We start from the raw sequence: 72,089 nt of genomic DNA, 5'->3' as shown, positions 1-72,089 counted from the left end.
GGGCAAGACACTTCACCCGTTGCCTACTGGTGGTGGTCAGAGGGCCCAATGTAGCTTGCTATCCCCAGTGTGTGAATGGGTGAATGACTGAATGTAGTGTAAAGCGCTTTGGGGTCCTTAGGGACTAATTAAAGCGCTATACAAATACAGGCCATTTACCATTGGCTAATTGGCGCTAAGACTAATGAAACCCCAGAATTTCACCTATCCAGCTTTGGCAAATATATGGGATGGTCTGCAAGCCGTGCTCTTGATCAAATAATAATAATAATGTATTATACGAAGCATTTTAGCTTCAGTGTTGAAGCCAAAATGCTTCAAATGGCTTTAACAAACATACACAGAGTAGTGGACGAGGCTGAGCTGAGGAAACTACAGGGCTACAGCTGCTTTTTTATGTATATAAAAAAAAGAAACATTATTTTAAGGAGTAGTAGTAGGAAAAGCACAATAGATGTTGGCTATACAAGTGTTATAAAGGCACAGTGCTACATACTAAGTTTATTCTTAAAACTTCCTAAATACAAAAGGATTTATACAAGAGGTTGTTTTGGGACTGTGACTGATGGTGGGTGTCGCTTTCTCTTTCAATTAGGTAGTTTGGACTAACAGAAGCTATTTTAAAACTCATTTGGCCAGAAATTAATTTGCTGTGCCTTTGTAGAGTTCGGTGTTTGTACTTCCCTTTTACCTTCATCTTTCATGTAATCAAACGTTATGCTTATGCTCCCTTTTTTGGACAGTTTATCAGTTTTACTCAATTTACAGTACTGTGCAGAATTTTTGAGTCATCCCGCATTCCTTTATATTTTGCTTCAGAAAAGTCAGACATCCTTGTAATTTGTTTAAAGTGGTCCTGAGCAGTTCTCCAGTCTTTCTGAAAGTTTTTTAAAGTTTTAAAGTTAACATCGACTGAGTAACATGCATAAAAAGGCACCAATGAACCAGTGTTGTGTCTACACATAATGGACAACATAGCAGAGAACCAATTAAATTATATTTTGTCTTTAGGCACTTTATTACCAACAGCCTGTTGTAAAAGCACATTGTTTGCACCCATTTGTTTAGTTGACTCTGTGACAAATGTCCAAAGATAAAAAAGTTTGACAGATAATAAAATAGTATTTAATTGTCTGGTCGTTAAGAAAGAGGGGGAAATGATCAGTTAATTCATCTAATGTTCACTGAAGCCTCAGCAGAAATGGTTTCAGTAGAAGGGTAGCTGTCACAAACCTATTGTTAAGGAAGGCAAACAGAAAGCAAAGGCTCAGGTATACCAAATTACAGAAGAACTGGACTGAAAATCAGTGGAAAATCCCAATTTGAAATTTTTGGTTTAAATCATCCTCAGTAATGTGCAGAGAAGGTCAGGAGAGAGGTACAATAGTGTCTGCAGTCTGTAAAACACAGTAGGGGCCCTTTCATGGTTTGGTGGCTACATTTCAGCCAGTGGTGTTGGAGATCTGGTCAAAACTGGTGGAATTATGAATGCATAAAAGTACTGTCATGTTTTGATCTGCAATGCAATATAATCTGGAAAGCATCTGACAACTTAATTTTACAGCAATGACAATGATTCCAAGCACAGTGCCAATACAGTAAAAGCATAAATGGATTAAAAACAACAACAACACACAATTATTTTCTCTATTCCCCTGTTTGCATGTTTAAGTACATTACTGCGCCTATTTCCAATTTTCCTAGTGTAAGTGACTCAAGACTTTTGCACAGCACCGTATATCAACTTGTGTATGTCTATTGTTGGGTTAAGTTTCTGTACACATGTGAATCATGTTGGTCCCAACTGAGTTATACAGATACCCCAATACCTCAACATGACCCCATTACATTTCTTGAGAGAATGTATTTTTCTTCTTCTGCAACTTGTTTCCAGTTGGAACAAGTTTCAAAATGTCCAAGGTTTGTGAACTGTCAAAAGACTGTAAAAATATCTCACTGCATTTGAAGTAAATATAGAATAAGAAGCAAGAAGACAGAGTTGCAGTGTTTTATTTGCCATTCCCTGTGGAAAGGATTAGTGAAATAACACAGACTACAAATAATAACCTGTGGAAACTCTCATGCATTCGCAATGTGAAATATTTACAAAATGTGATTTTTATATGGATATACAGTGCTGAGAGTGAGAACCAAGAGTTACTCACGTCAAACATATTATAGGCTGTGTGAATACATTGGCCTTTAGTTGTTGGCAGGGTAAACTTACCCCACACATAAACACTGTCATGGAGCAGATATGATTTGCAGTGGCAGAGCTTACAGAGCTTTGTACAGCTGCTCTGGAAAAAAAGCTTATAGCAGCTTTCAGTGGCAGCCCCATTAGTATCATAGCCCTGTTCAATAGATGTGATGGAGGAATTTTCATCTGGATGCAAGCTGATCTTCTAGGCAGAGTGCCCGACAGACACGTCAACATGACATCGCCAACAAAACCTGGGCAAAGTCTTTTTTTTTATCAAAGCTGCTACATTTCAGACACATTCAGCAAAATGGATCCATTTGTCAAAGTTTGTTTCATTTAAAAGAGACCTTACTGAAAATATCTGATCTCTTTATTCAGAATCACAAAACACTACTTAATTTTTTTTTTCCTCGCTCAATTCCAAGAAGAGAAATACTGTTCCCTCTGCGGAGGGTCATAAGTTCCAGTCATAAAGTCTTATTAGGCAGAAACCACTTATTTATCCAAGTCAATGTTGCAAAGTAGTTTTTATAGTAAGCGATCTTACTTGCATTTCAAATGATTTGTGAGGAGGCCTGAGAGGAAATGTGAGATCCACTACTTCCTGCAAAACAGTTTAGACAGGAGAATGTTTCACTCCTCCCAAATTGTCGATCAATTTCATTACATTATCAATTTCAATTGCCTTTATCCTCTCTCCATGTGAGGAGGGTTTGCTTCTTCTAATGTAGCTAGAGCACTTGTCATTGTCTCTTTGCTTGCCCCATACTGTCTCTGTGGGCTGTCTTAGTTCTGGACTTATATATATAAGCATATAATTTATAAAAACACATCATGTACAAGTGCAATATGTGATTAAAATTAAGACATTACATGTAAGTGGTAAATTTGATGTTCAACAAGCAGCCCTTGTCCTCTCATTCTTCTCTTTCTCCATGTCTGAGTGAAGTTATCTCTCTTTCTTTATTCTCCTACTGAAGTACAGCAGCTGGACCTTCTGTTTGTTGAGCTGATAGAAACGTTGAATTTGACATGCACCTGCCACTTAAAACAGCATCACTCCCTTCATGCTTCCTCCTCTTCTGTAGAGCTAGCTAGATTCGGAATTACCACAATCACAGATTAATGCTATAAATTATACCTTTTAACCAAAAGTAACGAGTCAGTTCATTAACCTTAAATATTTGTAGCAGCAATATTCATCCAAATAAAATGTTTTCTACAGAATGAGTACATTAACATTTGGTATTTTAAATACAGTTTTCTGGTAAGAATTGTATAGGTTTCCATAATTTTTGATTGCATTGTTTCACATCTTCTGTGGCAGACGTGGAATGGAGAGAGTGTGGACCCAAATGCTGACAATGTAGTTGGAGTGAGGAAATTTACAAAAAGCGAGCCTTTATTTGGGGCTGCACAAAACTACAAACAAAAGCAGAAAACGACAAAGACTAAACTAACAAAACTTAATCTGGGAAGCAAATAAAAAACAAGCACATAGAAACTAAAGACCAGAAAACCTGAGACATGGACCATAAGAAACACAAGTGCACATATGCAGACGATCCAACAACAGGCAAAGAAAGACAGGGGACTAAATACACAAAGTATAATGAGGGGATGGGAAACAGGAGGGAAACACAGCTTGAGACAATCAGACAAACAAGACGGGGAAGAACCAAAACTGAACACACTGACATGGGACGTGAGATTGTCAAAGTAAAACAGGAAAAGTGAGACACGCACACACTAAGACACGGACTTGACACTGAGACTGGAAAAAAAAGCAGACATGAGAACGCAGGCAACTGGGGAAGACAGAAAGGTAACACAGAAGGCATACACAGAGACGATACACAGGCTAAGATGAACGCTGAGGGGGGGAGAGCTAAGATCACTAAGAACCTAAGACATAAAGATAAATAAAACCATGAATAACAGTAACCAAAGAATATTTAATCACAAACACAAGCTCTGGGTCTCCGGACCCAAGACTATGACATATTGTTTGCTGAAGGAATGAGCTTCTAAAACATTCTTCCACAACTCATCATCATTGCCTAATAGTAAATATGCAGTAATAGCAAATATTTATTTAGCTATAGACGTGATGACATTTTAGAATTTTTCAGTCAAGAAGGAGTGCAGAGGGGTGAAGCTGTCCTGGAAGAGTACAGCAGGCTGCAGGAGGTTGTCGACATTTCTGAAAGAATAAAAGCAGGCAGCACAAAACAGCATGTTTTAAACTTAGACCCCCGGAGAGCAGTCATTTTGGTTTTCTACCTTAGACCCCCGCGGAGTCATCATTTTGCGTTTCTACCTTTAAAAGCCGGAGAGCAGTCAGTCAAATGCTGGAGTTCTTCATATGTATATTAGGTCGTTACCTAGGAATTCTGGAGGGAGGGGAGTGGGGGTGAGTGATTGAGGGGGTTGGGGAGTGGAGTGTTTCAGTTTGCCATCTTAGGGAGAAATCAACACATGTCCTTTGTATGTCCTTTGTTGCTGACATTTATTGATGAAAACAGTACAAAAAACCAACCATTTGTACACATATTTACAAATAATGATAAAAAGTGAGTGAGTACATTTCAACATTTTCAGCAATCACTCACAATCCTGGCACTGCCACGGTATCTGTCGTCTGCATTTACCACATGTGTACCTGTAGCAGTGAACACATCGCACAGTGGCCTGATTTTTTTTGCATCTGTGTTTGACCTGACACGTGGCCCTTTTTCCAGGGCTCGGTGTGGAGGGTTGTGTCCGAAGCAACTGCTCTATGATTGTGCACCAATCATAGAGCACTGTGACGGGGCACTCCCCGCTTAGCGGGGCACACCCAGTGCTCTAAGCGGGGAGTGCCCCGTCACAGTACCCCGCTTAGCGGGGCACACCCAGTGCTCTATGATTGGTGCACAATCATCTCTATGATTGTGCACCAATCAGAGCACTGGGTGTTTTTTGTACTGGGTATATATATGACACAATCTCACTGCACTTAGCCTAACCCTTCATTGCCCTGAAGAATTCTGTGGTGTACGGACCTCCTCTCCAAGGAAAGAAAATGCAGAGAAGACTCACTACTCAGCAGGCGTTGGAAATGATCCTGACGGAAGTCGACCCTTGTGACTCGGATGGAGAAGACCTAGAAGTAACAAGTAAGTGGATGTAGTTAGTAAGTTTGTTTGACCTTCCCATTGCTCACAATTTGAATTTGTTCACACTGCAGATGAGGAGACTGCTTCTCCACCGAAAAAGAGAGCTTGTTTGGGGACTGAGACAGCGAAAGATGGCACAGTGTGGCGTGAAGAACATGTGGGGACCCGTCTCCCTTTCACCCCAATAGAACCGTACGCTGCAGATGGAGAGCCAACGGCTAAGGCCAGGAGAAGTATCTCGAGTCGCCTTCAGAGCTTCCTGTGTTTCATCACTCTTGACATGCTTCATAGCATTCAAGAATGGACTATTCAACATGCACAGCAAACGGAGCATGTTCATTGGTTCATGGACCTCCCTGAACTAATGGCATTTATTGCAATTGTCATCTTGCGGGGGGTTACCAGGGTTCCATCTCTAAATGACTGCTGGTCAGCAAACCTGGGAAACCCACAGATAATTGGAACTATGGCACGAAACCGCTTCCAAGAAATCATGCAACACCTACGCTTTGATGACAAGTCCACCCGCAGTGATCGAGCAAAGACTGATAAGTTCGCTGCAATTTCCAGTGTGTGGGGATCATTTGTCACCAACTGCATCACGTGCTACAACCCTGGTCTACATATCACCGTTGATGAACAGCTTTTCCCATCAAAGACTCGGTGCTGTTTCCTGCAGTATATTGCAAGTAAACCGGACAAGTTTGGGATCAAGTTTTGGGTGGCCTGCGACCTAAAATCCAAGTACATTTGCAATGTCTTCCCATATCTTGGCAAGGACCCCAATCGTCCCACTGGGGAGAGACTTTCTGAAAATGTAGTAATGAGGCTGATGGAACCATTCCTAGACAAGGGCAGAAATGTTACCACGGACAATTTCTTCACATCGCTTTCACTTGCGCAAAAACTTCTTGGACGGAAAACCACCATCCTCGGCACAGTCAACAAGATTCGCAGGGAAATTCCTCAATCCACTAGACAGACAGATCGCAATGAATTCACCACTCAGGTATGTTGCAGGTCTTTTGTGGTTCTATGTTTATGTGTTTCATTGTGTGTAAAAGGGCTATGGAAATAACAATTTATCTTATTTCTTAGGTGTTTTCAACCTCTGCTGCCACGCTGACGGCGTATGCGGCCAAACGGAAGAAGACAGTCTATATTCTTAGCAGCATGCACAGCGTGGTTCAGACTGATAACACTACCAAAAGGAAGCCAAACACTGTCACCCTTTACAACAAAACAAAGTGTGGCATGGATGTGATGGACCAGATGGTTCGGGAGTACACTGTCCGCAAAGGAACACGGCGCTGGCCAGTTGCCGTGTTTTATAACATGATTGACATGGCAGCACTGAATGCACATGTGCTGTATCAAGCATGCACCGGGACGAAGGAAAGACGGGTGGACTTCCTGGTGGAGCTTGCAAGGGAGTTGGCTCGCTCTCATGTAGCTGCGAAGAAGGCAAGAAAAGAACAGTTGCTTCGGACACAACCCTCCACACCGAGCCCTGGAAAAAGGGCCACGTGTCAGGTCAAACACAGATGCAAAAAAAATCAGGCCACTGTGCGATGTGTTCACTGCTACAGGTACACATGTGGTAAATGCAGACGACAGATACCGTGGCAGTGCCAGGATTGTGAGTGATTGCTGAAAATGTTGAAATGTACTCACTCACTTTTTATCATTATTTGTAAATATGTGTACAAATGGTTGGTTTTTTGTACTGTTTTCATCAATAAATGTCAGCAACAAAGGACATACAAAGGACATGTGTTGATTTCTCCCTAAGATGGCAAACTGAAACACTCCACTCCCCCACCCCCTCAATCACTCACCCCCACTCCCCTCCCTCCAGAATTCCTAGGTAACGACCTAATATACATATGAATGACTAGCCAATTTAGCTTCCACTTCCAGCATTTGACTGCTCTCCGGCTTTTAAAGGTAGAACGGTAGAAGCCTGGCAATCCCGGTTCAATTGTCTGATCAAACAGTGGAGGAAGTCCGGGGTAGGGGCTTCAGGGTCTCTGCTTGCCTTGCTGTAAAAGTCACTACACACCACTGCCATTCACTATAGGAATGCCTTAATTTCATGTAAACAGGCAACTGTGAACCTAATACTCAGGCCACTAAATGAATGTGACCCGGTGGATATTAAGAGGTTAAACCATCAGATGCGAGGATTTGCTTATTATCTCTGTTCAGTGTTGCTGTGAAGTCACTATCACAGGGATATGGACTAGAAGCCTTACAAGAGATATGGTACTTAAAGAACGGAAATTTATGGGAGAATTCAGCAACAGGAAAAAATGGTAACCTTTAGGGAGAAAAAACCTTTTTAACAGGATTTTTGAAATTGCACTTTATTTACATAATGTTTGAAAATAACTGCCCAGAGGTGTTAGGACAGCATGCATCTGCACAGCTTGCGTCTATTAGATCTTGATTTTGGACATAATCAGACATAATCTTATTTCTTTTAATGGCTAAAAAGTACAAAAAACTACTCTGGCTTAGACACTCCACTTGAGTGCATGTTTTCCAGGAGTGTATAAAAGACGTATAGTTAGTTAGTTGTAGATGTATGTATAGTTTATAAATCTGTAAAATTAAGCCAACACAGAGTAACCTAAATCTGCATTCTTTTTAATAGTCATCAGGTGGTAATATATGTGATTGCTAAAACACTTCTGGTTCCATAAAGCTTTATTGGAAAGCAGCCCTCTGCCCTGACCTCTTTAAACACGTTTCTGATGAGTTTATTGGCTCAGAAAGGAGGATTAAGTATGGTAGAGGTGTGGCTAATATGAGTCATGTATGGGTAATAGTTTTTGGAAACATGGCTAGCATTAGCAACTAAACGACCTTTACTGATTTATCATCGTAATGGATAGATATTATACAGGCATACCATTTAATACATGCTAATATCACAAGTAGTGATTACATCCTGTGATCCAGTACAAATACAACTGACACCAACTGCACATTTTTTCACTTTTGTTTTTGTTATGACTTTCTTTGTAAGGCAAAAGTATAATAATGCATGAAATAACAATTGTACAACAGCAAAACAACAGCAAAACAAATCCCATCCTCCTAAATGTACCTTGATATAAGCTACACTTATTCTCCTGCAGTTTATCATTTCACACTTCTTCAAATGACCAATTCATGGGCCATGCTACCAACCATCTGCACTCTGCAAGAAAATTGCTTATAGCAGGACTAATGTACGGAGCATCGTGTTCAAATCTAGAAACACATGAAGTTGCTCTAAAACGTTTACAAACCATGTCTATTGTCTTCTATTGGATTTGACACGTGACAAAAAAAATTAAACACGTGGTCCATCTACCTTTGCTTTTCACCCACGGAGAGAATTAAAACAGAGTTGTGCATTTGCTGAGATGACAGCCAGACAAGCAAGGCTACTGCTACAAAGACAGCGTTTTTAATGACAATGACAAAAATAGACATGAAATATTTCTCCTTGCTCAGATAATGAAGTGTCTGCATTTTGTGGTAAACAGAAAAAGAAGCCGCTTATTACATACCATATAATTCTTAAACACCTTCAAAGCGATGTGAAGGCTGTGATGGAAAAATGCCTGCCTTTTACCTGATGTTTACCTCTAGGGTCTTTACAGGTCAGTGTAAAGTCAAATGTTGATCCTTTATAAGCTCAAGAAACACAAACATGAAACACATTCATTACTCGAGTTTCCTGGTCACTAACCAGGTGCTCTTTTAACTTATGAATCCTCTGTTTTTGTTTGTTTTTATGCAATATTTCCACCATCTAAGTTTGGAAAGCAAAACTTTACAGTATGGTTAAGGTCTGGGCCTGTATGTTTTATTCAACATTAAATGATTAAATGTTATTTATTGGGGTGAAGTTTGTACTTTGCTAGATCTATGAAAGATTAAGTACTGCTATTACACTGATAGATATAGATATGTATTCAAATTTTTGCGTCATAACTTTTGCACTGTCCACTTCCTGCTGTGACAAAACAAATTTCCCACGTGTGGGACTAATAAAGGTTATCTTATCTTATATAATCACTGTGGGCAGCACAGAGGTTAGCACTGTTGCCTCACAGGAAGAAGGTCCTGAGTTTGTGTGGCCTTTTTGTTCTCCCTGTGTTTGCATGTGCTCTCTCTGGGTACTACGACTTCCAAAGTCCAAAGACGTGCAGTTAGTCAGGTTAGGTTAACTGGTGATTCTAAATCATCATAGTTGGTGCCCACCCAAACACTAATCACAATCCTAACTCTAATCCTTTGCAGTGTGAGTAAGTAATTTTGCTTTTGTTATGTCATTCTCCAAAGTGTTGCTGGGGAACATAAAAGCTATTCTTTGTGACACACATTAAAATGTATTTTTGTTTTTTTAAAATTAAAATAAAACAAGAGAGGTGAGGAAGAGAACAGAGTGGGTAAAGACGACTGTTAGGGGTGATTTGTGACCTGCTATTATCAATGCCTTAAAGACAGTGGCACCGACGAAAAAACAGGACTAAGAGCTGGAGGTGGCAGAGTTGAAGATGTTAAGACTTCCGCTGGGAGTCATCAGAAGGGACAAGACATCAGAGGGACAGTTCAGGTTGAGCACGTTGGAGACAAAGTTGGGCTGAGACGTTTGGATATGTCCAGAGGTGGGATAGTGGATATATTGGGCAATAGGATGTTGAATATGGATGTGGATAGGGTTAGATGGACGCAGATTATCAGCTGTAGCTACAGCCAAAAGAAGAAGCCCTTCTCCAAAACATAGGGTCTGAGAAAGGAAAACATAGCTTATGTCCAGGTGTGACAAGTTAATGCCAGCCTTTCAGCTATATCCAAACTTTTCTCAAGTTAATGCTTCACTCCTGTGTAGAGCCTGGGTGTATCTGTGTGCCTGTGAAACCAACATTGCAACAGTGTCACGTACATTTTGTGTGTCTTGAGCACGTAAGAAAAGCTGCTGTTTCCACAGTGTTGTAGTGCAGCAGTCCCCAACCTTTTTTGCGCCACAGACCGGTTTATGTCCGACAGTATTTTAACGGACCGGCCTTTAAGGTGTCGCAGATAAATACAAAATAAAACCAGTACCAAAAAAAAGAAGATTTATTCGTGAAAACATTAGAGCACTTTTGCAAATGTGTGATGTCTTGATAAATCGAGCAGATATTTGAAGTTTACACAGCAAGCGCAAATACAAAAACTGAGCGAGAGGGGCTGCTGTTGTGTATGTGTGTATGGATAATAGCAAACACTGAAATACAGTTTTTGCACACAGCAATGAATTTTGTTCAATCAAATTTAGCTTTTCTTTGCTCAAAATAAATGTCTCCTGAAAATGCAACACTTGCACCTGCAAAAAATTTTTACGTGCAGTCAAAAAAATGTTTACGTGCGCTCAGAATTGTGGCACAAAAGAGGTTTGCAGTTACATCATAAGTTAGGACAGAGATTTCCCAGAGAAGTGTTTCCTGTGTATGCCAGCTTCGTCATCATAGGCTAACATCATCTCAAGATGGTGACCTGACAGATAAGAATATTATTACCAGAGTCTTTTACTTTTATACAACACTCCTTGCAAATCCCACGTGTCATACCCATCTCTGTCATTCTATCCTTGTTTTTAAAACATCCCAAATAAGTCCATACTTTTAGTTTAAATTTTTTAAATTTTATTTAAAAAAAAAAAACCCTCAACAACACATAACATCTACTGGACTGACAAAGCCATTAATTGCATTATTATGCAGTGACAGTCAAGAATTTTGCTGAGCCTACTGCATCGTTACTTCAAAAACTGTAGCTAAGCGAGGTCAACTCAAAGCTGTTCTCAGTTTTAGCTCTATAACTGTGGCATGAACTCCCCACTGAAAACATTGTTGGTGCATTACCACCTTTCATACTAAAACCCAGACACCCCAGGCAAGCACCAAGCTCCATTTTACTTCCTAACCTCTTCAACATACATGAAGTCACTGGCGATGTATCTAGTATAACTTCAAATCAATTTATTTCAGTTCAATTCACATTTATTTGTATAGCGGTAATTCACCACAACTGTCACTTTAAGGGTAGGGTTTAGGATATGCTAACGTCAAGTAGAATGTTTACCTGTTTAAAACATCCCAATGCAAAAGGTTCTAACAGAAAAACTCTAATGTATGAATAATCATATATTTAATATTTCAAGCAAATTGACAGGCCTCTCAGGCCTATTTAGCTATCCAATTCCAGTAACGAAACCTATACCACCATCAAAAGATCTATAGATAGATAGATTGATTGATTTACTTCTATTTTCTCCTGTTTCAAGAAGCAAGAAAGTTGAACAAGTTTGTTGATAGCCCACAAGGACTTGTTGTTTGCTGGTATCAGGTGTGTGTTCAAGGCCACAGGCGGTAGTCCCAAACAGAATGGTTCTGGGAAGATGAAAATATTCTGCTATTCTCTTGCCTCTGTGTGGTGCTCCTGGTTTGTTTCAGCCCTATGTACGTAACTGCATTTGCTCTGTAAGTGTGATATAACTGCACATGTGTTGAGCCATGTTCAATGTTTTTATTATGGGGATCTTTAGATGGTATAGGTTTCTAAATTGCCAATCTATGAGGTGCAAATGGAGTTCATAAATTCATAAATGAGCAGAATGTAATGGTTAATATAGGTACAGGAACACATTATGTGTTTCATGGCATTATGGAAGCCAAGCTGCTTTCTTCATTGGTTGCAGTCATAATATCCTGCAGTGCAGCGCTATTACATATACTGTTACATAAACATGTATGTGTTTCACACGTATTCTGGTATTTATAGGCTTATTATCAGAGGCAGTGCTGATTACACGTTGGCATGTCACTCCTCCCCCGATATGTACTCACACATCAGCTCTCCTCATTTCTCACGTTATTCTCTGACAGAAGAGTGGGAGGACTATTCATCTACAAAGAAATGCATGCAGCCTGTTTTTAAACTAGCAGTGTATGGACCACAGCTTGGCCAAAAATATTGATGTACCAAAAAAACCCAAATGTAAATGTTCAATCAGAACAAGTCACTTATTCCAATTTTATTTGATTATCCTTTAAATTGCACGTCTGAATCATGTAGACTGAATGTGCTTAACAGCAACAACAGCATAAATGTTCAGTTTGCATTGAACAAGTCATGTCTATTGGCCTGCATCCATGTCATGTGACTGTCACACAGTTGTTTCTTTTTACAACTTCTTTGTAGTTTCAGAGAGTTGAAGAGCCACAAAGACCACATTTGGAGTTAAATACTGTAATTACATGATTTATCCTGTCTGCTTTTATTATTATTGTTGTTGTTGTTTATTGGGGGGGGGGGGGGGGGTTGTCTATTGTTTGTTTTCAGTTTATTTAAGTTGCTGTGAATTAGCATGATTCTTCTTTTTAAACACGCTTTTGATGTTTTCAGTTGATATTTTGTTTAGATTCAAGCAATAAAATACTTGATTATGTCTAGGAGAAGATCATGGCTCGAATAGATCCTTTTACGATGTTCGTGTGGCTCCTCTAAGCAGTAAGTGGTTGTTGTGAAAAGCTCTGCTTCCTGTAAGCAGCACTTTGAGGTGAGGGTGTGTCTCAAACAACCTTTTCATGATAAAATGTTTTTCACTAAGTGTAATTTCAAACATTAGCATCCACCACTTTAATACAGTCCTCTACTTTTCTTTTTCATCCAAAAGGATTTCATGCACCATAATTGGTCCACGATTTCCGTCTCAAATACATCATAAGACTACATCCAGCGTATCTGAATCCATCTTTCTTAAACAGATGGGCTTAGCAGATATTTTCATGTTTAGCAGGAGAGCACTTGATATTTTCGATCTTCAAGTTTGAGTTTCATTTTCTCTTGGAGAAAGTTGTTGTCCGGTTTTAGTTGTGGATTGTAACCAGCAGCTTTTAGGGGGACATTGAGTCAGTTCTTTCTATTCAATGATCTCAAAAAGAGCTGCTTTTGGAAGTTTTCATTGTTCACAAGAATTTTCCTGCTCCTTCTTCATGTCTTTACAGAAAGGAAACTTTTAAAGACTATTTTTCAATATAATTCATTTTAACTGTATAATGCAATATCACAACAACATTCACTTCAAGGCACTTTATACCGTAACCCTAGAAAAATACAGACACAAACCTGTCTGTGCAAGCACTCAGCCAGGTTCAGGGAGGGTCAGCCATCTGCTGTGACTGTTTGGAGGTGGGGGTAGGGAGACAGGACAACAGACACACTGTGGAAATGCAGAATGAAAAAAGGGGTAAGTATATTGTGGGAAGCACCCACCAGCTTGCAGTGTAACCAAGGATTCAGGGTCATCTCATCCAGCCCTAACTATAAAATGGAACCAAAAGGAAAGTTTAAGCCTAATCTTAAAGTAGAGAGGGTATCTGTCACCTGAATCAAAGCTGGGAGCTGTTTCCACAGAAGAGGGACCTGAAATTAAGCCTGCAGTGCGAGAGCAAAGTGCTTTTTGGGGGTGATATGGTAATACGAGGTCTTTAAGAAAGAGATGAAAAGCCACGGAGCGCTACTGATCTGTGAGTCGTTTGGTACCGGGTCGTGAGGCTCAGGTGTGAAATTGATGGTTTTCAGGGTATTTTATCAGTTTTTATCTTTATTTTTTATTGTTTTTATCGTTAACTCGGTTTCCCTGGGTCTTTTCCCGTGTGTTATGAATAAATCTTCTTCAACGATTGCACAGCATGTGCTTTTAGGCTGCAACACAGGAGGATTTAAGTGAAAAGGCCTAAAATGTACTGTAGTTGAGTTTCTGACTGCTGACATAAAGCGGGATGAAGTGAACAGCGGGCAGAGTGAATAAATGACAGCTTATTTTGAGAGACATCTGATTAAAGAGCTCACATTTGGTGTGTGTGTGTGTGTGTGTGTGTGTGTGTGTGTGTGTGTGTGTGTGTGTGTGTGTGTGTGTGTGTGTGTGTGTGTGTGGACAGTGGGCTGATTGAGGATCCTTATCATCTGTTTACCAGGACAGAATCTCTGATTGCAGTACTAATAGTAAATGTGCTCCCACATCCTCAGCCATAATGGAAAATAAGTAATGGGGAATGCAGAGTCAATTCTGTTGAGAAGGAAGTGATTAAACTTTGTGCGAGTATTGAGATGCCTGTGTGTGCACAGCACAGGCAAAGCATTTCTCTGTAAGCTCAGAATCAAAGTGGACACAGAACTGAGGTATGTTCTGTTTACTCTCCTCTGGTTTTTGACTAGAACATCTCCAAAGGGAGTTGTCTCAGAACTGAGCAGTCGCCCTCTATTACAGAGGTTAATCTTGATTCACATGCAGCCATATCAGACATTTTCATCTGCTCTCTTTTCTCATTTGGGAGTTTGTGGTGTGAAGTGGAGGAAAAAAAATGCTGGGTAAATAATATTAAGTGAAAACAAACAAGTACCCATCCTGACCACCATCATCAATCGTCATCATCATCAATAAATCCAAGCAAGAAGGGCCAAGTTCTTGTTTTTTGGAACAGTGACCACCCGTAACCCCCAACCATTTGTTTTGGTGAAAAGTTTAAACCAAAACTATGAGCTAAAAGAGACCAAATGATCTGTGTAGAAACGTGTAGAAAAAGCTGGAGCTGATATTCTGCTGTTGTTACAGACATGTAGAGTTATGCTTTATTCTGGGGAAACACAGATTATGTCATATACTCAGAGTGCTTAAAACACAGTTTATAAATCACAGCTGCTCTCCTGTGTATTTTGCTTTGTCTCCATTTTTTGTTTTTTTAGAAATGTATTTTAAAAACTACAGAATGAGTTGAGTGGAACTCGGGAAGATCAACACGGCAACAGATTGTCTGCATTTGCTGTTTGTTCCTTCCACATCTGTGCTTCCTTGATTTCTGGGAGTTACCTCACTCTGGATAGCACTTCAAGGTAGACAGCTTATCAAGATGACAGAGTGTTGGCAGAAAGCCTCAAGGTGAAGTGTTGCATATTGTTCCTTTCACTCGTTTAATAATAAACCTTTGAGTGAACATCTGAAGGGCTGACTCACTTTGCATTAGTCAGTGCGTTCCTTGTCTAGAGGATGTTAGTGCATATGGTTGTAATCCAAAAAAGCATCATATGAAAAGTCAGTAAAAAAAACAAATGTAATCATCTGTGTGAGACAGAATTTTATTATAGCAGTTTGAACTATTATTTTAATGCTTACAGAGAGCCTTATTAACCACTGTTTTTTAGACTTAGCAGCTCCAGGTCATGCTTTTTTTTTTTCTTTTTTTTTTTACAATGGGACCCTTCAGAGGGCGTTCCTTTCTTCTTATCATCAACGCTGACCCAGACCAATTTGCAGCAGACTCTCTCTAAACCCTGAGGAGAGCCCACTCCATAATCAGCATGTCAGTATAATCAGCACTCATCACTCAGTGACCTTCATGATGTTTTTGAGAAGGAGAAGCCAAGACCAAATCCCAGGAGCTTGTCTGCAGCTAACTTTTGCATTGGATAAAAAAATTAATATTTTCATATTTGGTAATGAAAGAAGATAAAACCGTATCAAGGAAAAAGTTTGTCAAATTGAATATATACAATGTGTTCTCAAAAGAATTTGCTCATCCACCCTCACACACATGAATTTGAGTGTTATACCATTCATAATCCATAATGTAATATGATGTCGGCCCACCTTCTGCATCTGTAACAGTTTCAGTTCTTTTGGAAGATTTTCCACAAGGTTTAGGAGTGTGTTTATGAGAATGTTTCACCATTGCAGCATGTTAGACAAGAAGGCCTGGCTCACAGTCTCTGCTCTAATTCATCCCGAAGGAGTTGTTTTGGGTTAAGGTCAGGACTCTGTGCAGGCCAGTCAAGTTCTCCCACACCAAACTCACTCGTCCATGTCTCTGTGGATCTTGCTTGTGCACTGGTTCACAGCCACGTTAGAACAGGAAGGGACCATTCCCTAACTGTTGGGAGCATGAAATTACCCAAATGGCGGCATGCTTTATATAGCTGCCTCCAAGCTTTACATTGTGCTTGTTGATGTAAAGCTTGGAGGCAGCTGCTGGGCCATGGAAACCCATTCCATGAGGCTCACTACGCACTGTTCTTGACCTAACCTGTAGACCACAGGAAATTTGGAGGTCTGTAGCGATTGATTCTGCAGAAAGTTGGCAACCTCTGCACACTATGTGCCTCAGTAGCCGCTGATCCCTGTTTTTTTTTTTTTGGATAACCTCAGAATCAGTCAGCTAATTATAAGTTTAATCTATTTTTTTCTGAGGTCCTTTAAATAGCCAATATTATATAGTGCTAACCTGCCTGGCTTCTCTAATTTTTCTTAAATAACAGCCATTTCAAAAGCTTGAATAATTTTACTGTGGACTGAATGACTACCAAGGCCAGGTAGAATAAAAAGCTGATTATTTAAAAACTTTTAAAAAAAATTAAGTAATCAAAGTGTTGTAACTAAGCTAATGCTTCAGTCTTTCTCATGACACTGTTGGGTAGTGATGTCTCATTTGTTTTCACCACTGATCTGCCACTTAGTGTGTAATGTATTTTAGCAGATCTAGTGTGGTAGGTTATAGAACAGAGGTTTCCTATATCCATGATGTTTTTCATATATTGTTTGTTTGGCCTGGTGGCCTTGTTTGACTCCACCATCTGCCTGGGGATACACAGAAACTCCTTTCTGTGTGGAGTTTGCACGGTCTCTCTATGTTTGTGTGGGTTCTCTGTCTTCTTTCCTCCCTCTGCGTGTTGTAAATCTCAGTGCTTCACCTTGGTCATGTTAGACCAGTGTCTAGACTTCAGGAGGCCATGCTCTGCTACAGTACGTACATTTATCTAATTGCCAAATATCTTATTAATCAAATTCTGTATCTCAATGAATCATGTTCAGTCTCCGGATGCCTTTTTGCCAACTGCACTGTTGCCAAAAACCCAGTGTCAGATGGTCAATGTTCCTTCCTGCTGTATAGTGTCTTGGTGCAGTTGAGAGAGAACACTGGGTACTAAACCCTAAAATGTGATGCCTCCTGTTGTGCACCTGCTTACCTGCTTAGAATTTTTTGGAAGTGGCCCAGAGGGGCACAAGGAGAGAACTTTGAAGGGGAATCAGCCAGATTTAAATGAAGTATGATTTGTGCTTTTTAATGGGAGCTTTTTGTTGCTTTCTGATCACACCCTCCAAATATGTGGAAATCCTCTTCATTTTAAATGTCGCAGCAAGACAGTAGCACAGACTAATGCTACAGTCATGATGAAGACTTTTGATAATTTTTTTAATTCACATTATTCCAAAACCCAAGTTGTTCTTTGCATTGCAAAGCTTTAGTAAACTGGATTTTCTTCTTTCTTTTTTTAAGTCTCTCATAGCTTAAATTATGAAGAATGGCACATAGCAAACAAAGCAAGAAGAGACTTATGTAATGCCTAATTTATGATATGGGAATATACTGTTTACCCAGCCAGAAAAATAAACTTAATTTTTACACCCTCAAGAGTTCATCTTCTATTCAGATATTCTCTATGGCAGAGGTGGTCAGAAACACGAAAAACTAGGCAGTGGATTGTAATTCTGGCTCAATGTTTAGGTTATATCTGCCAACACAATGCTGTAAAACCCCTGTGACACAAACATATACAGTATATACACTGGAGCAGAAACCAGATCCAAGTGAACCACAAAACAACATAAGTGCAATTGAGATTGTTTGGCATTGTGCCCAGAGCAAAGGTTTCATGGTAAGTGTATATTTTAGAGTTTGGGTGTGTCTCTGAGGTGTCAGAAGCAGTGAACCAACGATGATTCAGTAAAGAATAGCCTGCAGCCACTGGCCCCGTATATATTTATGAGACAGTAAAAGGAGAAAGAGAAAGAAAAAAAAGCAATACTGTAACAAAAGGAGAAGCGAGGAGCAGTGATGTGTGTACAGTAAGTTCTGTCTTGTCTGACTCTGTGCTTGTAGGGGTGTCAGCTATCTGTCCATCTTTAGCTCTCCATGGCATGGTGTTGCTTCTGTGTTGCATGCTTTTCCTTTTCACTCACATACCTACCTACAATATTTGGACTGCAATATGGTTGCACATATGAAACCGATGCACAACAAAAGAGGAACCTTTATATTCAAATAACTCAGTAACCTTTGGCACACACTAATAGGAAGTCTCATTACATGAACTTTAAAGTGTATTTCTGTAGAAGAGAAAAGCACTCTGGAATTTATTACTTCAACTCAAAATAGGGGAAGGATGAACAGTACTTTGTGTTGGACCAGAGAAACAACACTGAACATAAAACATGTTCTTCTCATTTGCAGGTGTGTAGGCTTCACTAGTATCACATCATCCCCACCATCCTATCAGCTGATTTTAGGTTCAATGCAACAGTGTTTGAGTTAAAGCATATGTTCAGTTTCACTGCAGTGAATATGTATTTTCATGCTTGACAGGAGAGAAGTTAATCTGGCAGCCTGCTGGGAAACTTTCCTGTGGTTTGTCCAAATGCCTTCAGTAATGAATCTGTACTCGAAGCTGCCAAAATGAGTTTTAATGTCAGAAATATTATTATAAATGTATTGAGTTCTTTAGAGGGCATCTCAATGGATTTCCTCTCCAAGATATTTTTCACATATTGCAATTTTAGGCTTAAAAAACAAATCAATACTCTTTGAAGGCCAGACAGTAAGAACACAGTCTGCAAGCCTTGAGAATATTTTGTTACCTGCTGTGAAGTTAAATTGGAATCTCGCTGAGGAGCAAATTTTTGTTGTTGTTGTTCTCCCAGTCTGCTTCCCCACAAAGAAGAGCTACCCACCAGCTGATAAATATTTTATTTCTTGAATATTAATTTTCCTTAATGGGGCTCAAATGAGACAGGTGTGCTGACACAGACAGCAGCCGTCTGCTACACTTCAGCTCCTCTAACTCAAGTCAGCCTGACCTCATGAGCATGTTTGTGCCTTTAACTCACAAGTAATGCGGCCTGCTATGCAGCTGTATGACACTCTAACAAGCCTTTGCTTAAGCAATTCATTTGTTGTATTTTATATTTGATTTTTATAGATAAGCAGTAGACATGTGTCTGGGCACTGTACCCATACATTTCCATGGATGCTGCTTTACAAACCAAGGTTTCTAGCAGTAGTGTTGTGGAAATGCTTGCAAAACTTTAGGATAGTTTTAGAACAAAGCACAGCAAAGTTATCTGATGTTGTAACATTCACTAAGGTCTCTGTTATATAAACTGGATTCTTGCATAAAGATATTTTCCTGCAAAACCTCCATGAAAAGTGTCCAATGAAAAAATTGTCATGGTTCAATAAAGTTAGTTGAGTTTAATATATTTTATTCACCTGATTGATAAATTACATATCAATATGTTATATTTTTATAATTTAATACATAATTATCATCAATGGAGCTCCAGTGGAGAGGGTGCAGTCCTTCAAGTCTCTTGGTGTCCACATCTCCTCAGACCTGACATGGGCTGCCCACATTCAGGTCCAGACCAAAAAGGCTAGGCAGCGCCTATATCACCTACGACAACTGAGGAAGTTCAGGGTCTCTCCAAAGATCCTCAGGATTTTCTATACAGGCGCTGTGGAGAGCATCCTCACACAGAACATGACATCGTGGTTCGGGAACAGCTGTGTGAAGGACCAAAAAGCTCTCCAGAGAGTGATCCGTACAGCAGAACGCTGCTGCAGGATTGCTCTCCCCCCGCTTCAGGACACCTACACCAGGAGATGCCGGACTAGAGCAGATACTGAAGGACCCGTCCCATCCTGGCAACAAACTGTTCCAACTTCTGCAATCTGGTAGAAGGTTCCGCATCTTCCGGGCAAGGACAGAGAGACTCAAGAGGAGCTTCTATCCCCAAGCCACCCGTGCCCTAAACACACACACCCGCCCTCTCACATCATCTATAATTGACTGAGACAGGACTCTTCCAGACACTAAACCAAGGCACAATGTACATTTCAATTCCTTTAATTTTAAATATGTTGATATTGTCTATCATGTAAAATAGTCAGATATCTATTCATATTAATGTACAGAATTCACCTGCTTGCTGCTACTACTGCACATTCACCCAGTGTATATACTATATGTGTGTGTATATATATATATATATATTTATATATAATGTTCTTCCTCTACACCCCCCCCAATTTTTGCACATGTCGAGGAGCGTGTCAGGCTACATTTCACTGTGTGTTATACTTGTATAACTATGCATGTGACAAATAATAAAGAACCTTGAACCTTGAACCTTAATTTTAATAAATTCGATGCCACTTTCATACCTGTGTATTTTCCTTTAACCATATCAGACTTTAAAGCCGAACACTGAATGGGGGGGGGGGGGAATTCAACAGACTGCTGCTGGCTATTATTTTTTTTTGATCTCTCCATCAATAAAATAATCATTCTTACGGGCATCAAAAACTATTTCCATTTTTTCCAAAACCTTATTTTTTGCTTATCTCCAAATTCCTTGGTTTATGATTAGACGGGGTCGTCATCAATCCTGACTAATAAAAATAGGCCAGAAAGTCAAGCTTCCTATCATTTTTATCTCATTGGATTCAATGCATGACAACCCATATGGAAAAGATATATATATATATATATATATATATATATATATATATATATATATATGTGAACAGAAGTGAGTGGTAAGTGACGGAAGTGACGGACAAGGTAAGCGACCCATGTTGTAGGTGACGTCAGACGCCGGAGATTTTGGCGGAGAAAAAGCAAATGGTAGCATAGAGTTTAACAAAGGTTTTTCAAGCTTCAGTATTACCAAATATACTAATCAATTGTCATATAACTAACAACATCTGTTTTATCATCTCTAACACCCTGGAGGACAACGGGGAGAGTTTAGACGCTCTCCAAGATTACATCGACCGCTGTTTTCAAGATTTAGTAATGAAGAAGGCCCAGAGTGCATCTTCCCCGAAGAGATGTCGCCCGGCAGACTCCCCCGGTACAACATCGCCTGCCGGCAAAGACATCGCAGACATCCTGGAGTCAATCGACAAGCGATTGTCCAGTTTCGATGCGAGGCTGTCCCTGGTGGAGATTTTACACTGGGAATTTAAATCTCTGAGAGAATCCCTGGAATTCAGCCAGCAGCAGGTGGAAACGCTTGCCGCTGAAAATGCCACGCTACGGGAGTCGGTCAAATCTCTCACCGACAACGTGACCCAGCTAAACATTGAAAATAAAAAAATAAAAGAGTCCGTTATCGATCTACAAGCCCGTAGCATGAGCATCTTGTGTTTTCTGGTATTCCAGAAACTGCCGGAGAGGACGCAGAGGCAACGGTGAAAAGCTTCATTAAAATCCACCTGAAGCTGCCGGAGGACACCGTAAAGAACATCAACTTCGATAGAGTACATCGCTTGGGGGGCGTGCGGTCGCGGACCGGGAGACCACGGCCTATTGTGGCCAAATTCGGTCAATTCAAACAGAAGGAACAGGTGAAGAGTCGCGGCAGAGAGCTGAAAGGAACGGACTTCAGCGTGAACGACCAGTTCCCCAAAGAGATCCTGGAACGACACAAGGTCCTGTTCCCAGTTCGACGTAGCTTCATCCAGAAAGGCTCCCGTGCTGTCATCGCCGTGGACCGGCTCTACGTGGACGGACAGCTCTACCGCGACCCCGGCACCACACCGTGGTTATATTGACTGCACTCCAGATAAGAACCCGCTACACTTTTTTCTTATTCATTCACACTTTCTCTTTTAACATGGGTTTAACCTAGTAATATCAATATGATGTCATAGCAGATATAACACCGTCACCCTCCATCATTGCTTTAATTGGAATGTTTCCGTTTCGTTTCTTTTTTGTTGTTGTTGCTCACAGTTCATGTGGTTTCTTTCTTTCTCTTGTCTTTCACTGCTGTGGCCACCTACTTCCCCACTCACCTACAAACAACACCCTCTATTTCTCCATATTTTCACACCACGATCACGCAAACACATCAGCTCAACGGCAGCACATTCACAACAGCCTCACAGCACGCACAGACTTGCAGGACACATAACACAAGCCACGCTTGTTCATATTAGTGAATATTCACACACATAGTCAGACTTATGGAGCCTCTCACCACACTTCTTTTTCTCTTTCTATTTACAAACAAGGGATGTTTCCATATTCTCTCCACCTGTCTAAACGAAACACCCAGCATACATCATTAGACATACACGCACAATTAAGGGCATGCTGAGGTTTGTCACATGGAATGTAAATGGAGCTGGCACCAGAGGAAAGAGGTTAAAAATATTTAACCAGCTTAAAAAACTACAGGCAGATGTTGTTTTATTACAAGAAACTCACAAACCTGTCACAGGTTTAAACGAACTTAAAACACCTGAGTTTCCTAACGTGTTTGCAGCCTGTTATAATTCTAGACAAAGGGGAGTAGCAATTTTAATACATAAAAATGTTAATTTTACAGTACTCGATACAGTTATAGATCCAGAGGGTAGATTCCTTATTATTAAATTATCAATATTGAACAAAAAACTATGTATTGTAAGTATATACGGTCCAAATGTTGATGAACCCTCATTCTTCCACGGATTTTTTAGTGCACTCTCTGAACACCTTGATTGCACACTCATTCTTGGCGGTGACCTCAACCTTGGACTAAATCAAGAAATGGATAGGCTCAACACAACAGGAACTCAGCGTAATTGGCAGTCCACAAATATAATCAAACAGTATATGAGCGACTTTGGTCTTTGCGATGCATGGCGCTCTCTTCACCCCACCAGTAAGGAATATACTTTTTTCTCGCATGTTCATCACTCTTACTCTCGTCTGGATTATTTTTTGGTCAGCAGCTCACTGCTGTGTGACATTTCAGACACTGAGATTCATCCTATAGCTGTCAGCGATCATGCTCCTGTATCTTTAACACTAATGCACAAGAATAACACTACGCCAAGAAAAAACTGGAGATTTAATATATCACTACTTAAAGATGAAGACTTTATTAAATATTTTAAAAAGGAATGGACTTCATATTTAGACTTTAATGACACTCCCGGAATATCTGCTTCTGTTCTATGGGAAGCAGGGAAAGCTGTGATGAGAGGTAAAATAATTTCTTTCTCATCACACAAAAAGAAAGAAGAAAACAAAAATATTCAGGAATTAGAAAAAAACATCAAATCACTAGAAGAAGCCTACGCGTGCGACCAAGATCAGGAAACATTGAACAAAATATGCAAAACAAAACTAGAATTAAATGAAATTAATAATAAAAAAACACAATTCCTTATACAAAGACTTCGCTTGCAGAATTTTGAACACAGTAACAAATCAGGTCGATTTCTAGCAAACCAGCTAAAAATAAATAAAGAAAAAACAACTATATGTGCTGCTAAAGATTTATCGGGGAACACAATATATGATCCTGGAAGAATAAACAACATTTTTAGGGATTTCTATGAAACTTTATACTCACCACAAATAAACCCATCTAAAAATGAAATTGATCTGTTTCTTGACAACGTAACTCTTCCAAAATTACTAGACAGTCAAGCAATGGAACTGGATTCGCCACTGACGCCAAGTGAACTCCAGGAAGCCCTGATAAGTATGCCCAATAATAAGGCTCCTGTCACGGTCTGCGGAGGCAGACCGTGCGGAAATGTGTGTGGTGGACCCAGGTGCGAACACAGGCGAGGATGCAGGAGTGGATTTAAACAAAAGCGAGCCGTTTATTATGGCTGATGAAAAGGAACAAAACAGAGTGAAGGCAGCATAAGAGTAACAGTTAAAACAAAACCCTAAACTGGAAATAAACTAAGGAAAAGCTATGGCTTGAAATACGGAACACAGAGGTGGTAACACAGACGACGCGACACAGACTGTAAGAAACACAGAGACTAAATACACATGAGGGATGATCAGGGGAAGTGGCCACACATGAACTTAACGACAGGACAGGAGGAGTGAAACTGAATACACTGACAGTGAATGCAGGCCTTCAAAGTAAAACAGGAAACATGAGACATGAACCAGGGAGAAGTAGTACGGGGGGAGGTGACATAACTGACAGCATGAACTTGACAGTACAAGACACACAGACATAAACACACGAAGGGCAAGGGAGACGTGACGCAAGGGTGATATATACAAATGGCTGGACTAACTCAATGAACCTAAATAATCAATAAACATCAACATAGACTAAACACAAAACACTGGGTCGCACGACCCAGGACCATGACAGCTCCAGGTCCAGATGGCTTCCCTGCAGAATTCTACAAAGAATTCTGGACAATTTTGGCACCAGTATTCCACGGCATGTTGCAGGAAATCGAGGAAAATGGCAGACTACCACCAAATATGAATTCTGCCAACATTAGTCTCCTGCTAAAACCAGGCAAAGACCCTTTATTTCCCTCAAGCTATCGTCCAATTTCTCTTTTAAATGTAGACCTTAAAATAATCTGCAAAGCTCTCTCAAAGAGATTAGAGAAAATGACCCCCCTCTTAATTCATCCTGACCAAACTGGTTTCATAAAAGGTCGGCACTCCTCAACAAACACTCGTAGATTACTTAATTTAATAGACTACTCATACGATAAAAACATCGAAACCATAATATTATCTCTAGATGCAGAAAAAGCATTTGACAGAGTTAACTGGAAATTTTTATTCGCAACTTTACACAAATTTGGTTTTGGAAACTCTTTCATAAACTGGATAAGAATATTATACAATTCCCCAACAGCTCGTATCAGAACAAATGACCAGACATCCTCCAGCTTCTGTCTCCTGAGGGGCACCAGACAGGGATGCCCACTCTCCCCTTCACTTTTTGCAATTTTTATCGAACCTCTAGCAGCAGCATTTAGACAGGCTACAACAATTAAGGGCATAAAATGTAAGAACATAGAACATAAAATCAGTCTCTATGCGGATGATGTGTTGCTTTTTCTGCAAAACACACAAACCAACCTGTCTGAGGTAATTAGTCTAATAAACTGGTTTTCAAGAGTTTCAGATTATTCAATTAACTGGCCAAAATCTACAGTTCTCCCCATTAACTGCTCCTTCCATAATTCTTCCTCTGCCCCACTGCAATCCGGAAATATTAAATATTTAGTTATTAATGTCTCTCCTAAGCTTTCAGACTTAACTAAATTAAACCACATCCCACTTCTAAAGAAAGTAGAAGGCGATCTGACTAGATGGAAATCTTTACCCATATCACTCATGGGAAGGGTCGCCACTATAAAAATGATGATCTTGCCAAAAATAAATTACTTATTTTTGATGATCCCTAACAAACCATCACAAGATTGGTTCAGATCTCTGGATTCATATATTTCCAAATTCCTTTGGAAAGATAAACCCCCGCGTATTAGCTTAAAAACGCTACAAAGAACCAAGGATAGAGGAGGATTAGATCTGCCTAATTTTCACCAATACTTCTTAGCCAACAGGCTTCAGTTCATCTCAGAATGGTTAAAACATACCTTCTTAGTTGAGCCCTGGCTAGATGTTGAACAGGCACTATGCAAGGATCTAGAGATTTCAGACCTACCATTTATCAGCTCAAACATCAAAAGACATGAATGCTTTAAAAGTATCAACATCAGCTTTTCTCTGACAGCATGGTGGGAGTTTCTAAAAATAACGGAGTCTTCATTAATCCCATGCAAACGTACACCTATCTGGAATAACCCTGACATATTACAAAACAATAATATGATTAATTTTCCAGAATGGAGTTGTAAAGGAATTAAATACTTAGAACATATATTAGAGGGAACAGAATTTATTCCATTTGACAGACTAGTTGCACAATATGGGATCAACAAGACAAGATTTTTAGAATATCAACAAATTAAATCCATAGTAAAAAAGAAATTTAACCTCAGTCAAGTTGAATTACAAACACCACTAAGTGCGGCACATTTTTTTACTCTTAAATCCCCCAAATTATTATCTAAAATATACAGAACACTTTCTAAATTAGATGAATCAATATCCCTTCCTACTGCAAAGTGGGAAGCAGATTTATCAGTCAACCTAGACCAAAACGTCTGGTCTCAGATTTGCTTAAAAACCTTTAAATTAATTAAAAATCCCAGTCTGCAATTAATACAATACAAAATACTACATAGAGTGCACTATTCAGGTCATCGGATGTTCAAGATGGGCTTTACATCTTCCAACAACTGCTCACACTGTCAAGGCAATACACCAGACAATTACATCCACGCTCTTTGGTTCTGTCCACCAGTGCAAAAGTTTTGGCACGAGATATGTGAAGACTTATCAAAATGTCTGAAATGTAACATTCCAACCTCCCCCTTAGTGTGTTTACTGGGCAGCTTAGATAATGTCACTTCAGTAAAGAATATAGCCCATATGATTTTCACTGCCCTATGCATAGCCAAGAAAACAGTCCTCATGAACTGGAAAAATAAAAATAATCTTAATTCTAACCAATATAGAAATTATCTATTAGATTACATTAGTCTTGATACAGCCTCTGCCACCACATCAGATCAATTGCTCTGGACTCCTTTTATCAGCTCCATCACCTAGTGGGGGTGGGGGGTCATAGTTTGGTCCCGCCTTCACTGTTGTGATTGGTGTGGGGGTAGGGACAGGCTTAGGGCGTCGGGGGGTTCCCCGGAGGCATCTTCCTTGGGGGGCTCAACCCGGGGTAGCGGTCATGTCCGGTTAGGGGCTCTGTTGGCTCTCAGGTGACTGTTTCCTCGCGGCTGCGTGCAGCGGGACTAGGGGAGGGTCTGTGCTGACGGACGTGGGTTACTGACCTGGTAGCCTGGCTGGCCCTGGGTGGGTCCGGGATGGGCGTGAGGTTCTGGGGGCGCTCCGTGTCTGGGCTGGGGCCCGGGCCGGGCCTCGGGGGCTTGGATCCTGGTTGGTGTGTTGCCGGGGTTGTGGGCGGGTGGGTGCATGGGGGCCCGGCCCTGGAGCAGGGTGCCGCCGGTGCGTCGAACCACCTGGGGGGCTCTTCAACTGGTGGGGGAGATTGTCACATCTTGCAGGAGCTTTCCTCTCTTCAGGAACTCTCTGCAGGAGGGGGAGATACAGGAGAGGTGGAGGAAGATCTCAGCCTGGGCGTTTACTGTCTTATGTAGTCTGGAAGATGAGTGGATGGTGGGGTGGGTGCAGTTTTCTCTGTGGTGGGGTTGGGTGGACTGTCCCGGGCTCTGTGGGGCCGGGAGGCGCTGCTGCACTGGGCCCCGGTCTGGATGGGCCTGGGCCCCCTTTCCCTGGCGGGTCGCGGAGTGTGGGAGTGCCTACTGGGGTCAGCGGGGGAGCTGGCCCCAGGGAGGGGTTACCTGCCCCTCCCTTCCTTCCCTCCCCATCTCCAGCTGCCTCTCTCTTCCCGCTCCACCACAACCACCCACACATGCAGGGCCTTGGAGTGGGGGTATGTCACCAGGGTGCAGAGGAGGCTACCCCCCCCCCCCCCCCCCCTCTGTCCCCTTCTGGCTGCCTCTGCCTCAATTTTATCCCACAACTTAGACATTCACATTATTCACACTCTCACTACACATACATATAGGATCTTGGGGGTGGGCACAATCACGGAGTCCAAATTACCATCAGGGTGTACACCCCACCCCTGGCGTCGTTGCCCACCTCTCAATTTTAAATACACTTAGACATTGAGGGCTATCAGGAGGGACTATGCGCTTACCTGCTGCTCCTTGGCAGGTAGCTCCATGCCCTCCTGGGTTTTAATTGCACCTTAGAACACACATGCATCAACACTACAATGAGCGGGTGGAGGGAGGTTTGGAGTCTTCTCCCACCCCCATTCTCTGCGGCCTGCTGGAGCGGGAGGGCTACGTGGAGTTGGCCGTCCGACTGCGGTCTGGAGTGTGGGGCCTCCCTGCTGCTACGGAGTCGGGGTGGTCTGCCTCTCCCCACCGCAGGGAAAAGGGTAACACCACCTGGGTCTGGGTGCAGTTCCCCCCTCCAGGGGCAAGGGTACCTAGACCCGGTTTGTAGAGTACGCTTGGGGAGTGTGATCATGTGTACAACGTCTCTTTATGTCTGTCTCCACGTTGGTTGAGTGTGGAGTGAGTGCATATGAGAGCATGAGGGTGGGAATGGATGTTTGTGTCTGTGTGTGCCTGTATGTCTGTGTCTATATGTCAGGTTGGGTATCAGACGCCACCTCTCTGGGGACACCTCAGGCCCTCCAAGGTTTGGAGGCCTATCTCCACCCACCACCACTTCCCCAGCCGGTGGCGGACTCCCTCAGGTGTCGGTGCGTTGGTGGTTCTTTGTGTCTGGGGGTGGGCGTCCAGGTACACACTGGCTCACTCCTTGGCGGCCGCTTATCGGGGCCTGGAGCCTGGGGCTCGCTCGGGCCCCTTCGGGGGTGGGGTGCCCCCGGCCTCTTGGCCTGGGGCTCGGTCACTCAGGCACAGCTGGCGGCCGGCGGAGCTCACGGGCGCGTCACTGCAACTCCCCCTGGCTTCTGCTCCGCGGCTGCTGAGTGAACCCTCATCTGGGACTCTCCTCAGCTCTTACTGGAACAGTGGCGCGGCTGCCCCTCTGTTGGTCTTCCATGGTCTCTTGTGTTCTGGGGGCCTCTGGATGTCTGGAGTTTTGATCTCCTCCATACCTGCTTCACACCCTGGAGGACGGGGCTGTGGCCCCCCCACACTCCCTAGCAGATCGTTACATGGAGAAACCTTTGGAATACAAGCGCGCTGATCCACACAGGTATGCACACAGGTATGCACACGGGTGTTCACTGCTCGTAGACCCAAATTACACCTTTCTTGGCTGCTACTTCGAAGCACATCTGTCCTGCGTGCTGCACAACAACATTGAATATTTAGTATTTACTGCTGTTTACACTTAGCTAGATTAATGCGATGGTGTTGTGTTTAGTATGTTGCTTTGTTTGTTTTTTTTTGTCTTTTTTTGCTTGTTTTCTATTCTTCTCTCAACAGGTGATCCAGGAGATTTTTTATTTTTTTTCTCCCCCCCTTTCTCACTGTCCCTCTCCCCTTCTGTTTTTCCTTTCCTTCCTCTTTCTTTCTCCCTTTCCTATCCCTCACTCATGTCTGTCCCGTCTGTAACATCTGAAAATAAAATATAATAAATAATAAAAACAAAGATCGACCAAATGGACCAATACGGCAATGCCACGATGATCCATTTGGCAAAGTAAATCCATTGGGTATCCTTGTTGGTCTTCAGACAACAATTCTGATGGCTAAAGAACCAAATGGGACAGGCGAGGAAAAAAAAAAAAAAAAAGGAAAAGGAAAAGATATATATGAATCTTATAAAGTTTGTATCTGTCTTGTGTGAAACTTGTATGAAAAGCATACAAGAGTGAAAACAGATATAAGATCCCTTGAAAAATTATATAATGAAACTTGTATGTTTTGGATACTTACTAAAACAATGTATGAAAGTAATGAGAAAGTGGCCACTTTCATGAGTAATCACATATAAGTTTTTACTATTTCTTTTCCATATGGGAACACTCCACATTTGGGAAATATATCATTTAAAATAAAACCAGTGTTTTTGTTGCATTTTAAAACTCTAAAGAACTAAAGAGTCTGGCACAAGAGGTAATGACCATCCTGAGGCCAGGCCACTGCAAATAAATTAGCAGGTTTCAGCAAAGAGAGGGCTCGAGTCTGGCAGGTGAAAAAGCTGAGCTGTGTCTCCGTGAGTGGTTAGTCCTGGAACAAAAATGATTTTTTGAGTGATTACTGATTTAGCAATAACACAGATGTAGTGTTTTCAGCCAATCACCAAATAAACTTTTAGCAAGTTAATTGTCCTGCGAATGAAAATGTCTAGCAGTACTTCTGCTATAGAATAAAGCTACCTCGCAGTTTCTTTGTGTAGATTGCTTGGAGGGGAAAGCAATTTCCTTTAATCTTCCCTTTCCTGTGAATAATCTGTGAAATTCTTGCAATATTTCCTCTCATATGACCCTTTTCCACAGGGTGTTGGGTGTCTAATCCAGAGGCAGTTTAACACATTTGCTCCCCCCGAACTGGTGCAGGTGTAAAGAATAGAGGCACCAGCATGACACCATATAATTGCTGGGTCCAAAGTTGGAACCACTGAGTTAGTCACTAGCTATTGGAAGGGCTACCACAAGAAATTCACTAATGATTGGCAGATATATGTCACAAATTCTGTCATATGACATTACTAAAATATTACTGCAACCTCTATGAAATGCATTTTCATTTAACCAATAATTTGCCCATAAATGAGGCTTTTTAACAAATCAAACTGCTTGAAAATTGATTAAAAATTCATTTTTTAAAATACAAAATTCAGAAAAATAGCCCTAACAAAACACAGTGTGGGTACCTCAGTAAACATGTTTCATGATTTTTAAGTATAATTTTGCAAATTAATGGGCAAAAGAATGAAAGGGAGTAAACCAACTCACTGTAAGGCACTTGAAGTACAATTTTTCAAATGCATTCAGTGCATATTATATGAAGTTTTATTAAATTTTTATGCAGATGGGCTGATTTCTGGCATATCCCCCTATTAAGACTATCTTCTTGAGCAAGCACTGACAGATTCCATCACAGCTGCTTGTTTTAGATCTCTCAGCAGACGTCTCCTCGTACCTGTGCCTCTGCCGTGGACAGTGTTCTTCAGCGTACTGTAACAGTCGCAATTGAGTGGTGTCTCTTTAAGACAACCTAAGTTAATGTTTAGTGATGTCACAAGCATGCGCCACTGCCCTCTGGTGTGTATGGAAGAAACGTGCCTGCATATGGACACATGGACTGAGATGGTCCTCATATCTTTACTTCCCTAACTCAATGTAGCGTTACATGTTGTATGAACACTGCTCGCCTCGTATGATAAAACGGCAGCCGTTCAATCGGGCCTTGTAAGGTTTGTGCAGAGTGTGTTTATTAAAGAACAATCACTGTGGAATAGCCAGTACCAGTGTGGCCGTGGGTTTTTGACTGCTGCCTCCTCTCAACCACTGAATACAACCCATGCTACAGTACCATACAGTGAATATTCAGCTTTTAGTGAAGTAGATGGAGACGCAGTGAGTTCTGAGTTAGTGTTGGCAAAAAACCTCTGCATTCTGAGTGAATTTTGAGGTGGCACAAGATGTGACATGACAGTTAAGATCACTTGCTATGAAGATTCAGACTCCACTCAGACTCTGTTTGTTTTCCCAAGAAAAACAGGATGTGTAATCCCCCTCTTCCACCCATAATTTACACCGATTGACATGACACCACAGCTTTGATGGGAACTCCAGTGGGGCCAGTGCCACACCAGACTACCTTTAGCCACACCCCTGGATAAAAACAGAGAAATAAAAAAGATCATTATATGAGCAACTTCTGTGACAACAAAAGCAAATTCTTCTCTGATCTTTTCTCTGACAACAACAAGAAAGTTAAAAGAAACACGATCGTCTGTTGTGCTGCTGCGACTAAACATCATTTTACTTCTCTTCTGTCATTAAAAAAAATCCTTTCAGTAGTTGGGAGACAAAGAGCAGGCTGCTGATCCTTAACCAGTTCTTGATCCTCAGTGGTTACCTCTTATCTTCTCAACAATAAAGAGAATCAGAATCACCAAAACTAAACTGCAAGGGATGCGGAGCAGAGACCAGGGTTCAACTGTGAAACCTTGGACATTAGCAACCATATGGAGCTGTAATTTAATGGGAAACCAGTCTTGTTTTTGAAACCACATGGATAGCACCTGACCAATCAGTAATGGCCTGGAGCATGTCAAACTTCTGTGTTCTTCCAAAATTTCTTTATACCTAATCCTAAGCTTCTGGTTATAACTAAAAAAAAAAAAAAACCTAACAGTGGTAAGTTGATTGAAAAAAAAAAAAACTAATGAAAGTGATGGTAAGTCCAATTCTAGACATGCACCAGTTGTCTTGTGTAACCAGTACAATTAGTAATTCAATATCTGTAATGTATTCAATTTTGATTTGAATGAATTAGGTATAAGAAAAAAGGGTATCACCAGTAGTTATGCTATTTTTTTTTACTTCTTCTGTGTTAATATAGCTTGTTTTCAGATCTACATTTCACTCTTAAAGTTTTCCTTCAAATTTTGCCAGATAGTGACTAAAAATGTACTCTTTTTTTGCAGTTGTCTGCTTGGCTCTTTTATGGAAACCAGTCCATTAAGTATCACGCCATAGAAATGCACAACCCTGTATAAGGGTGTATGCTTGTGCTCAGTTCAGTGAATTAACTCAAATCTCTTCATTGACCTCAACTTGCACTATAAATCTGAAAATGTTTTGAAAAATGTGTCACACAAAAGTCCTCTAATATGCTCCAATAACACTAAGATTGAGATTTTGATTTTCCATGTATTTCAATAAGTGCCCTGCAAAAGGCTAAATTATAGATGATATAAAAGATGGACGCAGCTTCTAGGTCTGAAAAGAGAAGTCAATGTGGAAGTCCCTTAAGCCTGAATTGTTTTAAAAAAACCATCTTGTTATTTATAAGTTTGTAGAGTATGACCCTACAATAATGCATTAGAGAAAACCCCAACAATCATATGAACACCAATGAACGCCCTTTTAACAGGAAAAAAAACTCCAACAGAACCAGGCTCAGGGAGGGGCGGGGCCATCTGCTGTGACCAGTTGGGGAGAGAGAAGGAAGACAGGATAAAGACATGCTGTGGAAGAGAGACAGAGGTTAATAACAAGTATGATTCAATGCAGAGACTATTAACACATAGTGAGTGAGAAAGGTGACTGGAAAGGAAAAACTCAATGCATCATGGGAATCTCCGGCAGCTTACACCTATTGCAGCATAACTAAGGGAGGATTCAGGGTCACCTGGTCCAGCCCTAACTATATGCTTTAGCAAAAAGGAAAGTTTTAAGCCTAATCTTAAAAGTAGAGATAGTGTCTGTCTCCTGAATCCAAACTGGAAGCTGGTTCCACAGAAGAGGGGCCTGAAAACTGAAGGCTCTGCCTCCCATTCTACTTTTAAATACTCTAGCAACAAGAAGTAGGCCTGCAGAGCGAGAGCGAAGTGCTCTAATAGGGTGATATGGTACTACAAGGTCATTAAGATAAGATGGGGCCTGATTATTTAAGACCTTGTATGTGAGGAGCAGGATTTTGAATTCTAGATTTAACAGGAAGCCAATGAAGGGAAGCCAAAACAGGAGAAATCTGCTCTCTCTTTCTAGTCCCTGTCAGGACCTAAAATGGCCTAAAATTAGCTAAGACTGCTGGGTCTAGAGATGCTTTTTAAGTAACGGTTTAACTACTGCTAGCTTGAAGGCCTCTGGTACATAGCCTATTATTAGAGATAAGTTGATCATACATTTGGACAGATTTCTAGAAATGCTTAACCAACAGTTTTAAATTCTCCCTAATGTCGCCTGCTCTGGCCCCTGGAAGACAACTACCCGTGTTTGGTGGCGTAGCTTTGCATGTCTCAGAATAGAATTGCCAATTAGTTTGATTGCTGGGGGGTGTCGCTGAGTGGGGAGACAGAATTAGACACATGAACTGGTTGGTGTACCAGGCTTCTGTTTAAACTACATTTCCTCCTCACTGTCACCCAGCCATCCGGTTTCCCCAGCTGCTCAGGACAGTCTGCAAGGGGACAGCTATATAGGGGGGCCTACGCTACCTTCGGCTCCACAGGCTACAGGGACCTGGCTATTTTGAGGGTGCAAAGCAGAGTCTCCAGTTCAGTGATCCTGGCCTCCAGAGCGGCAAACAGGCTACATTGAAGTATCATTATTGCTAAAGGAGGCTGAGGGGTAATTAAACTTACTTAAACTTAGACTTCTATCACTTTTAACAGAGAAAAAAAAAAAAAGGAAAAGAAAAAGAGAGAGAGAAACCCTTCCGGGAAAAAGTTTAATCGTTGTCATAGTGAACATGGTGAGCTAAGACAGCTCGCTGATACACAAAAACAAACATCTGCAATTACAACCACGTTTTGGGTGAGGCTTCTCAAAAGGCTATCGACTGAAGGCTGGCTGACAATTATAATACAATGCATCATTAGTAGAACATATGACAGAAATACCACTCAGTCTGGGAACCATATTTCTCTTGCTTTGGTCTAAAATCTTTTCCAAAAATGAGGTTTGGTCTGCCTTGTGTACTTATAATTCCATCAATAACTGCTTCGTTAAAAGGTTGAAAAAAAAAAAAAAAAAATCATAGTTGTTTATAAATCAAGGACTTAACACTCATTAGAACAAGCATGCTGTCACACAGCTGAAAAATTGGGTGGTTTAAATAATAAAACATGCTTCTTACAACAAAATTATGAAAACCAAAGTAATAAGATGCATGGACTCTTAAACTGAGTGGCATTTCCTTGTAATTCTGTGGCAGTTGAAAATAGCAAAATGTTTTTGGAAGAGTCTTCAAGAAGCAGGCAAACAGTTGTTGTTCAGCAACTGCGTATGTGTCACAATTCTTCAACATCCAAAAAAATAAAAAATAAAAAAATAAAAAATAATGAAATGGTCAACGATTCATCTTTTCAAGTGAGCATTTCTGAAGCATAAACATTCTTTTTTTTTTTTAAAGTGGAGCTCTGCAAAGAGTAACTACACAAACAGACAGCAGTTCTGCCTCTTGAAATCCTCCCCTGTGTTAGCAGAGAACATAATCCAAAAACTACCCAAAAAAATGTAAATAAATTTTTAAAAAAAAACAACAAAAAAACAAAACAAAAACACCAACATTCAGGTTGTGACTCGCTCGCTTATGACATTTTAGTTTATAATAAAAAAAAGAAAATAAAAATAAAAAAAATAAAAAAAAAGAAAGAAAAGAAGGAAAAAAGGATGTTTCAGATTCCATAGTTTAAAGTGCAGAGCTGCTGTAATGAGCTGCATGTGACACATGTAGTGTTGCATGTGGGAAAAGAAAACTGCTTCTGCACAGCATCAAGGCAGCGATGCCTGAAACGTATGATTCCCCAGCTGACCTGTGATTCTTTTTTTCCATCCCAATGTCTGAAAACACCTTTATAAAATATAATTAAGAAACAAAAGAAAAGATAAAATCTAAAATACATTACCAATCACAGTGCAATAAATTCGGAGAAGATTCATTCAAAACTAAATTTCACCATCTATTTAAACTCTGTGAGAGATCAGTTGTACAACCATGTACCACTCCTCATCTGTATCACCCTTTTCTGTATAAGTGCTGCATTATGAGCGTCCACCAGCAGGCGGTGCTGTTACACTGTATGATGACAGAACAAAAGCAAGGATGTGGGAACTGAAAGCAGAACAAAAATGGACCTATGGCTCTGTAAACAAATATATATTGTCACACTACTACGCACGTAGCAATTACTTTATAGTTAACAGTTCTATTCATGTGGTCCATCCTGTCTTACTGCATTTTTAAAAAGGCTATTCACACAACTCTGAAGTTTTGAAACAGAGACTGCAAAGAAGGTAACAGAACTCCAATTTTTTTTTTCTCCTCCACTTCCATGAGAGATGCCTGATTTCTGTGATTAGGGACAGTATGGCTACAGAAGCAGAGTCCTTTCTGATTTTGAATTAATTACAACATCATTATGCGAGTCTGCGAGGTGCAGCATAAGTTGTGGTAAAGCTGTCACACAGAGAATCAGTTGGATGGCTTACAAACTGTCCATCTGTAAGCTATCCAATGTTTGTAATATTTCAATATGATGATGATTTCTTTTTAAAATGAACTAATTTTATTTTATTTTTTTTTTAATTGCACTGGCTATGGCTAAAAAGAACAGATTTCTCTGTGAGCTTTACTGTAATGACACGCAGACACGCCAATCAGCTGTGTCCACATTTGATCAGTGGGCTCAGTGTCCAGTACAGTCAAGCAACCCTGTTTGCTGTGCATCAGAGAGCGCTCCAACATCATTCTGTGTGTGCAATTTAAAATGCTCTTCAATTCTTTCTTTCTACACTGCACATTGAACAAAATCAAGGAAACTTCCTGAAATTGTATGCATGTTCTTAAACCTTAAATAAATTCAAACAAGATGGAATTCTTGGCAAAAGACTCTTGGTGCCGGCAGTGTGATGAAGCATCATCGAGTGTTCCCAAGTAATTTTTTTCCCCATGTAGACATTAACGGCTGCCTGTGCCATCTGTGATTGAATTTCTAGTACGCAACATCTTTACTCATATTTCGAATGTTCAACCATTGCTAATCAGCTAGCCTTGGCTATTCCTATTTCTGGTTTTCCTACTTCCTGGTCAAATAGACTGCATGGACAAAAGTATTGGGCCACACTTTTTAAACGTTGAATTCAGCCGTTTCCAGTTCTAGTGCTGCAGTTGTAAAAATCAAGCATCTAGCCATGCAGTCTGACTTCACAAACATTTCCTAAAGAGCTTATTGAATTTAAGCATGACACTGCAATAAGCCAGTTTAATGTTTCTTCCCTCCCAGATATTCCACAATCAACTGCAAGTCGTCTTATTCCAAACTGGAAGCATTTAGGAACTGCAGCCTCAGAGTGTTAGACCACATCAAGCTACAGAGTGAGGTCACCAGGTGCTGAGGTACATGGTGTGTTACCAACACTCGGCACAAAAATTGTGCGCCAGGAGATCATAGCATAGGTCTCTATGGCTGAGCAGCTCCTACGGGTATTATGGTAGGTGACCCAGTAGTTTGGTCCATAGCTGTGCAGCTGTTCTAGTCTTTGATGCCAGGCAACTTCCAAAAAACAAGCTCATCCAAATATACCATCTTGGACAGCACGAGTTCTTGTTCTACTCTGGACAACTGTCACAAGCTCGTCTCGACTCTAACCAGAAAATACAGTCCATGATGGAGAGCCTTTTTGGGAAAAACAGAAGAAGTTCCTTTCATGGCACAAATCTAATCATTTGAAGTGCTGAAGTAACATTCGAGGTTGATTTTTGATGTCTCGGTCCACTTGGGGTGAATTACATTCTTCTAAATAAAACAAAAAATCTTTAAAGACCTCAATCAACAAAAACAGCTACAGTACCAAAAATATGGTTTTCCTCTGTGTGTCCATAGTAAACATGCAGATGCCTTCAGAAGGAAGCTGCCTGACTGTTACTGATTAATGCTACACATGAGGCCCAGAGGAAAGCTGTACGGTTCAAAGCCTATGCCAAACGGAATGAGGGAGTTTGAGCTCTTACAGTCAGTATGCAATGTTGTATCACCAGGAAATCTCACAATGAAGAGAAAGTATGTTTGCCCACTGGGTGTCTGTTCTTTAAACTTACTGAAGGCGGTGGGTGGTCAGCAGCAGCAGTTTAGGGGGGGCTGCCATATAAAGCAAAAGGAAGATGAGCAAGGCTTTCGGCTGCTGTTAAACTTCTTCAGAGGACACTCACTCCCAGCAGCTTTCTTGACTAAAGGTAAGCACCGGTTTAAATCCAGACCACAACGCTTGGAAAATAACTTTGAAAAGGTTCGTCCTCTCTGAACTAGAAGCTTAATGGTACTTGGTAGACTTCCGCTCTCAGTGCACTTCATGGCGACCGTGGTCAGTCAGTTAATGACTTTGATTTGAGGGTTGGGGGTGAAGTAAAGTTCAAAAGTTTGTCCTTCTATTGTCGTCTCATCTCCCCGTCCTCCTCATGGTTCTCACATGTCCACCTGGTTCACAATGTTTCTTTTGGAGGCACAAGAGTCAGCCAGAAGAAGCGCCAGCTGATGAGAAGTGTGTGTGGAAGGAGAGGGGCAGTGGTGGCATTACCAAATATGGGATTCACAGTGAGTCATTTTAATGACGCCCACTCCTCCACCTAACCGGCGGTAGTTCATTCCTCCGTACAACCTAGAAAGAGGAGACAAGTCAAAGAATGCCAACAATGCAAACACAGGGCTGCACAATTAATCCAAGTGTAATCTCCATCACCATTTTTGCTTCCCACAATTATATAATCACATTTGAGCAATATTTAAAATTCTTGCTCTGCCATTGAAAACACAAAGAAAAAGCCACTCAAGCACTCCCTAAAACTCAGCCCCTGTCCACATGTCTGCATGTACTAATCACAGCTGTTCACTGCGTCATGCAGCTTGAAGTTCCCTGCAGGAGTCTGTGTGGCTGCAACCAGAGTTAAGATTAGCATTTGTGTTCAGTGTCACAGCTATGAATTTATTTAACACATGTAGACGCACACCACATAGCTAAGTGTTTGACAGCTGTACTTGATGTATAGTAACTAAAGAACTGATCCTACTAGAATACCATTTACCTCCACGTGTTGGCGTCAGGGTCATAGACTTCTATAGTTTTCAGATACGTCGTGCCATCAAAGCCTCCAACTGCCATCAGTTGACCATTAACCACTGCTAAGCCCACCTACAGACACACATAGTTACTCCAATGCCTCATACAACATATGGTATCATTTAAAGTGCGCATTAAAATACATAAACATCCATCATCACTCTCCAACACACACTCACCCCACTCCGTCTGGACGTCATTGCCACTACAGGAGACCATTGATTGGTCCTGGGGTTGTATCGCTCTGCGCTGCTTAGCTCTGTGGTGTCGTCTCTACCTCCCACAGAGTAAATCATGTCCTGATAGACCGCACAGCCAAGGTGCTTTCTTCTGGTTCCCATGGGGGACACTGTGTGCCAGCGGTTCTCTTGAGGGTTGTAGCGCTCCACTGAAGAGGAAAGAATGAGGTGATTAAATAACAGGAGAAAATGGCATAAATATGTAGACAGATTTCAATCATTGGTTCAACTAAGAACATCGTTCAAATGTGGTTATCAATGGGAAACAAGAAACACCACTTACATACAGTTTGGTTTGCTTTACCATTAACTTTAACCAATAAGAGTAAGTGTAACTCCTTAGCTATTGGTCATTAAAGATCATCATCATCATCAAGCCTCTGTAATTGTATTCAAGCCCCAAATTGCAACCCTAAACTGCTCCCTGTTGGTCAAACTTAACTGAAAAAGTTTCAGTTTTTATTACACTGCTTTTAGACATAAGTTACAGCATTTTGTCAGATAAAGTATCAGTTTTTACACACAAATATAATTCAACAAATTCTTTTAATCTAAGTATTTTAAAAATGTTGCATTTTTTTAAATCCTCAGCTTTTCAACTAAAATCTGTCTAGTTATGTTTAGTAATTATAGTAGTCAAAATGTGACACTGTGCACTGGAAATTGTTATAGCGATTCAACTAAAGAAAAAGAAAAAAAAAAGAAAGAAAGAAAGAAAGATTTAAGACATTTGACACCCATCCAAACTGAGAAATGTTTGTCATTTGTTTTAGTTTCTGTGTATTTTTGACATTTAAAATATTTATTTTTAGGCCTTTTTGACACTATAGAGGACGGGAACAGAGAGCAGTGAATGACACACAGGAAATGTCCAGAGCCAGACTAGAACCCAGGCCCCTGCGGCAGTCTTTATCTAAATGTGGCTTGCCTGCTCTGCGAGCTGTTCTGGCAGCAATACTTCAGACATAAAGACTTGAACAACCTCCAGGGAGAAAACTGAAGGCAATTCTGAAGTGCCAAAAACTGCAGTTCCCGAAGTGGCCATTTGAGCCTTTTCCAAACATTTGTCCATCAAGGACTGTTAAAATGTTAAAATAAAGTGCATAATAACAAAGAAGTTGTTTACACTCCTATGGATTTCCCCCCTTTTAAACATTACAGCGATCATTTTTGTGCTGCCATATGGGGCTGCATCTGCTTGCTGTTTGGTATAGACAATCTATGCTCTCATTTGGTGAGTGAAATGCCACTATTTGAGATTAGTCTATTACTTGGCACCAATTAGCAGGTACCTGATAACCAAATCTTGCTAAGGTTAGCAGATGACTTAGTATTTCTCCATCTTTTTTATACAGTCCATGCTTACACATGATTCAGTGCACACCTGTGTTTAATGGAGATGTCCCATCAGATCCTCCTACAGCATATAGAAATCCTCCCAGTACAGCCACAGCTACACCCAGTCGCCTGGTGCTCATGGATGCGACACGAGTCCATTTGTTCTCCTTGGGATCATACCTGAACACAGCCAGGTTGGCCATTTAATTCCAAAGAATCATTTTTGCATTAAACTAACTTTTATCTAGTAGCCACCAATGGAACTGGAAACCCAAATAGTATAGTACAGGAAATCTGCTACCTTTCAACTATGTTGAGACAGGAAACTCCATCCTGCCCTCCCACTGCATACAGATATCCTCCAAGTACAGCGACGCCAACACTGGTGCGACAAGTACTGGTGGGGGCCACATCGCTGCTCCACTGGTTGGTTTTAGGATCGTATCTAAAGTGGAGGTAATCATGTAAATAGTAGAATAAGACACACACACAAACAGACTGTTGGAAAGCTGTGAATATCTACAGTGAAAGCCTCAGGGACTGCCGCTGACCTCTCCACAGAGTTGAGATATGACGAGCCATCGTGACCTCCCACTGCATACAATAGATCATCCAGGACACTGACACCAACTCCACATCGCCGCTTACTCATTGAAGCTACCATCCGCCACTCATTAGTCTGCGGATCATAGCGCTCCACACTGGAAATAGCGTCACCGCTGCACCAACCTCCAACTGCAAGAGAAAGAAAGAAAGAAGAAAAAGTAAAAAATAAAAATCAGGCTTTTCCTACAAAATACCAACAGTCGACTGGTAAGGACTTAAATTAAAAACAAATAAAATGCAATATTAGGAAATCATGGTTTTAATTTCTGTGCCTAAGATACTGACCTGCAAAAAGGACCTCTCCACATCGGATGGGTTTCCTGGGTCGGGTTCTGGGACCCTGCATTAGCGGTCTCTCCTGTGGTAGCAGCAGGTAATTCTTGGCCTCATCCACCAAGTCTCTGTAACATTAACCCCAAAGTAAACAGTTTCATATTAACCACAATAGCATCAATTTCCTCGATTATATGTGCACAAGCAGGATTTTTACCACTACTCCCCTTACAAACAGCACTCACCTGCACTCCTCGTCACTCTTGATGAGTGGATCTGAACCCACTGTGCCCACGAGGAACTTGGGGCTGAGGAGTGGCAGGCGGACATGCTGTAGGACCTGCAGAGCAAATACAATTAAAAAAGTCAAGCTTGAAACATTAGTCAGACTAGGACAACTAACTAAAAATGTAGTTCACAAACTATCAGAAAAACACTCAAACTAAACTAACAAGGAAAAATGGACTAAGAGAATTAAACCAAAGGAGATGTTGAATGTACTGCAGGCTTCTAGCGACAAACCTGGGGTAGCTGAGGTCTTCGCTCCTGGATGCTGTATTTCACCCAGGCCATCACGGCATTGAAAACCTGCTCCTCACTCCGCACGTTCAACTCATCACTGGAGATTATGTCAATGAGCTGGTTGGCAGGCAGGAGCATGAACTCCTCACTTTCCATTACCTACAAAAATGAAGTGCAACAGACAGTCAAAGAGAGCACTGTTTATTAAAGGTCTCAGCACATCAGTCAGCAAATCAATTTTCATTACCATCAACGTCAAATAAATTGTATTCACACTTTTTAAAGCAATTCACCTTTCTCACAAAAGCATGATGTGAAATCTCATTTCTACACTAACAAAAGCAAAACCTGTCACGGGGAATAATCTCGCTCTGTCTTTTCTTCTCTCTGTTCTTTGTTTTCCAAAGACAAATTGGCTTTTAGCTGATGACATTAAAAATAACTGAGGTGAGGTGACTGAATAGCTCTCATCAGTTCATTTCACAATATTTTAGTTGGGCTAGCATCCTGACTTTCTCCACTTAAGATCATTGCCCTGTTGATGCCTGCATTGCCGTTGCTCTGTAAAATGTGTTGGCACAACTTTGAAATCATTGCGTGAACATGGACTGGAAGGAATCTGGGCCTTGAGGTAGCAAAGTGCAATTTTTAACATAATGGCTTACAGTACTGAAAACAGAAAATTCACTTTAAGAGAGAAGTCTTAAAGGAGACCTACAGCACTGCTGTAACACTTTCTCAAAGTGTTACTGTGGACTAAGGTAATGCCACCTAGAGTAAGTATATGGTTAGACACCACGTTCGGAAGATTTTTTTTTTTTTTTTTTTTTTTTAAAATGGGAAAGAGTACAATAACCTCAGTGTCTGAATTTAGCAGGAAATTAAAGGTCGTTCTTTATCTTTAAGACATCCTACAGTTTAATTAGTTTGTGTATTCTAGTTTCATGGATAGATAAAGATGGATATCGTTGCATAGCAATGAAAATGCAAGCTATAACTTACAATAATATTGCGTATAGAAATGGCCCTAGCACAGAACCCTTTTGTGTGTGAACAAGACTCCCTATTTATTAAGATAAGATTCAAACCACTGTAGTAAAACATTGTGGTCAACAGTACTGAATACTGCACTGCGGTCTAGCAGCACAGAGAATAAGAGTAAGATCATCTGTAACCCTCACTAGTACTGTGATGAGATCTGAAACCCGACTGAAATTCCTCTGCAGATGAAAGAATAGCTGTAAAACAGATAACTGATAAAGATTTTTTTTTTTTTAAATAAAAGGACGGGGAAAAGATTGGTCTATAATTAGCCAAGACAGCTGGATCAAGTAAAGGATGATGACACAGCTGTTCAAATATGTCTCTAGAAGGGACAATACTTTGTGTACCTTCTGAGAGAAAGGTTTATGATCAGGGATTTGGTAATTAGGTTAAATGACAGCTGTTTAAAGCCACGATTTTCAAAGGACGGTAAGGTCTTGCATCATGCATGCTTTGCACCGTGCGGGTATATTTGTGGTGTTCGTTGCCTTTGTGGAAACATGGTATTGACAGTTTGCAGTGCATGCTATTCAGCTTCTTTTTCAGACTTTCAAATTCAATTTTATTTATATAGCACCAAATCACAACACCGGTTGCCTGAAGGCTCTTGTGCCCTGTGATATGTTGGCCCTTTAAACAGCCAAAATATCTTCACCATCTTTTTCAGTATTTTCCTTGTCTTTGAAGCCTTGGGCTAATTCCACTGGCGCTTCAGTTTCTGTTTTCTAGTTTCATCTTTTATCTGCTCACACTCCTTACGCACTGGTATGTATAGCTTCAGTATCCAAAACAGTAGCACATGTGCTTCCGCTAGCCACTTCCCTACACTGTATTTGTTAAACTAACTTGAGATGGCTATAACTCTGTTCCAACCACATGACTGATCTGGCAATTATTTATTTATTTATCTATCAAATTTTATAGCAACCATGTCTCATATGAAGGTTATCTTGTGATAATCTTCTTTACAGGAAGTGCAGAATTATTAGGCAAGTTGTATTTTTGAGGAACAATTTTATTATTGAACAACAACCATGTTCTCAATGAACCCAAAAAACTCATTAATATCAAAGCTGAATGTTTCTGGAAGTAGTTTTTAGTTTTAGCTATTTTAGGGGGATATCTGTGTGTGCAGGTGACTATTACTGTGCATAATTATTAGGCAACTTAACAAAAAACAAATATATACCCATTTCAATTATTTATTTTTACCAGTGAAACCAATATAACATCTCCACATTCACAAATATACATTTCTGACATTCAAAAACAAAACAAAAACAAATCAGCGACCAATATAGCCACCTTTCTTTGCAAGGACACTCAAAAGCCTGCCATCCATGGATCCTGTCAGTGTTTTGATCTGTTCACCATCAACATTGCGTGCAGCAGCAACCACAGCCTCCCAGACACTGTTCAGAGAGGTGTACTGTTTTCCCTCCTTGTAAATCTCACATTTGATGATGGACCACAGGTTCTCAATGGGGTTCAGATCAGGTGAACAAGGAGGCCATGTCATTAGTTTTTCTCCTTTTATACCCTTTCTTGCAGCCACGCTGTGGAGTACTTGGACGCGTGTGATGGAGCATTGTCCTGCATGAAAATCATGTTTTTCTTGAAGGATGCAGACTTCTTCCTGTACCACTGCTTGAAGAAGGTGTCTTCCAGAAACTGGCAGTAGGACTGGGAGTTGAGCTTGACTCCATCCTCAACCCGAAAAGGCCCCACAAGCTCATCTTTGATGATACCAGCCCAAACCAGTACTCCACCTCCACCTTGCTGGCGTCTGAGTCGGACTGGAGCTCTCTGCCCTTTACCAATCCAGCCACGGGCCCATCCATCTGGCCCATCAAGACTCACTCTCATTTCATCAGTCCATAAAACCTTAGAAAAACCAGTCTTGAGATATTTCTTGGCCCAGTCTTGACGTTTCAGCTTGTGTGTCTTGTTCAGTGGTGGTCGTCTTTCAGCCTTTCTTACCTTGGCCATGTCTCTGAGTATTGCACACCTTGTGCTTTTGGGCACTCCAGTGATGTTGCAGCTCTGAAATATGGCCAAACTGGTGGCAAGTGGCATCTTGGCAGCTGCACGCTTGACTTTTCTCAGTTCATGGGCAGTTATTTTGCGCCTTGGTTTTTCCACACGCTTCTTGTGACCCTGTTGGCTATTTTGAATGAAACGCTTGATTGTTCGATGATCACGCTTCAGAAGCTTTGCAATTTTGAGACTGCTGCATCCCTCTGCAAGATATCTCACTATTTTTGACTTTTCTGAGCCTGTCAAGTCCTTCTTTTGACCCATTTTGCCAAAGGAAAGGAAGTTGCCTAATAATTATGCACACCTGATATAGGGTGTTGATGTCATTAGACCACACCCCTTCTCATTACAGAGATGCACATCACCTAATATGCTTAATTGGTAGTAGGCTTTCGAGCCTATACAGCTTGGAGTAAGACAACATGCATGAAGAGGATGATGTGGACAAAATACTCATTTGCCTAATAATTCTGCACTCCCTGTAATCTTCTTTTCTTGACATTCATTCCATCATACATGCATGTGTGGTTTCAAACAAATGAAGGGGAAGGAATTACGGAAATGCCAAACTATAAAAATGAGTTTTCAGCATTCGCTTAAAAGAAAAACTAGAACCTCAGTTTTACCAAAACAGAGAGGAAATTAGAATACATCCAATTAGTAACGGCAGAGAAATGTTCCTTGAGGCAGGAGAGGCTGTTGAGGTTGTTGGGCTTGACAGAAAAATATAACTGTGTTTCATCCTGCAAAGCAGTGGTAAGAGATCCCATTAAAACCATTAACTAGGTGACCCAGGGGTAACATATAAAAATAAATAAATAAACAGAATTGGTGTAAGGCTTGAAGCCTAGGCACTCCACAAACGAGCGGTGCAGATTAGAGCATACATTGATTAATATGAATTCTAAAATATCTGTTTGATAAGTATGAAAAAAAAAAAAAAAAACTATTAAGGAGAAGAACCGGTGATCCCAACCCAGCTTCATAGTATGCTAATAAGTAGCATTATCAACAGTATCAAAGGCTGCAGATAAGTCAAGCAGGACATAAATGGATTGCTCACCTTTATCCGAGTGCATAAGGACATCATTAATAATTTTCAATAACGCTGTTTCAGTGCTGTGTCTGTAACCTGATTGGAATTTATAGAAAATATTATTTACTCTAAGATCCGAATGAGTTGACGACCAACAACTTTCCTAAGGATTTTGAAAAGAAACAGATTGGAAATTGGCCTATAAGTATTTAAATCAGTGGGCTCTAAGGAGGTTTGTTTTTTAGTAGAGGGACGACGCTGGCTGGAATCCAGCCAGATGAAAGGGACCGACTGACAGGCAGGGTCAAGTGCACAAGTGTGACACTATATTCAAAATATCTGTTGAAGAGATTATTTGAGAGAGACTTGGAATATGGAGAGCAGTCTTTTTCCGTCTCTGTTCAGCCTTTCTTCATTCTCTTCTTTGGTGAATCTGACTTTTAACAGTGCGACATGATGCTGAATTGAAGAGCATATATTATTAAACCAGTTAACTAAGTCACTGATATCTGAAAAAATAGTTTTTGATGCAGTTACATCTGGGTTGCACATCACCAGCTGTTAGTATCTGCACCTTCACAGCCCGTTTGTACTTGACAGTGTGTTTTTGCCTGAAGTGGAGAAAGTGATGCTTTCACCTTTAGCAGGAACAGATTTCTATTTTATGTACTGTGATTTGTTGGTTTAAAGTCTGAAGCTTTGAAGTAGCTCCAACTGTCGTCTTTACCTGCATTTGTCTTCTTGTTGTGCGCACCACAGAACGTAAATGTATGGCCTTACTATACCAACAACACCATGATATGGCACTTTTAGATCATTTACAAATGTAAACCATTTTTATAACAGACGCATTTGGCACGACAGAAAGAAATCTCTATATCCTAAATGTATACTAACGTATGTATACTAAATGTAAATTTTGCACATTCAATCTAAAGCAACATGTAGAATCATTGTAACACGTAGCACTATACAGCGATTATAAACGACCGTGAACAGTTGTATGTGGGTTCTTACCTCCTGAAAATTGTGCTGGGTGAACTTATCTGCAATGCGGAGCAGCTCGCGGCAGGAGTGTGTGTCAGCAAAGGCCCTGATGCCCAGGCAGTTAGATGGATCCAGCTGCCTCTTAAGGAACTCGCAGCACGCCTCCTGGATCTCAGCAAGCTGGAGGAGGCAGGCTGCAGGGAGCAGCGTCTGGACATTCCCCTCCTCTACAGTCACCTGAAAGGGTGCAGATCAGGACATCAGATACACTGAGTTTTTTAGCTTTAGCAACTGATTGATCACAATGTGTGGTCTCCACAGCTCCTCCGTTTTTATGCATTCAAACTGTGGCTCCATGTCAGTCTCCTCACATCTTTTGAGAAAGTTCTGCTATAGTCAAGGTTATAGCCAAGAAACATGTTTTTCATTTTAATCATAGACCTTACTGTACTCTGCAGGAAACAAAGCCGCCTGCAAAGGTTTTGCTCTCCTGATTCGTACTTTTGGAAAACTTTGCCATAGACTTGTTTGGACAGGTTTTTTTACATTCAATATGCAGTTTCATCAGTTTGTCTTTTTTTTTTTTTTTTTTTTAAACTTAATGTGCACCTGCGGTTAATTCTAACAGCATGCTACCATCCCTACCTGTGATGTATAAGCAAAGTCAATCAGCAGCTCCATGGCTCTCTCATCAATGTCACGAATAACCACTTCCGTCTGCCTGCTCTCTGCCAGCTCTCCAGTAAACATGGCCCTGAAGAAGAACGGGAAAAAGAAAGATGACATTATTTTTTGTGTCACAGCAATCACTGGAGTCCAGGAATTTAGCTGTAAATAAACTAGCCTGATGTGGGATCACACAGTGTCTCCTCATACCTGAAATAGGGGCTGCAGGCAGAGAGGATCACACGGTGTGCGTAGATCTTCTTGGCACCCACCACCAGCACCACGTCACAGAGCTCCCGGTGTTTTCTCAGCAGGTTGATCACCTCCAGGGTCTGCCTCGGGTGTTTGTCTGAGACGTAGGGCATGCGTGCAGGCTGGGGGACCCCTTCAGGGAGCTTGTTGGGGTCCCCCAGAGTACAGCGGCTGGTGATGTCCATTCCAGTGGCGTCCTGACGTGCGCTGGTGGCCCTGACATTAGCACATATCAATATACTCTTAGTTACATTAAATTAATTTCAATTAGAATAAGCTAGCCAAGAACCCACAGTGATGGTAATGCTGAGAGAATGCTGACCCCAGCCAGGCAGTCGGACCACGAACTTTAACAGGTAACAAAAGTGATGAGCAGTCAGGCTGCGCCCTCCATTTCTACCACTCATGTTTCTAAAGTACAATCAGTGTGGTGATCACTCTAAAGTCTCTTTGTGCTCATTTTCATCTTTGCATTGTATTAATATCTAAATACTACGGAAAAGATCATGTGTGTTCTCATTAGGATGTGTTGGTGTGTGAGACTGTAGCTTATAGGTTTATACTTGTAAATGACAAGTGCGAGACAAGGTGTTTCAGGACATTTTGCAGAGAAACACATAAGTAACAAAGTACTTTCTCGTGGGAGTAATTAAGTTATATAGTGCATTACTTTACAAGAAAAGTGTTCCGAGTACATGCTAGGGCTGTCACGATTAGTCACGAATACGTCAACTATTAAAATCGTCGACGACTGATTTAATAGTCGACTTGTCGTTTAAAGCTTTGCAAGATCCCGAAAGACGCAGGAATAAGTAGTAGGATTTAAGAGTGTAATAACGGACTGAAACAGAAGACGGCAGCACTGCATGTACAAGGACCTCATATCACCATATCACCCCCCCTCCAAAAAAAAGAAAAGCACTTCACTCTCAAACTGCAGGCTTACTTGTGGTTCCTAGGATATTTAAAAGTAGAATGTGATGCAGAGCCTTCAGCTTTCAGGCCCCTCTTCTGTGGGCCTAGCTCCTAGTTTGGATTCGGGATACGGACACCTACTTTTAGGATCAAGATTAAAACTTTACTTTTTGATAAAGATTACAGTTAGGCTTGAATTAGGTGACCTTAAATCCTTCTTTAGTTATGCTGCAATAGGCTTAAGGCGCCATGGGTGGCTTTGCTCACAATGAAAAGGAGGAGAATAGGTCAAAACATGAAGCCAAGACTTTGTTGAGTGGTTTTGGGTTTTTTTTTTGCAAAGTTATTTGCACAAACGAAACTCCTCCCCCTTTGTGTCTGTGCGTCTCTGAGCTTCTGTACAGGATTATCAATAAAATACCGGTAAAAAGTGGCTAGATCGTAGCCGCAGCAGTTCTGACAGAGGTTTCTTCCTGTTATAAGGGCGTTTTTCTCTTCCCACTGTTGTCAAATGCTCGCTCATAGGGGGTTGTCTGGTTGTTGGGGTTTTCTCTGTGTTATTGTAGGCTCTTTACCTTACAATATAAAACGCCTTGAGGCGACTGTTGTTGTGATTTCATGGTATATAAATAAAATTGAATTGAACTGAATACAGTGTCAGTCTATGGCCATCAGCTGAACCTAATATAGCAAGGTCAGTACCCTGCATGTGCCTCAGCCAGTGTAAACTTATCCACACCGGTCGGTTGACTTGGTGTACCCCTGCATCTTTTTAAATCCCAGGATGACTTTGGGTTTGGGATTTACTTCAGCTCATGTTCCCAGTACTGGTCAAGAATTCCTAACACCTGAACGCATCCTCTTCACTTTGTGTCCTTACCATTACAGATGGGAGAAATGACATCATTGCACATACATGACCTTTGTTAAAGACGTTTTGTGGATTGTATTTAATACATAATGTAAAGTTTCAAATCTTAGTCAAAAATTTTTTTTTAAAAAAATCAGCAAATAAATATCCTTTGAGTGACATATTTTCACATAATAATGTGAAAATAAAATGCAATGTAATCCAGGGCAACTCAGCAACAAGACAAAACTGCTGTGATATTTTTAAAAAAGGAACTTCATCTAGCCAGCATTCACAGGAACTGTTGGCCTGAGGAGAAAAGGTCATGATACACTGAGCCTCTAATGCTTTCACTCAAAACATTCTGACCTTTCATTATGTCATTTGAATTGCCCTAACAGTAACAGTAGGAAAAGTACAAAATTAAAAAGCTTAAGTAGGTGTGACGTTTTAAAGACTGGAGTCAAAGTAGTGGGGTAAATGAGGAGACATAAATGCTGCACCTATAGAGATTTTGATTTAAATTTAAACTGCTCCAGACTCTTATCAGAGACATTCGGGAAATTTTTTATACTCCTGTAATTGGATGATGTCAGAGTAGGCGCCATTCCTACACGATTAGCTTTGGCTCTGGCGACACCCCACCGATCTGATGTTCAAACCTTATGTTTATAAGTGGCAGCCAATCAGATCAAAGTCTCTTAAAATGTGGGTGGTCTTTAGAGGGCTAAAATAGCTCATTTCAGACAGAAGATGAACTGAGGGGCCACACCAAGGTAGTATAAGATAAATAAGCATCATTTTGAACAATGACTCATACAAAACTACTCCAGTAGCCAAAGATTACAATTATGGACCTGAAAATTGACCTAACGAGTATCCTTTAAAGCTGCTGGTTGCACAACACAGGCAACTTTTAACTATAAAGCATAAAACAATAATTAGATACTGTCTTAGTGTTAACGTCTTAAATTAGGTCCTACCTACCCAATTACACACAGCTATTTTAGTTTTATATGACAAATGTAGAATTACGCTGTTTCATTTCACATTAATGACACTAAAACTGCCTTTACAATTAAACTTCCGGAAAATCGGGTCAGGATATTTTCTTTCCTCAGACAGAACAGAGAAAAGAGTTCACCTCAGTCACATTTCCAGTATTCTGTGTGGTTTCTGCTTGGACTGCACGAGTTCATGGCTGCAACACATGCATGAAACAGCTCATGTTTATAATCTGGATGGGACCTCAGCCCTTATACACTATTATGTTACATTATACAAAAATGCTAATGTTGATCATTCTTCCCCCACCCAAAAGAGAAAAAAAATAACCTAATGTCCATCCCGTTTCACCTGTAACATGCACAACAGACTCCATGAACACAGTTTTTCATTTTGCATAGTGGCTCTGGTGTTTCCCCTTACTGTGAAAAGTTTATTTTTAGCCAGTCTTGTTTCACAGACTCCTGCTCTGCATCGTGACACCACCTATCTTCTCCAGTGGGCCATCAAACCTAAATTTAAAAGCCCAACAAAGCAGCAGAGCTAAGGTCAGTACCACCAAGTGCTATAGAGAGTTCTGGGTAGAACTTCTATTGAACCAGCCCCTTTGATCCCGTAAAGAAGGGATTTTTCTGCCTTTTAAGCTTATGTGGTGACATAACAAGGTGTCAATGAGCCATAGAGGATCTTTAACGCTCACACTGAAGGAATTTGATTGAGGATTTCCGTGACTACCACATCTGATATAATACTGCCGTTAAAAAGAAAATTGGTAAACAGTAACCAAAGAATCTGGAATTAACAGCCACATACTTTTGCCATTCTTCCCAGAAAACTACCACACTTACCTGCGCATTGGCTTTGCATCCATGCACTGAAGAACAATGTTTGGTCCTATACTTTCAAGTTAACCTGTGAAGAAAAACAACACAAATCAGCATTTCCTGCAGTTAGTCTGACCCCCACAAATATAAGATAAAAACTAGTATTTTTTTATATCTGATTTGTGATTCCTGCCTGCTGATGGGAAAAAATTACAACCTCTTGTGACAGCAGAATAATCATTTTTTCCTGTGATTTACTCCACACCACAATCCTACCTACCAAATTGACCACTTCTGTCAGCAAGACTGAGACCAAACAATCTACTGCTATCAAATTATGATCCTGCAATAAAACCTACCTTTGTATGCGTTTTGCTGACACTATGTGTGTGCAGCCTTCTCTCTGTAAATGTTCAGGAACTGGTGACTCACAGTGTCTTTCCGCTTCCTTCACATCTCACTCCACTATAACAAATTCTTATAGCCTTCTTCCATTCCATCAATTATTTCCTATCAAACACTTTTATCATCATATCAACCAGTATCACCCCTCTGCTGCCAGTCTTAATTTAAGTTTTTTTCCACATCCAATAACTTTTTTGATACTCACTAAAGCATGGCTCTCTATAGGCAATCATAGTCCTCTTTTCCTCTTACCTGAGGCACACCTACACCAACCCTGGCTGGTGGGGATTGCTGTCATTTTTCTTTTTAATTTAATGCATTCCCATTTTACTGCGTAGTATAACTTCATTCGAACATCTTGGCTTTACCAGAAAACTCTGAAGACCCTGGAATGATTTCAATATTTTACAGTCCACCTAGGCCAAACAATGTTTTACCCAAGAAGTTATCATACTTTACTCCAAATTATGATCAAATTCTTATCCTCAGTGATTTTAACATTAAAATTATGTTCTAACTGGTCAACCATCAATGACCATTCTAAATTTCCCTATATGAATGAATCCATCCAAGCATTCATTCATTCATTCATTTTCTTCTGCTTATCCATTTCATAAAAATCACACACTTGATTCTAAAAATAAAATATCAATAGTGTAAATAAAAATAAATATCTCAGCACTGCCAGCAGCTCTCTGTCTCACGAGTGGCACAGAATGCTAAGCTGGCTTCCACCAACTGTTGAGTTAACAGACTGCTATCTATCTCCAAACATACTACAAGTAGCTCTCACTGTTTCAAACTTCAAACACACTGCTACCATTGCAGCGAGATGGAAAGAGACAGCAGTAAATGCTTAAGCCTACTGTAATTAGTGAAGATCAGTGGACAGAAATGAGCTGAACAGCTGAAGTTAAATATCAAGATTTTTTTTATGTATGTAAATAACAGTTAACTAAAAAAGTAAGCTAATTCATTACATTGTTTAACGGTTGCACCTAAAAGTAAACCTCTAAAATAAAAACCCCCACACAACAACAAAACAACAACAACTGGCCTTACTTCCAGTTGATGTCACTCATTCAAAACCTGGAGTCCCTCCTTCACACACACATTCTTTCTTCCTTCTCGTTTTTGTCATATGGTTACACTGAGGTGTCAAGTGTTTCAGCCAGCTGCTGCTGCACTAGATTAAATTAACCTAATCAGAAAGAAGTCAGAAAACAAGACCCCAAAATGGAAAGCGCTGTGTGGGTTCATCCAGACAGTAGCGGGCTTAGAAGGCTCATTTTAACGTAAGCTTTATTTCAAAAATATCCCCAATATTACTCCATCGGTCTACATTAACACAAGGCAGCTCTCTATGAGTTATTTATTTTTAGCTCTTCAACATGTAGCTTAGCTAAGACACGCTAATTGTTGGCTGATAGCTGCATTAGCAGTTACCAGACTGGTTGGCGATTTATGATTTCCAGTGCTGTGGTAAGAGTTGTGTTAGTATGTGACTTAGCCAAAGAGGAGATAAAAGGAGAAGTAACGTCTTCCGAGGCTAAATGCGTTCCAAAAAACTGAAAATCGGGACTAGCTTCTTAACGCTACTTAACTTCCCGAGGATATGTGGGAAAGCTAGTGCTACAGCTAGCACTGAGATAGGAATTCCCTTCACAATACAAACGTTAAAACAACCTAATACAAGCAGAGACAACAAATTTAAACTATAAACGACATTCAAGAATAATCCAAAGCGTTTAGACTATTTCTGGTCGTCAGAGATGCTGTTTTAGCATCAGCCCACAAGCCACGGATTGAATATTATAAACTGTAGTGCTAACATTAATTAAATCAGTAGTGAGCGGTATATACCGATACCATAAGCAATGACAACTACGTAGGAAAAAAGCAAGAGTGTACGAAACGGGTTTTACCTTAGAGTTCCATCCCAACCACAGACATTAGTCAGCCAGGCTCTTAATGTTTACAGTTTTAAGCCGTCGGTTGTTGAACTCCGCAGCTTTTCTTCCTCGGTAATATGCGCATGCCGAATGTCAAGCGCCACTTCCTGATAATTTGATTTCAAAATAAAAGTAGGGGACTATGTCATCGCACGTAAAGATAAATAATAAAAAATAAAATGTACCTGAAGTACTGTGCAAAAGTCTAGTGTAAGGGTCTAAAAAGTAGTTTGTACTATTCCAACGAGCTTGAAAGTCAACATTTTGTTTGAGCATCTTTTTTCTACAACACAGCCTGTCCGAGTCCAACAGGACAATGCCAGTGCTGATCGTGCTGATCGTGCTGATCGATGTAGCGGTTCCGAATGACAGCAACATCAGAAAGAAGGAACACGAGAAGCTGGAGAAATACCAAGGGCTCAGAGAAGCGCTCGAGAGCAGGCACGTGCAGAGGGGGGGGGGGGGGGGGGGGGGGGGGGGGGGGCTTGAGCACCCGCCCCTTTCCTGATGAGTGCCCAAAGTGCCCTTTTGTTGAAGCAACTTTAAAAAAATTTTAAATTTCTTTAATTTATTTTTTTATGTGTGTGGGCGCGCGGAGTCCTGTCTGTGCTCCTCAACAATAATATTTAACTATTAATCACAGTTTTGCTAAATAAAAGGATCTGGCTTGCATCAGTCACATGATCACATTTAACCAATGATCGCCCTTGACGGCAGAACGCGCTGGTTACGAGCCGGGAACGAGCTCACAAAGAGCACGCGCATTTTTTGCGGTCCGGAGCTGTAGGAGAAACTTACCATATTTCTTCCATACAGACTGATGCGACAAAACCAGTAAGTAGGTGTGCAGCGTACACTGTAGTGTATAGCACACAGGAGTATTAGCTTATTACGTACACGTTGGTAAGCTGTCTTGTTGCAACTGACGAACTGAAACAAACGAGCGTGCTGTGTGTGCAACAGCGCGACAAACATTACCTGTCCTTTTATTAACTGCACAAGTAGTGCTGGTCATAGCTGCTGGCTACCTGTGTAAGGCTGTCATGGGTCTGTAGCTCTGTCCACCGTTTTAGGGAACATATTTAGTTTTAAAGTAATTTTCTGGGCTTTTCCTGCCTTTCTGGAGGGATTATATTTCACTAAAAAACGATCTAATATGCATGTCCACATAATTATGCATTATTATAATTATAATATATTAAAAAACACACTGTATTTTACAGAACATACATTAAGAAGTAGATTATATTAGATTTATATTTTAAATAAGACAAAAGTTGGATTTTACAGCAGTAAAATTATTGTATCTCTACAGTTTAAAAATGTAATAAGCTTTGCCCCTGCACAGAGTGGATAGTGAAACAAATGGAATCATCATAATGACATTATTTCATATTTATTACTTCCCCCTCCTCATTGCTTTATTATTGTAGCTCTAGTAATAAATAATAATGTAAGGATGCCCATAGTATATACAGTATTCTGAAGAAGGTCTAAAATGTCACTGTGTGTGCATGTGTGTTTTATGTATATGGATTTTTTAAAAGTATTACTCATGATATAACATTGTCCAGACATGCCTGGTAAGGACATGAGGAGGAAACAGTAGGAGCTGTGTGAGGCTACTAAAGGCAGTGCTATAACATTTTTCTGTCATCATTTTATTATAGATTAAGTGCAAGAGTTGTTAGGTGTGGATAATTAGATTATAGTTTATTGCAATAGCAAGTTGTGCCTTGTTCTCAGATAGACAGCAAGTGGAGAGTGATATATGAAAAGATGGGATGGAAGGAAGAAGAGAAGCAAAGAGTGATTCACAGGCAGAGCCTAAATTATTTCTCACAGTTTTTTGTTGCCTTATGGTTCCAAGCGCTGTCACCAATCTTTGCATTTTGTTATTATCTCATGACACTTGTTTAATCAGCTACCATCTCTCCTATGGACTTTTTAATGTCAACAGTCTCAGATCAACACAGCCCTGCCCTCCAGCACTATCAGCAGCAGAAACCCCTCAACAGCAACATTGTACCCATCAGGTAAAACATCGGCTAAGTTTGCTTTGCCTTGTTGCCCATATTAGATTCTTGATGAATGTGTGTTGTTGTTATTCAGCCTGGTTCAATGTGCCCCTTTTTAACTTTGAGCACCCGCCCCTTTAAACCTCTCTGCACGGCCCTGCTCGAGAGGATGTGGAGGGTGAAGGTAACGGTGGTCCCCGTGGTAATCGGAGCACTAGGTGCGATGACTCCCAAGCTAGGCGAGTGGCTCCAGCAGATCCCAGGAACAACATCGGAGATCTCTGTCCAGAAGAGCGCAGTCCTGGGGTGTATATACGTATATATTAGGAATGCAACGATACTCGTATCAGCTCGACAGTCGAGCGCTGATCCACTGAGCGCTCAACACAGACAGCATCGTCAGAAGGAAAGTTGATCAAATAAATTAAACATTTTGTATTGTTCGATACATATGCGTACCGAACCGAAAGCACTGTATCGAACGGTTCAATATCGATACGAGTATCGTTGCATTCCTAATATATACGTGTGTGTGTAGTCCATTAAGGGGTTTTTGAATATCCCTGGTATATCAGTTACAGCAGTTAGCTGCTATACAACACACACCCTTTATATAGTTTCGTATTCGTTCTTCTTTGTAAAAGCGCATACTCCCAAAGAATACCACGGTATAAAAACAACTTTGTTCCAACACCCATCACTCAAATTATCAAATCATAGTTTCTATATCCTACAAGAGTGCAGTGTAGACTTTTGATTGGCTTTTTGTATATTTGTGGTATTGGATATGTATACACTCACTCAGTGTGTAGTTCATACGAATTCTATTAGAATCTAGCATTCATTTATTAAACACATTTACTGTATTACTTTTTTTAAGAATATCACTACTGAGCAACAAGTGTTCATTTAATTGTAGTCAATAATACTTTCAGTGTCAGCTGGAGAATACTGACATTTTGTTTACATTTGCTTTTTAATATACAAAACATGTATTCTACATGTTTATCTTTGCAACAACAACAAAAAAAAGACTGTTAGTAGTGTAACTCAATCCTGACTTTTCTAGTAGTCATAAGACAGGGCAAAAAGCATTTTAAATCCCATCCCCAGTTCTTTAACCTTAACAAAAACATCACTCAAAAAAAAAAAAAAAAAAAAGCAAACAAGCAATTTTACATCATTTTCAAACAAAGTGCCTTATCTCATCAAATCCTTCAAATAAATTAAATTTAACACATTAACAAAAGTCTCATCTTACAGACATCAGTTTTCACATTAATTCTCATCCATTTCATTTCATGAAATTAATGCAGTAACTTGAGCTGATGAAGTGTCTGCTTACATTAGGCAGCAGTGTAAATTCAGTACTCTTCATATGCTGGACAATGAATTTAACCCATCCAGTCCTTACGAATTCATTTTAAACCAACTCCTCTCACTCTCTATTATTTGCTCATCATCCAACCATGAAGGAACCAGTGGCTTTATTTTTCAGGCAGCAGGTTGAAGCTTAGGCATGGCTGACTGGCAGTTGTGTCAGTGAATGGGACATGTGTGGCTGCAGCAGAAGTGGGTCTGGAGTTTGGACTGTGGAAGTAACAAACTCAAAGTTATTCAATGATCATAGATGTCGGTAAATAAGCATGGTTTCTGACAAGATCTCAGACTTTGATTTTAACAACAATAACTGATTCCCAGTACTGAAAATGGGATTCCTCCAAACTATCAGCAAGTGATGCAGAGATTACCTTAGCTCTGAGTTTCCTGCGTATTGGTAGATTCAAAGACTGATCAGCATAGCAATGACCGTATTACCATCAGTGTTGGGGAGTAACGCAATACATGTACCGCCATTACTCATATTTTGTATTTTAAATACGTAACTGTATTCTGTTACAGTTGCTGTTTAAGAAGGTGGTATTCAGAATCAGTGTTGGTCAAGTTACTTGAAAAAGTAATCAGTAACTAATTACTGATTACTTCCCCCAAAAAGTAATCCCGTTACTTTACTGATTACTTATTTTCAAAAGTAATTAATTACTTAGTTACTTTTTAAAAACGATTTACAACCTGAATAGGTGATAAAGTGATAGATCTTTCAGCCCAATTCTACTTTTTCTGCATAATCCATCATACAAAATGTAATCAAATGGAAAAGTCTCTTTTTTTTTTTTAACTTGTTTTATTAGTTTTAATCTTTTAACTTTATGCATCAAGCAAAAATGTAATTATATGCAACATTCTCTGACTGGAAGAAATTTGTTTAATATATAAACCTATTTTCTGCACATTCCAGCACATAAAATATATATTTTTTTGTGTTTACACTCACTCTTTCAAATAGATGCAAGTAAAACACAGCAGAAAATAAATAAAGTCCTTTGGTCTAGCGGTCCTTTTGCTCTATTTTCACCTGTAAAGCAGGAGTGGAGCAGGCGGAGGGTTACCCTGGTGCAGGTGTGCCGCAGCGGTCAGTGGAAGAATCCGCGAGTTTCTCTGTGTTTCCCATTACGTCGTAGCGCACTCGGTGCTTGCTTGGAAGTTTAGGGGTTTTTTTCGCTGTAAAAAGAAGTTTTCTTCCCACGCACAGCGGACGCTAATGTTTTTGTCACTTTTTATGGAATCAAACTTAAAGGTCAGTACTTCCACGCTTTAAACGCTGCACGCTCATACGCTCTCCCGCACTCGATATATTATCCATTGTTGATCTGCAGACAGCTGTTGTCACGAACGTAGCACTTGCTTATGTCACTGTCATGAGACATTCTCGCAAAAAAAAAAAAAAAAAAAAAAAAATTTCACCGTTTTAGTAACGCAGCGTTCCTACGGGAAAGTAACGGTAATCTAATTACCGTTTTTGCAATAGCAAACCTGTTACTTTACTCGTTACTTGAAAAAAGTGATCGGATTACAGTACTGCCCATCTCTGTTCAGAATACAGTTACTTTGTTCAAATGAATGGATTACACGGCGATACTTTCCTGTTTCATATGTTAGGCTATGCCCTCTCTATTTTTAGTTTTCCATGCCGGTGGACACCCAAACAAAACGCGGATTAAGAAGCTCTAATGTCCGTGTCTCAATCTCGCGGCTCATGTCACCTCTACTTGCGGACCGCATAATGACGAGAAGAAATGTTTTTTTAAGAAATTATTCACAAAAATGATTTAATATGAAAGCATTAGGCAGCGTGTTACAGGCATCGCCTTAAAGAATGTAGCCTCATGGGCAGTGTAGTCCGTGCTGCAGGGAGAATGGACTGCCATACCCGTTATGTGTCTGTGAGCGAGGGAGGGAGAAAAAGAAAAAAGTACGAGCTGTCACGGAGCAGAAAGCGGAGCTGGAAGCATGTAAATATAATAATAACCACTGCAGCCAAGAAGAGTGCCTGACGAGCCCAGTTGTAAGTAAGCTATTAAGACTCAACTGTACACTGTGTTCGTGTTTTCCTCCGAAACAATAAGTTCCGTTGGAGCTGCCTTTCAACAAAAGTAAAGCTAGTTTTCAGCTACGAGCCCGACACGAACCCCACATATTAGCCAGAGTTCCCTTTACGGTTTTACGCCTTTACAGCTCAGAGCCGCGAACCTGTTTTACAAGTGTGGAATAGTTTTCTATACGAGATCGCTGCAAAAAGTGCAGCCTTACCTAATGTCAACCTACTGTTACTCATTTTATATTAAGATTTAAAATCTAGTTGGTATTGGTATGGCAGTAAAAGTAATAAATCACACAGCAATAGTACATTCATGTAGTTGTAAAAAGCATGAGAATATATTAAGTAATCCAAAGTATTGAGAATATGTTACTCTCATTGAGTAACGTAACGGAATACATTACAAAATACATTTTGGGGCATTTATTCTGTCATCTGTAGTGGAATACATTTTAAAGGTAACCCTCACAACACTGCTTACCATCCATATAGGTCAGTGTGGTGAGGAGAGGTGCATCTGGAGAAATATAGGTGGTATACTGGAGATCATCCATCAACGGTGGAGACAGCTGACCAGGAGCAAGTGATGTCATCATTGTTGACTGGGCAGGATTTGGGTTAATGTGCTTCTTTTGACGAGCTCGGCAGTTCTGAAACCAAACCTGTATGAAAGAAGCCTGGATTAATCGCTGGTCTTGGAGTGATGGTTTCCCTTGAAAGCGCAGGGGATTGTTTTTCTTCACACAGAAAAATGTCTAGACATCAACTGTGCAAATACCCTGGATTTCTCACTATTCTCAACTTGAGGGAAAACGAACTTTGCAAGTTCATTATGTTACTTGCTGGCATTTTAAATTCTGGATTTAGCTCCAGATTCTAACTGTTTACATGAATCCAACAATTAGCGCAAAGCAATACACCAAAAGTTACACCTATGTTATGACCAGTTATGAAGAAATCTGACAGTTACTGCGAACTTTAAAATTCTTACAAAAATTACCACCCACAGAGTTTAATTATGACCCAAAATTTGTTCACTCCAACCAACTAAGCATGCATTATTTCAAAGGGACTGCTAAATTTGCTCACTTAATCCTGTGACACGTTATTGCAGGACCTCCCTGCAGTCGTTTAGTATTGTCATTCAGGTCTGTTTTACCTGAATAACCCTGCGGCTGAGTCCAGTTCTCTCTGCCAGCTTCTGCAGCGTCTGTGCATCTGGGTTGTTATCTTTAGCAAACTGGGTCTGCATCACCTAAATAAGTGGAGATGACAGATGAGTAAATGTTTACATCACTGAAATCTAAGATGGGTTTCACTGTTATTTTAACAGACCATGGTAGCAGAGTGCTATGGTGTTCAAATGCCACTAGAGGGCAGAAAAACGTCAAAATAAGCTGAACAAATATCTGGCTTATATTGTTCTTTCCTCTGAACACACTCAGCAAACAGAGCCCTAGTAACATTCACTAGTCCCCATACAATCATACACAGCCATCACTTTAATATTAAAACAGTAACTTAACAGGGTTCTCTCACAGAAGAACAAAGTATTCACTGGATATTAAAAATGTAGACATGAAAAAAGACAAAGTGCTATTATTTTAGTCATCCATGCTAGTGGTTGTACTTGTTGTGACACTTTTAAGTGTAAATGGTCTAATGGCAATGCAGGAGTTAGCACGCAGGAAAAAAAGAAGAAAAAAAAAAGTGGACAACACCTGTAACTGATCCACAGTGAAGCTGGTCCTGGCCCTCTTAGCTGGCTTGGGCAAAATGCTAAGGTCATCTTTGTCTGCCATCTCTTCATTTTTTGGTTGTTCTTTAAGAAAAACAGGATTAAAGGACATTTTAAATGACTGGTCCCATTTCAGGTCAGATGCCCTGCGGACATCACCGGAACACGAGTTCCATCTAGAAGACCCATGTGTTAGAAAGGTGTCTTTTTGTACAGGGTCAGGCTATATTCTTCAGTATGTGTGACAGAGTGGTAACAGGAGGATTCAGCTGTCTCTCTGCAGAGTTTAAGGTTCGGTGTGATATTGTGACAGGCAGAAGCATTCGTGTTAGCAGTACAGATATATTTTCAAAGTGGGTGTTACTAAGAACTTCTAATATTTTCATTTCTATCCTTGAGACATTTATTCAAGTATTTGATGTTTGAGTGAAACTAAAATGCCAATGCAAGCAAGTATGGCATTGAACTGTAATGTCTGGAGTATTCTAACCATAGGTTTTTTTGGAAAGACTTCCAAAAAATAGTTTACATGGCAGCAGAAATGACATACCTCAGTAAGATGAGCATGTGGTCTGTACATGACATTTGCTCGTCTTTTACTTAACTTTAAAATTCAAAGTTGAATTTTTTTTAATTTTTTTTTTTTGGGGGGGGGGGGGGTGTAATATTCATTTCACAATCATTTTACTGTTTGCTGTAATTCAGATCGGACCCTTGTCCATCCATACACTCACTGTTTTCCTTGGCTCGTTTGAGATTCTCCATCATAATATCATAGTGTGGCCGGCAGAAGATTCGATTCTCCAGAAGTCCGCATTCTTCCCCTGTAGAAAGCTGGCGTTTACACGAGGTGCAGGAGAAACAAGCCAGGTGGAAGGTGCTACCTCTCGCCCGACGCACCCAGTCACTAGAATGGATGTTACGCCCACAACGGGCACAGCGAGTCCCATATCGCCTGGAACAGAGGGAAAAAAAGAAAAAAAAAATCTGTATTTATCTATGAAAGACTTTCTTCAGGTTTTCAGTCCATCCTTGATACCCCATTTAAAAAAAAGTCATTTACATTTTTTCCTGTACTTAAAATAAAAACAAAAAAGAAAACGAAAACCCTCACCCAAACAAGATTTTGTTAGCGATTATAATGTCTAAGGCATAATCCATTGACATTTTTAGCCTTTCCTGTCAGTTCACTGTACCTACATTGCCTACACGCCCCAGTATGTGTACCGGCCCTGACCCTGCATGAGGGCTGATATCAATCATCATCTGAGATCAAAGTGCATGTGTACCTGATCGCAGGTGTGATGAATATAACCAGACAATCCATTTGAAACAAACATATTCTTCTCCAGTGATGCATTTGGGGATAAGCTGCAGCAGCTTGCCCTTCTTATCCCCTAACAAGAGAAGTTGATGTGTCATACGTTATTCGGACTTCCTTAAGAGTCATGTTTTAGTCAGTTGGAATAGTCTCCCTCTGCCAAATATTAACTATTAGTCAAAATTTAAACAGGATGGAAATGACAGGAAGTTTCTAAACAACTGAAAGCAAAAGGCAGCCCAATTGCGAGGTGTTAAATATTTTCACCAGTCAGTCGATTCTGACTAAAATTAATTCATGCACGTAACACACAGATCAGATAGTTTTCTGCTCTTTGATATCATTACTTAAAGACTAGATGTGTACTATAAAAATATGAATATCATATATGCAACAAAATCTTACATTAAATTATATTAAAAAATTACCTGGGGGCATAGTCCCCACCTCTTTGCATTTGGAATGGTTTCCTCTGTTAGGATAAGCATCTGGTTAGGTCAGTTTGTTATAGTGTTCTTGTTCTTCTAGCCAAATTGTTTTGTTTAAGCTCATTTTCCATTCCTTCATGTTTTGGATAAAATCTTTATGATCTTTTGGGGTGAAGTGAAAGCTACATTTTTGTAATTGTAAAGCGCTTTGAGGGCCCCAAAAAGCGCTATATAAATGCAATCCATTATTATTATTATTATTACTACATTTTGAATAGCAAACCTGTGTGTCCTTTCACTGCTTGACAGGAAAAAAAAAAAAAAATCATATACCGATAATGTTAAACTATTCTTGAGTCCCAGATTCCCACAGTCTGACATTTTATAAAATTCACATTTAGAATAGAACTAACTGCATATAGGACACAGGTGGTGTGCGTGTGTGATGTACCTGAAGTAGTCGAGTTTGCAGAAAACCTCTTTGTCTCTGATGTAACAGCTCACGTGTCGGCCCAGTGAAGTCTTACACACACTGCATGAGAGGCAGCGCACGTGCCAGCACAGATTATTGACCTAGGATTTCAAATTTTGACAGAGTTTAGAATTATTTAAATACCCTTCCAAAGTATATTCTATCATCATTACTAAAGACCATAGAGGCTCCTGGAATTATTGGTAATGCTTTTATTTTTCTGAATGCAATGAGATATTATTGTTCTCATTTGATAATTAATAAGCCTTTTGTGGTGTGATTCCAATTCCAAAATAATACCAAATGTACATCCAGAGACAGAAAAGCTTTAATGAGCCAAATGAATTTTGACTGCACACTCATCCATTCTGTCCTTATAGACACAGAAGTGTTTAAAACATTTTATTTATTTATTTTTCTTTAATTAATTTTCTACAAAGTTTTTTTTTTTTTTTTTTAAGCAGAATAATTATGTTCCTAGTGTTAGAAGTTAGTGTTAATAGAATTCCTTGGAGTACTTTAAAGGACAGTACAGATACAATGAGATTTATGCATCTTAATTTTACAAACACAAATATAAAAATAAAATAAAAAAAAGTCAATGTATCAGCATTGCCCTCTAAAGCACAAAGAGGACCCCATACCAAGGGTTCAACAGCTGTACCTTAAGAACTGTGACCCCAATGACAAGGCGATCATAAACCTACGGGCAAAATGAAATACTTTATTTTCTGAGGGTGAAGATTAGTACAAAGCATTAATGTGCTGTGTAAAATTGCAGAAATACTTGTTCTGCTTAGGCTAGCTCATATATTTATATCAGTTTTCAAAATTAATAAACCCTCAAAATGATTTAATTCCTCTTGTAGGACAATCAAATCCACATTTAGCTATAAAGAGAGGCAACTTTGCTGTACAACTCTATTAAAAGAAAGCTGACAAGTGCTGAAAATATCTGAACTACTTTTCCCCCTTTTCTTAGAATGATAACTGGACTGCTTTGTATTAAAACTGGCCTAGTTTGGAAGTGTTGTCAGTGACATTTTGGCCAGACACAGTATGTTAGTTTGACCTTCAGGAGGTATCTGTCCACTATCTCCAGACCGCAGGAGGTGCACACCGGTTTCCCCTGCACACAGACCTCGGTGGGGACCGCAGACGAAGAGGACGAGGAGAGGGAGGACGGAGAGTAAGAGTCCTCATCAAAAATATCATCGGGACCAGAGGAGCCCTATTAGAAATAACAGTCCCCAGAGTAAAAAAATAAATACAAATCAAAATGATTAAAAAGGGACAGCAAAAAAATAACTTTACACTTTTAAAAATGTCCTCAAATGTGTCACGAAATTTAGGAGCATAAGTCAATTAAAAAATTAATTGCGTTTGTTTTATGTACATTTGCTACTCAAATGCGTACACTCACGCGTGCTCCTTGCAATTTCTGTGTCTGTCTCAAGCTGTTATCCCCACGGGAAAAAGAAAACGCAGTTAATTTGGAAGTGAAACACCTACTGTGTCGCTATAAATATGTCCTTGTTGTAGCTGAGTGAAAACAACCTCCGTCGATGGCGTTTCTTCTTCTGACATGGTGTCAGCCATAAGTCTGGAGTGACGCACTAGCCTGACTGGCACCTAGTAAAAGTTATGTCGTCCTCATATGACAACCATCGAGATTAGCCTTCGCTTTCTATAGGTATGAGTGTGCATTTATTTTATTTAAGTAGACATGGGTCCAGTCATGGTGTCGAGCTAAATATTATTTTTATTACGGAAGCCCACACATGACTTAAAATATTCTATTAGCATTGTGGGGAAAAGAGGACGTATATGTTCAATTAGCAGCTCGTGGGACCGCATGTAGAGCGGCCTCGCGCACAGCTGAATTTAATTCTGACTAATTGTGTGTTTAGTAACGCACGTGCACAGGCTAAAGACCACTGTATGCTTGTCACGCTACAGTCTGCACTTGGCTACAGTCTTCCAGAGTCAGGTCACAAATCAGGCTTCCCCCCCTTTCTATTACATTTTTGAAAGTGTAGCTACATGGCGTAGGCTACGAAAATATGAAACGTGGAGGTGCCCGTCTTTATTTTGTATTTATATTGCTAACGTCTGCATGAATAAATATTTATATTTTGTTTTATTTTATTTTATTTTATTTATGTACTGTGATGCGGAACTTATGCAAATTGAAGAAAATGTGTCACTTTTTTAGAAGCCTGTACCTGACTTTATCGAAAACAAAAAGTTCGCTGAACCCTCTAACTTCAAATATTGCATTATATTTGGGGTATCTTAAAAGTTCACTAAGCTAATTTAGGTCGCTGGCCCACATTCGTCAATTGTTCGTTGTAAATGAGCACTGGGATACAGGGCAGCTGCAATGTAACGAGTCTGTTTGAAAATATTATGTAACTAATTTTCCGAAATAAACATAATAATAATGATGATGATGATGAAAATAATAAATAACTATAAGCTCGTACGAAGTTTGTTTTACCTGTGATTAACTTACAGAATGTGACTTAATGATAGATTTGTACTCACCACGCTGTTGGACACACAGTTAAACATTTTCATGAAGCATCCCCGTTCAGCCAGATGTTCACAGCAGCAGCGGTTCGCTGTTTTACCCTCCTTGTTTTATTAGTCCACCGCGCTTCTGCCGACTCGCCTGCTTTATTGTGACGGTCAGAGGTTTGTTTCTCTTCTTACCACTTGTTGCAAAAAAAAAAGAAAAAAAAAAAAAAAAAAAAAACCCGACAGAGAAAGACCGGCGCACCTCCCACTGCGTTAGTCTGAGACCGCCCGCTGTAGCAAGAACTCCATTTCGGGTAGATTGGTTTAAATCGTTAGTGTTAAATTAAGAACAAAAATACTTATATTGATATTGATGAATCGTGAGCTTTAAGGCCTCAAAACTTTAGATATCAATATCAGTCAGTGAAAAATTACAAATTGTTGACTGAAATTACAAAGAAATTACAAAGAAATGAGCCAAAAAGACATTCCCCCCCCCCCATTTTTGCTTAAAATATAGGTCCAGTAAAACGAATTTGATTTGGAAAATTCCCATGACGCAATGTAATATACAGTTATTTACTCGAAAACGACTTTACAATATTGTACTTGGGAAAAATGTTAATATTTGCACGCTGACAGTGTAGAAAGGGAATTTACAGCAGACAGCTTTTCAGTCGAAAACATCTAACCCAGGATTTTATATGGAATCACAAGATTTCGGTTTATATCATTTAGTTTATTTCTCATAACCTGGAAAAAAACATACTGCAACACTTTGAGAAAATCTTCTTAAAAAATGAACCTTCATAAATCTTTTCTTGTGAGAGACACTTATAGGCTCAGTTAAGCCCAGCCGGACTTTATCACCACTCTTCATCTTTTCCTTCCTTGTCATTAGGGACCTAAAGAAAACATCACAGGTTGTGTTTGGGCGCTGAATTATATTTATTTAGACATCCACACCATCTGAGCAGCTGCTAAAGTTGTTGATTTAATCCTTCGAAACTGCTCACAGTACATTAGAACAACAGTTTTAATCAATTCAATTAAGTGACCCTGCTGTTATTTTGCTGTGCAGCATTGAAATACAGTGTGTCTATATTTATAACTACAAATAAATATTGAAAGTTAAGCTATTTATTGCAATACTATCACAACACTTTCATGACTTTTCATGTACCTTTTATTGTCCCCTTTAAAAAAGAGATGTGCCCCCCACATACACACATCCATTCTTTGACGATTACCTTATGAGACATTAAGTAAAGATGAAGGCTGACCAGAAATTGGGGTCGAAAAAGCATGAATGAAAACATTCTCAGAGGGCACTTTCTGAATGGAGAATCAAGAGGCTGGTCAAGAATTCCTTCGGGTCTTATCTGCATATGCAACCCAATACCGCAGCCCACTCAGACTTCTAAAACTGTATCTTTGACGTGGAATTTAATGGCTTGATGTGTGCTTAACCCTGAACAGAAAAGTCTGCTTTTAAAAACTGTAATGTGAAATATGAAAGTAGCAGCACCACAAAACATTCAGTTATTAATGGATGTCATCTGGACCTTTTCTGAAATAGCTATAAGAATGTACGAACATATTAAATGGAACGGTCTTTGTCAGCACTTTCTAGGAACATAAACTTGTTAAACTGTCTAACAGACGGAGTATTGTATCTTTGTCATAAGATGATACTATCATTGAAATGAACATAATAACTTTTTCAGTGAAACAGGCATTTCTGATATTTTCTTGCCCTACTGGAGGAATGGCGAGTAACATTTGTGCAGTGGTTAGCACTCTTGTCTCTCGGCAAGAAGGTTCAAATCCACCATGTGACTGGGCCCTTTCTGTGTGGACTTTGCATGCTCTCCCCGTGTCTGAGTGGGTTCCATCCAGGTGGTCTGGCTTCCTCACACATTCCAAAAACAACCAAAAAGTTGAATGGGAGGCAGAGCTAATTGGTGATTCTAAATTGCCCATAGGTGTGAATGTGAGTGTGACTGTGTTAGCCCTTTGACAGACTGACCTCTCCAGGCTGTACCCTGCCTCTTGCTGGATGGATGGATGGAACTTATCATCATATCATTATAACTTCAGAGTACACCAAAATGACAGATAATGTTGTAAAAGGTTAAATCTAATAAAGTTCCTGTCTTTTTGTGTCTAGGAGTAATTGTAATTGGACAAACTCTTGAAAAATGGCCTAACCTCCCTGTCAGCACCCAATGTAGAGACCCAAAACATAACTCTACTGTAACTCATCTCTCTCTCTTAAACACACACTGAAGCTGATGTAAGAGGATGTTTATCTCCCAGTGATGCTGATTACAGACATGCAAACCCTTACTTACTTCTTCTCTACAAATCTGAATGGAACTGAATGGTTCAGCTCCTCCAAAAAACAAACCAAAACTGCCCTGTTTGCATTTGCATGACATCTGACATTAAATTTGAAAATTTATAGTCGGACAGTCAGCGTGTGGTAACTCTAATAAAATCTTTGTAGCACAATTAGTTTGATCTTGCTTTTCTTTCCTTTCACTTTAAATATCCACTTTAAATGTTCTGCCAAAATTAGCTCAGGCTAATGAACATTTAGTAAAACTACAGTGTGTTCCATGCTAAGTCAAAGCCATGAATGGCTATCATTCTTAAACAGAAAACACTGTTTTTGCAAAAGAGTTACCCCCTGCACCTACTACAGCTTTCTTCAGGCTTTATTTATTTTATTTGCAGCAATATGCATTAATCTCATGTCAATGAAGCTTCCGTATGACTGTTCCCACCACTAACACATGACCCTACGCTGTGTTCACTGCATCATTCCATGTCTGGCACTGATCACCACCTGCACTCATGTATATATCTTTCTACGTAGCACTTTAATTCTTATTCTTATTTTTATTTTTTCATGTCTATTTAAGCGTAATTTATGACAGTATGTTTGCACTGAAGCACTGCAGCAATTTCCTAATGTTGTAAACCTGCTCAACATTTGGCAATAAAACCCTTTCTGATTCTTATTCTGATTCTTCCAGTTGAGGACATGTGAGATGTTCTCAAACATTTATACTCATACATACTATGATTTACTGCAAAACTGCATCAACACTATGCAAGCAAATGTTTTATTTGTCTTAATGTCACTGTAAAATATTCTAATAACTACTGGCCTCTGTGCAGGAACAGAAGCCCAGTGCCCTGTCCCCCTCCCCTACACAGTGGCAAGTTTACTGTCATTAAGTCAGAGTTCGTGAGCAGTGGCAGTGTTTGTCAATGGGCTTGGTTTCCCTCTTTGGTCATAAACATCCCAGCATCATAAAAACACACAGTTATTTTTGGTTTAAGGCAGCTTTTGCTTTTAATTTGCACGTGACATGCTATGGCTTATCTCGCTGCTTGGAAGTTTTCTCAGTACGGGTGTGTCTCTGTACATCTTTGTGTGTTTGTGTGCAAGTTTATCTGAGATGATTTAGCTGAATGTCAGAGAGTTGCTGCTGAAAGATCGGTTGGGACTGCGTGCATCATGGCTGCTCACTGAACGTGTGGTTGAGAGAGGAGACCACCTTCCTCGCCAACTGCTAGGTTTCCATAGGTTATCTGACCCCTGGCAGGAAGTGTTGTGACAGGTATGGATGGAAGAACATGACTGGAAGACGGTGGTCCTTTCATTCTGTACACCGGAAACTCTACAAACGGTTACAATTAGGAAGGGCAGCACTTTGTGTGTGCGTGGATATATATGTGTGTGTGTGTACCTCTTTAGAAATCTTTGTGGGGACCAAAAACTGGAATTTTACTATACTTGTGGGGACCAAAGGTCACTTTGAGGACAAAAGTGCCTGTCCTCGTGAGTTTGAAGGCATTTTTGAAAGTCAAAATGTGGTTTTAGTGTCAGGGTTACAGTTAGGTTATGGTTTAGGCTAAGGGTTAGGGTTAATCCTTCATTTTTGATGGTTAGGATAAGCATTATGTCAATTACATAACCTCACTAAGATATAAAAATGAGAATATGTGTGTGTGTGTGTGTGTGTGTGTGTGTGTGTGTGTGTGTGTGTGTGTGTGTGTGTGTGTGACAGAGAGTGGCAACAGTTGCCTCAAGGCGCTTTATATTTTAAGATAAAGACCCTTCAATAATGCTTCCAGAACGCCAACAATCAGATGAGCAAGCACTTGGAGATGGTGGAAAGGAAAGACTCCCTTTTAACAGAAGGAAACCTAAGGCAAAGCTGTCTGATTCCATAGACAGCCTGAAAGCTGAAGGCTCTGCCTCCCATTCAACTTTTAAATATTCTAGGAACAACAAGTAAGGCCGCAGTCTGAGAGTGAAGTGCTTTATTTGATCAATATGATAATATTAGGTCTTTAAGATAAGATGGGGCACAATTATTCCAGACCTAGTATGCATTGAGAAGGATTTTAAATTCAATTCTGGATTTAACAGAGAGCCTATAGAGAATGCAGCGATAGAACGGGAGAAATATGTTCTCATTTTGATGCGTTGAGAGGTTTTGAACATTTTAGTTTAGTTTAGGGTAATGGCTGACGTTGGTTTTTAAATTCTTTAAGTTTTAGTTGATTTAGTATCACAAGATTATTGTTGACTAAATCTAAAGTTAATTCAGTTTACTTAAATATGTAGTGTTTACAAAGCCTCTTATTTTCCTTGACATCAAATGCAAAATGTGTCCGTATGTCTACGCTTCTCTTCCCCACAAACATCGATGTTTTGTCATGTTTCCATGAAAAACAGTAAGCATGGGGGTAAGGTCGCTGACATACATTAACAGTATGAAATTAACAAGTGATGTGATAGTTTTGAAGCCACACAACAGCTACCTAACGTTCAGAGCACAAGGTTCTTGGTATGTTCACCAAATGCAAAGTTTTTGTGACACGTGATTATTATATGGCTTATTAGTATGACACAAATTTGTGCGTGTCAAACCTTTTCAACTTGGGTGAAAAATTTGCGTAGCTCTCCAGGTGGGGGTTAGAGAGAAGTGAGCAGAATAATAGGATTCATCATAAGTTAAAACAAATACACTACTACAACCTCCTTGTTCTGTTGGCTGCTGAGCTGCATATTCATGGGTTTCCAACATGACTGTATTCAAATCAGTAATGGGTGGTGAAACTTTGCTTGTCATTTAGTGTGAACATCACTATACAAGTTTCTCCAAATGTCTCAAGTCCACTTTTTTTACTTTTGGACCAAATGTCTGAAATGTCTGCTCCACATATCAAGCCAGATTTTTTATTTTCCAGGTAATTCCACTAAAAATGCTCCAACCGGCACTGACGGGAGAATCACAGTCAATAAGTTTAGTGGACAGCAGGTTGCATTATTTCAGGAAAACCTGATAATTAAATCAGCCACACCACTAACTCTAGCACTGAGATCAATGATATAAAAACAATTCTCACACGTTAAGGTTGTTAGGAAGTTGTTTTTCCATATCTACTAGAATGTAAACATGCTTTCAAACATCCTGGTGGATAGGTTCACTTTTGGAACCAGACTTGAGTGAACACAAGAGGGCCAAACACCCAGATTTCATTTAGAAGTGAGGTACTAGGTCTAAAAACATGCAAGAGGAACCCCCAACTTGTTCAGTGTAAAATCAAAAAGACCATAAAGGAAATAATATGCAAAATGATAACAAAAAATATGATAGGATAAAGCAATTTAATAATACAGACTGCCAGCTAGAGCAGGGCGATATGACCAAAAATATTTATCACGATATACATTTGAAAATTTGCGATAACGATATAAGTGACGATATAATTGACACTAGACAAAATACTTTACAACTCCACAACTTTATTAGTGCAAAAAAACCCATCAATGTATTTTCACTTAAACAAGCAGCTGTTTTTTATGTGCATTAAAGTTATATAAAAATTTAACAGTGCAAATGCAAATTCCTCGCTGACAGTTTAACCAAAAGGCATTTCCAGTGGAAACTGGCCGACATATCCTCAGCATAACCATGTATAATATCCACAAAACTTAAAAAGAGCTTATACACACACAATACGGCACTATTATGTTGAGGCACAGTTTGTATCACTCCGCGAGGCTGCCTACGATAGCTGTAATGCTCCGACAATCCATCAAGCGGTGCGGGTTCGTAGCTTAGCAAAGTCTTACTAAAACATTTGACAGATTTTTGAGCGCCGTGTACATAAAATCGTTTCGAGGTCAGTAAGCACAACCAGAGTTCATACATAAGGCCCATTGGATTATAAGGGGCACTGTCGATTTTCAGAAAAATCAAAGGATTGATTTTAAGTGTGCCGTATTTTCCAAAAAACACGGTAATAACGACGGCCCGCTAGCATGCGCTACCAAAAATAGTGCTTTGTTGTGTAACTGACGGATGAAAGCTACACCAGTTCCACACCACTGAAGTTGCAGCATTTTTACAAACGATTCTGGTCCATCCGCTTCATTCAACGATCTGCTTTCGCCGCCATGCTTTTTCCGCTGTGTGCGTATGAAAACAAAGGCACTGCGCA

General features: G+C 40.1%; 2 protein-coding genes across 4 annotated transcripts; both read right to left on the bottom strand.

Moving 5' to 3' along the window:
- Window positions 1–34,272: 34,272 nt before the first annotated feature.
- klhl20 (kelch-like family member 20) lies at window positions 34,273–53,742 on the bottom strand. Its single transcript, XM_026149580.2, has 14 exons — window positions 53,599–53,742; window positions 51,293–51,356; window positions 47,633–47,890; window positions 47,402–47,510; window positions 46,787–46,993; window positions 41,653–41,811; window positions 41,376–41,470; window positions 41,143–41,258; window positions 40,803–40,986; window positions 40,553–40,696; window positions 40,298–40,431; window positions 38,854–39,062; window positions 38,640–38,746; window positions 34,273–38,215 (listed from the first exon to the last, which is right to left on the bottom strand). The coding sequence occupies exons 2-14, from the start codon at window positions 51,313–51,315 to the stop codon at window positions 38,131–38,133; spliced, it is 1,830 nt and encodes a 609-aa protein (XP_026005365.1). The 5' UTR covers window positions 51,316–51,356; window positions 53,599–53,742; the 3' UTR covers window positions 34,273–38,130.
- A 2,792-nt stretch (window positions 53,743–56,534) lies between these two features.
- On the bottom strand, window positions 56,535–66,104 carry LOC113011368 (LIM/homeobox protein Lhx8-like). Of its 3 annotated transcripts, none has more exons than XM_026150878.2 (8): window positions 65,589–66,104; window positions 64,114–64,272; window positions 63,021–63,142; window positions 61,555–61,775; window positions 60,804–60,904; window positions 60,242–60,337; window positions 59,564–59,744; window positions 56,535–57,233 (listed from the first exon to the last, which is right to left on the bottom strand). In XM_026150878.2, the coding sequence occupies exons 1-8, from the start codon at window positions 65,619–65,621 to the stop codon at window positions 57,157–57,159; spliced, it is 990 nt and encodes a 329-aa protein (XP_026006663.1). In that variant the 5' UTR covers window positions 65,622–66,104; the 3' UTR covers window positions 56,535–57,156. The 3 variants fall into 3 exon arrangements, with proteins under 3 accessions (XP_026006663.1, XP_026006662.1, XP_026006664.1); XM_026150877.2 differs by having other exon boundaries at window positions 64,554–66,103; XM_026150879.2 differs by lacking the exon at window positions 64,114–64,272 and having other exon boundaries at window positions 65,589–66,094.
- Between the last annotated feature and the right edge of the window lie 5,985 nt (window positions 66,105–72,089).

Source organism: Astatotilapia calliptera, chromosome 18, assembly GCF_964374335.1.
Source record: "Astatotilapia calliptera chromosome 18, fAstCal68.1, whole genome shotgun sequence".
Lineage (NCBI taxonomy): Eukaryota > Metazoa > Chordata > Actinopteri > Cichliformes > Cichlidae > Astatotilapia > Astatotilapia calliptera.
Note: the sequence above shows the minus strand (reverse complement) of the source record. Positions and strands in the feature narration are given on the sequence as shown.

Bases quoted from the DNA above. Each gene is read 5' to 3' on its own strand.
- LOC113011368 (XM_026150877.2), bottom strand. From the start codon at position 64,640: ATGGCTGACACCATGTCAGAAGAAGAAACGCCATCGACGGAGGTTGTT. The intron at 60,905-61,554 runs GTGAGTGTATGG...TTTTTCTTAAAG, and splicing joins CAAACGAGCCAAGGAAAACA to AACAACCAAAAAATGAAGAG. The intron at 60,338-60,803 runs GTGTTGTCCACT...CCACTTATTTAG, and splicing joins TCACTGTGGATCAGTTACAG to GTGATGCAGACCCAGTTTGC.
- klhl20 (XM_026149580.2), bottom strand. From the start codon at position 51,315: ATGGATGCAAAGCCAATGCGCAG. The intron at 41,812-46,786 runs GTAAGAACCCAC...TCATTTTTGTAG, and splicing joins CCCAGCACAATTTTCAGGAG to GTAATGGAAAGTGAGGAGTT. The intron at 41,259-41,375 runs GTGAGTGCTGTT...TTAATGTTACAG, and splicing joins AAGAGTGACGAGGAGTGCAG to AGACTTGGTGGATGAGGCCA.